General features: G+C 52.1%; 10 non-coding genes and 4 pseudogenes across 10 annotated transcripts; 7 read left to right on the top strand and 7 right to left on the bottom strand.

Annotated features, from left to right (window-relative positions):
* Positions 1 to 2,489: 2,489 nt before the first annotated feature.
* Positions 2,490 to 2,680, top strand: LOC114117119 (U2 spliceosomal RNA). The gene has a single exon (XR_003590904.2). It is a non-coding gene; the product is annotated as a U2 spliceosomal RNA (small nuclear RNA).
* Positions 2,681 to 10,618: 7,938 nt separating this feature from the next.
* On the top strand, positions 10,619 to 10,809 carry LOC114117118 (U2 spliceosomal RNA). The gene has a single exon (XR_003590903.2). It is a non-coding gene; the product is annotated as a U2 spliceosomal RNA (small nuclear RNA).
* Positions 10,810 to 16,233: 5,424 nt separating this feature from the next.
* Positions 16,234 to 16,424, top strand: LOC114117124 (U2 spliceosomal RNA). Its single transcript, XR_003590909.2, has one exon. It is a non-coding gene; the product is annotated as a U2 spliceosomal RNA (small nuclear RNA).
* An 8,707-nt stretch (positions 16,425 to 25,131) lies between these two features.
* LOC121820624 (mitochondrial fission factor-like) lies at positions 25,132 to 26,947 on the top strand (annotated as a pseudogene).
* LOC114117117 (U2 spliceosomal RNA) lies at positions 25,350 to 25,540 on the top strand. The gene has a single exon (XR_003590902.1). It is a non-coding gene; the product is annotated as a U2 spliceosomal RNA (small nuclear RNA).
* A 210-nt stretch (positions 26,948 to 27,157) lies between the features above and the next one.
* On the top strand, positions 27,158 to 31,031 carry LOC114116968 (probable mitochondrial glutathione transporter SLC25A39; annotated as a pseudogene).
* Positions 28,892 to 29,082, bottom strand: LOC114117115 (U2 spliceosomal RNA). Its single transcript, XR_003590900.1, has one exon. It is a non-coding gene; the product is annotated as a U2 spliceosomal RNA (small nuclear RNA).
* Positions 31,032 to 34,658: 3,627 nt separating the features above from the next.
* Positions 34,659 to 38,497, bottom strand: LOC132657348 (probable mitochondrial glutathione transporter SLC25A39; annotated as a pseudogene).
* Positions 36,813 to 37,003, top strand: LOC114117116 (U2 spliceosomal RNA). Its single transcript, XR_003590901.1, has one exon. It is a non-coding gene; the product is annotated as a U2 spliceosomal RNA (small nuclear RNA).
* A 592-nt stretch (positions 38,498 to 39,089) lies between the features above and the next one.
* LOC121820713 (mitochondrial fission factor-like) lies at positions 39,090 to 55,504 on the bottom strand (annotated as a pseudogene).
* Positions 40,352 to 40,542, bottom strand: LOC121820718 (U2 spliceosomal RNA). Its single transcript, XR_006061412.1, has one exon. It is a non-coding gene; the product is annotated as a U2 spliceosomal RNA (small nuclear RNA).
* On the bottom strand, positions 49,483 to 49,673 carry LOC114117123 (U2 spliceosomal RNA). Its single transcript, XR_003590908.1, has one exon. It is a non-coding gene; the product is annotated as a U2 spliceosomal RNA (small nuclear RNA).
* On the bottom strand, positions 55,099 to 55,289 carry LOC121820719 (U2 spliceosomal RNA). Its single transcript, XR_006061413.1, has one exon. It is a non-coding gene; the product is annotated as a U2 spliceosomal RNA (small nuclear RNA).
* Positions 55,505 to 63,244: 7,740 nt separating the features above from the next.
* Positions 63,245 to 63,435, bottom strand: LOC114117108 (U2 spliceosomal RNA). Its single transcript, XR_003590893.2, has one exon. It is a non-coding gene; the product is annotated as a U2 spliceosomal RNA (small nuclear RNA).
* Positions 63,436 to 69,785: the final 6,350 nt, after the last annotated feature.

The following is a 69,785-nucleotide window of genomic DNA, read 5'->3' as shown; positions in this document are numbered from 1 at the left end:
GATTCAGCTTTTTAAAAATGTATTTACTTTCTGGCTGTTTTGGATCTTAGTTGTGACACACAGGCTCCAGAGCCCTCAGACTTACATGCCTCCATGCATGGGGGAATCTTAGTTCTGCACCAGGAATCGAACTGTGTCCCCTGCACAGGGAGGCAAATACCTAACTACTGGACCACCAAGAAATCCCTGATTTATCTTCTTGATTTCATAGATTTCTGTCAAGTCACCCATGTTATTTGGCCCACACGAATGAGTGCATGCTCAAATTTGGGAGTTTTTCAGAATCATCTGTAGGACTTGATAAACACAGAGCTGGGGCCTCCTTTCAAAATGTCTGATTCAGAAATTTGAAGACTTTGTCAGACCTAGCCTAAGCACAGTATACAATTGGACCCTCATCCAGTCACTCAACACATATTCATCAAAAATCATGTACATTCAGAGCACTAGGTGCTCAGAACAGACCCGAAAACAAAAGGTTTACGATCAAGGTGAAAGTACAGCACTAATGAGTGTATATTTGTGAACATACCTACATTCTATGTGTCTGTGTCCATATCGACACGTGTATCTATGCCACGTGAGCATCATGGGTGTCGAAGCCACTTGGCAGCCAACAGAAATACAAGACCAGGGAGAGCGGGATGTGAAATAGGAAAGCTCAAGGTGAGTAGGTGTAGATAGTCTGCAAGACTTCAAATGGAATCATTTCTATTTTACAGGCAGGAAGTAACATCCCTAGGATATACTCATTAAGACATTCTGATGTGCTGCGTTTTCTCGTGTAGCTTCACAAGTACCCTCATCAGAGAGGCATTCTTATCATCCCCAATTGAAATATCAGGACCCCTATTGTAAAAAACCTGAAGTTCCGGTGGTTAGCAGGATGCTTGAATGCAAATCCTTACTTCTTTTCTCATGAGGCAAGATGCTTAGCCTCTCAGCACTTCCATCTGTAACAGTGCTTTCAAGAAATAGGTGAGGCACACACATAACAGTTTGTTTTTTTTTTAATCTGGCCACACTGTGTGGCTTTTGGATTCCCAGTTCTCCAACCTAGGATGTAACCTGGACTCCTGCACTGAAAGCGCTGAGGCCTAACCACTGAACCACCAGGGAATTCCCTTCTGCAGGTAAATGCAAACATTCTTAGGCATATAAAAAAATAAAGAGAAGTGGGTGAAATTAAGTTTAATATGTTCTTTAACCAAGTTATCTCAAAATTCTCCGGTGATCAGTGGTTAGAGCTCTATCCTTTCAATGACAAGGCAGGGAGGTTTCCATCCCATCCTTCCTCAGGGTTCTTGCAAACGTTGGGGCACACTCCGTAAGCCCCCCCCACACACACACACAAACAGATATCTAAATAACATTGCAATATGTAATTAATATCATCATTACAGAGATATGTTACAATTTTTAATACTAAGTCTTTGAAAACCCCATGTGTTTTTTCCACTTTCAGTACCTCTGAATTGGGAGGAACCACCAGCCCACAGTGCCCTGGCTGCAAGTCATTAGTGGCTGGGACAACTCAGATCAACAGAATATTTCCTGTTGTTTAGTCGCTAAGGAGTGTCCGACTGTTTGGGACCTTGTGACCCACCAGGCTCCTGAGCCCATGGGAATTCCTAGGCAAGAACACAGTCCTGGGTTTCCATTTCCTCCTCTAGGGGATCTTCCGAGCCAGGAATCGAACCCATGATTCCTGTATTACAGGCGGTTTCTTGACAATATGAGCCGCCAGCGAGGCCCACAGCTGAGGAGGAGGGGTAGGGAAACGAGGACCTTGGCGGAGGGAGCTTTCGGTAGGAAGCCCGGGATCGCTTTGGTTCCTAGAGGCACCGAAGGACAAGGGCGGTGGAGTTGCAGTGAAGCCCTCCCCGCGGCCCGGCCCGCCCTCCGCATCCACACGCCCCCTCCCTTCCCCACTGTGGGCCATCCACCTTCCGCCTGGCCGGGAAGCCCCCTCCACACACCCGACCCTACGGAGCCCCTCTCTCCGCAGGCGGAGGCCTGTGTAACACACTGCAGTCCGGGCGTTTCTGGCGAGTGAGTCTTGCGACCTTGGCTTCAGAAAAACTCTCGGCCAACAGCTCGTCGCACGGGTCCCTCTTGCCGGCCACCCCGCACCCCCTCCGGTCGGGTCTCTCCTCTCCACTAGCACCAAGGAGGAGCTCCCCTGCCGCCGCCCCGAGGCAGTCCCCAGGGCGCTGCCGTCCCGCTGGAGCCGCGCCTTCTTGGCGACAGAGGGCGGGGCATGCAGATTCGAGACGGCGCTTCCCCGCGATCCACAAAGCCAGGGCAGATGCGGAATTTCTCGTTTACAGTGTGGAGAATCCAACTTCTGCTCGAGCGTCTGGTGTAGCGCCGCCAGAGCACTGTCAACGAGGCCAAGGAAGGGAGACCTGGAGTGAGCGGGGACCCGGTCACCCTGAGTGCAACATGCAGGACAGCAGGACGGCGACAGCGACGGGCGGTGCCACGGTATCGCTTCTCGGCCTTTTGGCTAAGATCAAGTGTAGTATCTGTTCTTATCAGTTTAATATCTGATACGTCCTCTATCCGAGGACAATATATTAAATGGATTTTTGGAGCAGGGAGTTGGAATAGGAGCTTGCTCCGTCCACTCCACGCATCGACCTGGTATTGCAGTACCTCCAGGAACGGTGCACCCCCTCGGGGACACTAACGGAAGTACCCAAAAGCAGAAACTGGCTTTTCTCTGAAATCGCTCAGGCCGGGAGCTTGGTTTCCTGTTTTCCTACAGTTTGGCAGGTGTAGTTTAAAGCGTGTGCTTAAGCCTCTATTTTCCTGAAAAGTACCGCTTTCTGCCTTACCAGTCTTGGGAAACTGGTTTTCCCGCTCTCATTTTTCACTTCATACAAGCTACAAAAGGAGCGGGTGTCCAAGCTCCCACTTGATATCCTCTGTCCCTTCTGATGCCATTTTCAGCATAGAACCAGAATACTAGCTTGAATCTTCTGTGTCTATGCCCCCACCTTTAATCTCTAACATTACTTCTGTGTTTTTTCCTGTTTTCAAGCAGTTCCTGCTCAGAAACACCGGATTCTTCCTGGAGTCGAGGTTAAAACGATGGGCTTTCCACTCAGTGTGTCGGTTGTACTGGGATTTCATTTATCCAGGTGACTGACTGACTGACACGCAGAGGTCAGTGCCACTGACGGAGTTGTATTATTCCTTAGAGTTCTGAAGAGAAGAGGGCCTAAAGTAAGACCACTGTGTCTTTTGGATACACAAGGCAGGCTTTGAGGTTAGCACAAAGTTCAGATCATGAATAAGCCAGAACGAACGACTCTTGCTGAGGGTGAAGGAGAAGAGTGAAAAGCTGGCTTAAAGCTCAGTACTGGACTTCCTTCCTAGCCCAGTGATTAAGAATCTGCTTGGAAATGGCAAGGGATAGGTTCAATTCCTGGTCCAGGAATATTCCACATGCCCTGAGGCAACTAAGCCTCTTTGACACAACTACCGAGCCTGTACTCTAGAGCCCATGAACCACAATTAGAGAGTAGCCCCGCTGGTAACTAGAGAAGACTCTAGCATCAACAAAGACCCAGTGCAGTCAAAAATAAATAATTAATTTTGAAAAAAACCTTCAATAGTAAAAACACTAAGGTCATGACATCTAGCCCCATCACTGCATTGCTAATCGAAAGGGGGAAATGTGGAAGCAGTGACAGATTTCCTCTTCTTGGGCTCTAAAATCACTGAGGATGGTGACTGCAGCCAGGAAATCAGAGGATGATTGCTTCTTGGCAGGAAAGCTACGACAACCTAGACAGCGTGTTAAAAGCAAAGACATCACTTTATCAACAATGGTCCCTATAGTCAAGGCTATGTATGGTCTTTCCAGTAGTCACGGAGGGATGTGAGAGCTGGGCTATAAAAATGTCAGAGGCCAAAGAATTTTGGAACTGTGGTGCTGGAGAAGACTCCTGAGAGTCCCTTGGATCGCAGGGAGATCAAACCAGTCCATCTTAAAGGAAATCAACCCTGAATTCTCCTTGGAAGCACTGACACTGAAGCTGAAGCTCCAATACATTGGCCACCTGATGGGAAGAACCCACTCCCTGGAAAAGACTGTGATGCTGGGAAAGATTGAAGGCAGGAGAAGGAAGACAGAGGATGAGATGGTTGGATGGCATCACCACATCAATGGACATGCGTTTGACCAACTCCAGGAGATACTGAAGGACCGGGAGGTCTGGGCGTGATGCAATCCACGGAGATGCATAGAGTCAGACAGGACTTAGCAACCAAACAACACGAAACAACACCACATCTTCTATGCCAGGACATTTTAGTAAGTGGATGTTTGGGCGGGAGTTGGAATAGAACCTTACTCCGTCCACTCCACCCATTGACTTGGTATTGTAGTACCTGCAGGAATGGTGCACCCTCTCAGGGGAAAGAAAGTATGAACAACAGGCTTGTTACATCGTTTTCAGTGTTTTCCTTGTTTTGCTCTGGGTACCTGTCTCACGTGAAGGTTTCTGTTTTGTTTTACCAACGTGTGATTTTCTGTTGCCCTGTTGGGGTGGTTTACTTAGGAGGGTACTGTTTCTTGTGAGGCTCATATCCATGGGTCAATATTATGCAAATTTTCCTTTAACTTTCAAACTACTGTAATAAGGAGGTGTCCAGATCTCTTACTACTTTTGTTTCTTTTCGTACGGGATTATTTTGTCTATCCTGTGGACAAGGCACTGCTCCCAACACCTAACAGATCTCTGAAACAGTGTGGATTTGCTGGAGTCCCCAGAGGAAGACCCTAAGCTCTAGGAATTTTTTAAACTCTCCGCTCCACCCAAGTGTGTTTTCCTAAAAAAGAAACTGAAGAACAGAAAGGTTAAGTAACTTGTGAAAGTCACCCAGCTAGAAATTAGCTGAAGTGGGCTGTGAACAATATCTGTCACAGATATTGTTTCCTCGACAATCTTTGAAACTTCCTAGCTCCTCTCTTCCATCTCCTGGGCCTCTCACCCAAGAGGGAACCTGTCACTTGATTAAAGATAAAAGACCTGAAACTGGCAGTCTCTCCCCCGTCCTTCATCCTTTCCCTTTGCCAGGAAAGGCATTGATAAACAAATGGCAAGGAGGAAGTGGGACAAAGTGGGGGTGAAGGAAGGGACCCAGTTTGTCAGAGCAACACCGGGGCCTGGCCCAGTCCAGTATCCTTTAAATGGGAATTCCAGTCCCCATCTCCACATCCAGCCTGGAGCCCATGGGGAAAGGGACCTGGAATCATCTTCCTCCATTAATGACTATTTTGTTTCCTGGCAGCCTCATTTCTGCAGGCCTTGGCCACAAGATCACAGCCCAGGACAGAGTGCGCTGGAGGATTCCCTAGAGAGAACATTCAGACCTTCTTACTTTGAGCATTCATGGATGGAGTACCTGCCAAGTTGAAGCCCTCAGTGAAATGGATATGGACCTGCCCTCATAGGGTGAACATTATAGTAAGAAATAGGGAGACAGACAGTGACTCTAGAGGGTCATTTCAGATAGTGACATAAGCCATCAAGGAAAATAAAACAGGGAAATGTGCTGGCGAGTGACTCAAGTGAGAGCTATTTTACATGGAGGAGGGGGTTGCTCATGAAGGTCTCTCCAATGGTGACATCAGAGGCAAGTTTAAGTGGCCAGGAGGCAAGGAAGCATTCCAGACAGAAGGACAGACTAGCCGGGACCTACTGCTTCCTCCCATTGGCTCCCTGACCTGGGTCAGATTCCAGCGGCTCTGTGGAGGGTCTTCCTCAGAGCTGTCTCCCCACCAGACTAAGCGTTGAGCCAGAAGCTGGTTCTTCTCAGATGCAGCTCCACAGTGCCCAGCACTCTGCCTGCCACCCAGTAGGCAATCAGGAAATCTTCCATGATTCATGACTACATGATGGATTGACTAAATGTACTCAAGAGTTTCCTTGAGTGTGGGAACCAAGCACCCAGCCTTAGCTGGGAGTTTCCTGGTCTGGGGTTCCTGACACCTTGGGGGTTGGGAGGGATACCTAAAACCCCCGTATTTCCAGGCAAGCTCTGGGTAATACTGAACCCTCAGGCCTTACTGGGGAAGAGGGATTTCTTAGAGGAGAAAAACAGAGGTCATGAGAGGGATAACCCTGGAGAGAGAGGCCCTCCCTTAAGGCCTGGTGGACTACACTCTGGGCTCAGAGTCATCATGAGTCCTGTCCTGACAAGTGAACTGGCTTGGAAAAGCCACCTGCCCCCTTGGAGCTTTGGTTTCCTCAACATGTAATGAGGGGCTTAGATGATTCCAGGTCCCTTTCCCCAGGACAACCAAGGCTCTGGAGTAGGGGAGGGTACAGGGTGGGTGGAGCTCACCGAGGAAGCTCTGAGGGCATTCTTGTCTCCACTGCATCCCAACTGAGGACCTGTCTGAGTGCACAACTGAAGGCAGGAGAGGATACTGCAGGAGGAGGGATGGGAGGGAAGATGAGGTCCAAGAGCAGCTTCCGCCAGGGAACGACAAAGACAAGAATTTCAAATTCCTGCTTCGCTTCCTCAAGAATAAATTGGAGAGGGAATTCCCCAGTGGTCCAGGGTTACAATTCTGTTCTTCCACTGTACAGGACACAGGTTACATCCCTGGTTGGGAAATAAGATTTCAAGGCCAAGAAAAGAAGGAATAAAATGGGGAGAACACAACCTACTACTTTGAATGTGAAAGAAAAACTGAGGGGGAGGGGCCCTTAGACACCCTTTTCGCCCTGCCAGGGGCCGGTTCACAGGCAACGCATCCAAAACCAAGTCCCAGAGCCCAGGCCATGGCAGATAAGAAACAGATGCTGCCCCCTGGTGGATGAGTCTCTCACTGCCTAATTCTGAAGCAAAGTGGTGTGGTGTTGGACAGGTTCCTTTCCCTCCAGAGGTTGGTTGGTTGTTTCTTTTTCTGGCCCTGCCACCCAGCTTGTGGGATGTTAGATCGCCTACTGGGTATTGAGCCCTTCCTTTTGGCAGTGAAAGCATGGAGTCCTAACCACTGAACTGCCAGGGAATTCCCTTGGAGTCTTCTTTTCAGACTGGACATTCACTACGGTTTGAGGTTGGGAATGGAAAAACCACCCCTTTCAAGTGTTTTTTGCAGAGGTAAGATGAGATGTAAATGAACACTTTCTGAGCAGGAAATCTGATTTCAGTGACATTTCTTATGCTTTTCCTGAGGGTCTAATAGCTGGTGCCGGCAAGGCAGAGGCGGGAGGAGGCTGGAGGCTGGAGAAGGCTGCAGCAGGTTGTGGTCTCTTAGGAGACAGATCCACCCGGGGACAGATTCCAGCTTCCATCTGCACAGGACAGTGGCACCTGGGGAGACCTTGGCATCAAGAGGGCATTGGAAGGAACAGCAGTCATAGCCCCAAGAGGGTGACAGTGCCGTGGGAACAACAGCCAACAACTGCGAGGGGGGAGGAAGAAGCCCACCAGAGAGAGACAGGGAGGTGAGTTGAGGGGAGAGAGCCAGACTCACGCTGTGCAGGGAACTCGCTGTCGGCCAGTTATCCGAGCTGAGGGAATCTTTAGAGCTTTCACAACAGGGGCCAATCCCCAGAGACCGTACATGTTTGATTCAGCTTTTTAAACGTGTATTTACTTTCTGGCTGTTTTGGGTCTTAGTTGTGACATATGGGCTCCAGAGCACTAGAGCAAATCTGTTGCCTTAGTTGCCTCGATGCGTGAGGGAATTTCAGTTTTAGACCAGTAATCAAACTGTGTCCCCTGCACGCGGAGGCTAATACTTAACCACTGGACCACCGAGAAGCCCCTGATTCAGCTTCTTGATTTCATAGATTTCTGTCAAGTCACCCATGTTGTTTGGCCCACACGAATGGGTGCATGCTCGAATTTGGGAATTTGTCAGAATCATCTGGAGGACTTGATAAACACAGAGCTGGGGCCTCCTTTCAGAATGTCTGATTCAGAAATTTGAAGACTTTGTCAGACCCAGCCTAAGCACAGAATACATTGTCTCATTGGACCCTCATCCAGTCACTCAACACATATTCCTCAAAAATCAAGTATATTCAGAGCACTAGGTGCTCGGAATAGACCAGGAAACAAAAGGTTTCCGATCAAGGTGAAAGACAATACAGCACTAACGGCTGTATATTTGTGAACATACCTACATTCTATGTGTCTGTGTCCATATCTACACGTGTATCTATGCCACGTGAGCGTCATGGGTGTCAAAACCACTTGGCAGCCAACAGAAATACAAGACCAGGGAGAGCGGGATGTGAAACAGGAGGCTCAGGGTGAGAAGGTGTAGATAGTCTGCAAGACTTCAAATGGAATCTTTTCTGTTTTACAGGCAGGGAGTGACTTTCCCCAGGATGTACTCATTCAGACATGCCGATGTGCTGCATTTCCTCATGTAGCTTCACGAGTACCCTCATCAGAGAGGCATTCTTATCATTCACAATTAAAATATCAGGACCCCGAGTTTAAAAAAACCTGAGGCCCCAGTGGTTAGCAGGATGCTTGAATGCAAATCCTTACTTCTTTTCATATTAGGCAAGATGCTTAGCCTCTCAGCACTTCCATCTGTAACAGTGCTTTCAAGAAATATGTGAGGCACACACTTAACTGTTGTTTTTTTTTAAATTTGGCCACACTGTGTGGCTTTTGGGATCCCAGTTCTCCAACGAAGGATGGAATGCAGTCTCCCACACTGCAAGCGCTCAGGCATAGCCTCTGAACCAAGAGGGTATTCCCCCCTGCAGGTAAATGCAAATATTCTTAGGCATATAAAAAAATTAAGAGAAGTTAGTGAAATTAAGTTTAATATGCTCTTTAACTCAAGATATCTCAGACATTCTCTCGTGGTCAGTGGTTAGAGCTCCATGCTTTCAATGACAAGGCAGGGAGGTTTCCATCCCATCCTTCCTCAGGGTTCTTGCAAACCCTCTGGCACACACCCTCCCCACCCCACCCCCATACAAACCAGATACCACAAAATATTTCAATATGTAACTAATATCAACATTACAGAGATATGTTACAATTTTTAATACTAAGTCTTTGAAATCCCATGTGTGTTTTCCACTTGAAAGTGGAAACCTTTGAATTCTTGGTACCTCTGGATTCAGTGGTACCTCTGAATTCGGAGGAACCACCTGCCCAGCGTTCCCTGGCTGCATGTGGCTAGTGGCTGTGACAGCTCAGATCAACAGAATGTTTCTTCTTGTTTTTAGTCTCTAAGTGGACAGCATATTGAAAAGCAGAGACATTACTTTGCCAACAAAGGTCTGTCAAGTCAAGGCTATGGTTTTTCCAGTGGTCATGCATGGATGTGAGACTTGGGACTGTGAAGAAAGCTGAGCACTGAAGAATTGATGCTTTTGAACTGTGGTGTTGCAGAAGACTCTTGAGAGTCCCTTGGACTGCAAGGAGATCCAAGCAGTCCATTCTGAAGGAGATCAGCCCTGGGTGTTCTTTTGGAAGGAATGATGCTAAAGCTGAAACTCCAGTGCTTTGGCCACCTCATGCGAAGAGTTGACTCATTGGAAAGACTCTGATGCTGGGAGGGATTGGGGGCAGGAGGAGAAGGGGACGACCGAGGATGAGATGGCTGGATGGCATCACCGACTCGATGGACATGAGTTTGAGTGAACTGCGGGAGATGGTGATGGACAGGGAGGCCTGGCGTGCTGCGATTCATGGGGTCGCAAAGAGTCGGCCACGACTGAGTTACTGAACTGAACTGAACTGAGTGTCCGACTCTTTGGGACCCTGTGACCCGCCAGGATCCTCTGTCCACTGGATTTCCTAGGCAAAAATACTGGAGTGGGTTGCAGTTTCCTCCTCCAGGGGATCTTCCGACCCAGGAGTCGAACCCAGGCCTTGCAGGCGGATTCTTGACAATCTGAGGCCCCAGCGAAGCCCACAGCTGAGGAGGACAGGCGAGGAAACGAGGTCCTTGGCGGAGGGAGCTTTCGGTAGGAAGCCCGGGATCGCTTCGGTTCCTAGAGGCACCGAAGGACAAGGGCGCTGGAGTTGCAGTGAACCCCTCCCGCGGCCCGGCCCCGCCCTCCGCATCCACACGATCCGCCTTCCGCCAGGCCGGGAAGCCCCCTCCACACACCCGACCCTACGGAGCCCCTCTCTGCACAGGCGGAGGCCTCTGTAACACACTGCAGCCTGGGCGTTTCCAGCGAGTGAGTCTTGCGATCTTTTCAGGAAGACTCTCGGCCAACAGCTCGTCGCAGGCGTCCCTCTCGCCGGCCACCCCGCACTCTCTCCGGTCGCGTGTCTCCACTAGCACCAAGGAGGAGCTCCCCTGCCGCCGCCCCGAGGCCGTCCCCAGGGAGCTGCCGTCCCGCCGGAGCCACGCCTTCTTGGCGACAGAGGGCGGGGCATGCAGATTCGAGGCGGCGCTTCCGCCCGAGAACCACAAAGCCACAGCGGATGCGGAATTTCTCGTTTACAGTGTGGAGAATCCAACTTCTGCTCGAGCGTCTGGTGTAGCGCCGCCAGAGCACTGTCAACGAGGCCAAGGAAGGGAGACCTGGAGTGAGCGGGGACCCGGTCACCCTGAGTGCAACATGCAGGACAGCAGGACGGCGACAGCGACGGGCGGTGCCACGGTATCGCTTCTCGGCCTTTTGGCTAAGATCAAGTGTAGTATCTGTTCTTATCAGTTTAATATCTGATACGTCCTCTATCCGAGGACAATATATTAAATGGATTTTTGGAGCAGGGAGTTGGAATAGGAGCTTGCTCCGTCCACTCCACGCATCGACCTGGTATTGCAGTACTTCCAGGAACGGTGCACCCCCTCGGGGACACTTACAGAGGTACCCAAAGACAGAAACTGCCCCTTTCCTGTAAAGCGTTTGGCTCTCTCAGGGAGGCTTTCAAGTCTGTCTACATGCTGATTACTGTAGGAGGGTAAAATGCCAACACTGGAGCTTAAAACTTGCTTGCTCTACCCAGTTCTCTAAGAGGGTCTTTTAGTTCATTAACCTAATTTAAGTGCAGGCGCTTTTACCCTTCATTCTCACTCAGGAATGAGATCTTCTGTCTCTACCCACCTGCCTTCTCCTGATATCTCTAAGGTTACTCCTGTATTCATGTCTTCTGACTTCAGGCAGTTCCCACTTAAAGCCATTTGGAGTCTAGGTTAAAATGATGGGCTTTATCCATTCCTCTGCTGATGGACATCTAGGTTGTCTTCCATGTCCTGGCTATTATAAACAGTGCTGCGACAAACATTGGGGTACATGTGTCTCTTTCTATTCTGGTTTCCTCAGTGTGTATGCCCAGCGGTGGGATTGTTGGGTCATAAGGCAGTTCTATTTGCAGTTTTTTAAGGACTCTCCGCACTGTTCTCCATAGTGGCTGTACTAGTTTGCATTCCCACCAACAATGTAGGAGGGTTCCCTTTTCTCCACACCCTCTCCAGCATTTATTGCTTGCAGACTTTTGGATCGCAGCCATTCTGACTGGTGTGAAGTGGTACCTCATTGTGGTCATGATTTGCATTTCTCTAATAAAGAGTGATGTTGAGCATCTTTTCATGTGTTTGTTAGCCATCCGCAGGTCTTCTTTGCAGAAATGTCTATTTAGTTCTTTGGCCCGTCTTTTGATTGGGTCGTTTATTTTCCTGGAATTGAGCTGCATAAGTTGCTTGTATATTTTTGAGATTAGTTGTTTGTCAGTTGCTTCATTTGCTGTGGCACATATACACAATGGAGTATTACTCAGCCATTAAAAAGAATACATTTGAATCAGTTCTAATGAGATGGATGATACTGGAGCCGATTATACAGAGTGAAGAAAAACACCAGTACAGTATACTAACACATATGTATGGAATTTAGAAAGATGGTAATGATGACCCTGTATGCGAGACAGCAAAAGAGACACAGATGTGTAGAGCGGACTTTTGGACTCTGAGGGAGAGGGCGAGGGTGGGATGATTTGGGAGAATGGCATTGAAACACGTATACTATCATGTAAGAAACGAATCGCCGGTCTATGTTCGATGCGGGATACAGGATGCTTGGGGCTGGTGCAAGGGGATGATCCATAGAGATGATACGGGGTGGGAGGTGGGAGGCGGTTCATGTTTGGGAACTCATGTACACCCGTGGTGGATTCATGTCAATGTATGGCAAAACCAATACAGTATTGTAAAAGTAAAATAAAGTAAAAATTAAAAGAAAAAGAAAATGATGGGCTTTAAACTCAGTCTGTGTGTGGGTCGTATTGGGATTTCATTTATACAGGTGACAGACTGACAGAGATCAGTGCCACTGAAGTTGCATTATTACTTGGAGTTATTATTACTTAAAAGAGAAAAGAGGGCCTCAAGTAAGAGCCACTGTGTCTTTTGGATACACAAGGCAGGCTGTTCAGGTCAGCACAAAGTTCAGATCATGTATAAACCGGAACGACTTCCCATATTATCTTCTTTCGTCCTCTCCCATTGACTCTGGCATTCGACCAAGATCTAGGTGCTGGGCGCTGATCTAAGTGCACCGGACAGTGTGGTGGGAAAAGCAGCCGCTGTGGGAATCTGCCCAGGTACCACGGGACAATTGCACTCATCTCTCGTGCTGGTAAAGTGAAAGTGAAGTTGCTCAGTCGTGTCCGACGTTTTGCGACCCCATGGAATGGGCTGTAGCCTACCAGGCTTCTCTGTCCGTGGGATTTTCCAGGCATTTCCTTCTCCAGGGGATCTTCCCGACCCAGGGATCGAACCCAGGTCTCCTGCATTGTAGACAGACGCTTTACCGCCTGAGCCACCAGGGACTCCTGCTAGTAAGGTTATGCTCAAAAATCCTCCAAGCTTGGCTTCAAAAGTCCCTGAACCCAGAACTTCCCGATGTTTAAGCTGAGTTTAGGGAATGCAGAGGAACCAGAGATCAAATCGCCAACATTATCTGGATCCTAGAGAAAGCAAGGGAAATCCAGAAAAGCCTCTACCTCTGTTTCACTGAGTCGGCTAAAGCCTTTGACTGTGTGGATCCATAACAAACTCTCAAAGACATGGGAATACCAGACCATCTTACCTGTCTCCCGAGGAACCTGTATGTGGGTCAAGAAGCAACAACTACTGAACCTTCCACGAACCTTCCACGAAACAACTGACTGGTTCAGAGTTGAGAAAGGAGTCCGCCCAGGCTGTTTCTGGTCACCCTGTCTGTTTAACTTCTACGCAGGGCACATCACGAGAAATGCCGGGCTAGATGAGTCACAAGCTGGAACCAAGGTCGCCGGGAGAAATCTCAACAACCTCAGATCTGCGGATGATACCACTCTAATGGCAGAAAGGGACGAGAAACTAAAGAGCCTCCTGCTGAGGGTGAAGGAGGAGAGTGAAAGAGCCGGCTTAAAACTCAACATTAGATTTCCCCGGTGGCCCAGCGGTTAAGAATCTGCTTGCCGATGCAGCGGACATGTGTTCAATCCCTGGTCCAGGAAGATGCCACAGGCCACGGGGCAACTAAGCCCCCGTGACACAACTACTGAGCCCGCACTCTAGAGCCCATAAGCCACAAGTAGAGAGTAGCCCGCGCTCGCAACGAGAGAAAGCCTGCACGTGTCAACAAGGACCCAGTGCAGCCAAAAACAAATCCATAAATAATTTGGAAGAAAAACGCCTCAATATTAAAAAAGAAAGAAAGAAGAGAACACTAAGATCATGACATCTGGTCCCATCACTTCCTGACAAGTAGAAAGGGAAAACGTGGAAGCAGTGACAGATTTCCTCTTCTTGGGCTCTCAAATCACTGAGGATGGTGACTGCAGCCAGGACATCAGGAGACGATTGCTTCTTGGCAGGAAAGCTATGACAAACCTAGACAGTGTGTTAAAAAGCAAAGACGTCACTTTGTCAACAGAAGTCCGTAGAGTCAAGGCTATTGTCTTTCCAGTAGTCACGTACGGGTGTGAGAGCTGGACCATAAAGAAGGCAGAGGCCGAAGAACTGACGCTCTGGAACTGTGGTGCAGAAGAAGACTCCTGAGGGTCCCTTGGACCGCAAGGAGATCAAACCAGTCCATCTTAAAGGAAGTCAACCCTGAATTCTCCTTGGAAGGACCGGTGCCGAAGCTGAAGCTCCGATACTATGGCCACCCGATGCGAAGAGCTGACTCCTTGGAAAAGATTCTGATGCTGGGAGAGATTGAAGGCAGAAGGGGTAGAGGGTGACAGAGGATGAGAGGGTTGGGTGGCATCACCGAGTCACCGGACGTGACCTTGGAACATCTCTGGGAGATGGTGAGGGACAGAGAACCCTGGTGTGCTGCAGTCCATGGGGTCAAGGAAGCATTGCACAGGACTTGGCACTGAACACTAGGAACAGTTTCGGCTAAGCGGGGTGCGAGAGAAGGGTTGGGGTTGGGGGCGGAGAGGGATAAGGCCTGGAGCAAGTGGGGTTGTGGGTAAGCGGAGTTAAAAAAGCATGTCCATATTTGTGTGTGTGTGTGTGTGTGTGTGTGTGTGTGTGTGTGTGTATGACATGTCTGTCTGGTGCTAGATACTCACAAACTCAAAACCATCTTGGGGCACAGAGGGGCACCTCTGGTGGCAGGAGGGAAGGGGATGGCTGAAAACGGGCCCACGTTAGGTTTTCTTAGAACCGAGATTTCCACCAGGAGATGACGGCTCAGAGAAGTGTCTGGCAAAGTCACTGTTTCTCCCTAGTGTTTGCCGGTTGAGGGCTGACTCCTGCAGAGGGGGTCTCAGAGCTAATTTGGCCGGCAGGTTATTAGGGTTCCCCGAGAAGTTGTGAAACAGATCACCCCTCCACCCTTTCCCTCCCACAGGAGAGAGGGAAAACCCAGGGCGGCAGGGAGTCACGGAGCCAGGAGCCGAGGCAGGGTCAGGTGAGGCCGTGACCCCAGGTGCCACCCACCCTTATAGAAACGCTGGTGCTGTGGGCCTGGCGCCAGCAAACCGGCGCATGTGGCACCAGCAACCCTGCGCCTCCAAAGTCGCCTTCCCCTTCTGGTGGCTTCCCCCTCGGAGGCGCCATCAGTGAGCGGGGCCTGTGCTCCAGGACCGGGCGAGGTCTTGGGACACCGCGGTCAACCCCGCAGGTCAGCTGCCTGCTAGCTGTGTGACCCCAGGGCAAGTGTCTTAGCCTCTCTGGTCTCGTTGATCACGACAGTGAAACGAGGATGGTAACAGCGTCGATCCTCTCTAGCGTGTCCAGTAACCAAGTGGGTGTGATCATAGCAAAGAATGCAGGGCAGTGACTGCCAGGTGGCTGTCTCGCAGGGCAGTCCCCAGGGTGGGGGCGGGGGGGGTCTTTCCGGGGGCTGTCTTTCCCCTCAGAACTAGAGAGTCGGTCAGGGGGAGGGCCGACTGTGCTGGTCTCACAGACCCTGCAGCTCTCTAGGGGCTTTGCGGAGAACGGAGAAAAGACGAGCGCGCTCTCCTGGTGATGTGAAAGTCGCTTAGCCGTGTCCGACTCTTTGCAACCCAGTGGACTGTAGTCTGCCAGGCTCCTCTGTCTGTGGAATTCTTCAGGCAAGGATACTGGAGTGGGCAGACGTTCCCTTCTGCAGATCTTCCCTACCCAGGGATGGACTCCAGGTCTCCCACAGGTCCCCTGCAGGCAGATTTCACCACCAGGGAAGCCCAACAATACTGGAGTGGGTAGCCTACCCCTTCTCCCAGGGATCTTCCCGACCCAGGAATCGAATTGGGGTCGCGTGAATTGGAGGCAGACTCGTTATCAGCTGAGCTACCGTCCCGGGCTCTCAGTTGAGGAGCCTGGCTGGGACCATGGGAAGGAGTCGGGTGTCCGGCGGCCTGGAGCCGCCAGAGCTCACACAGCTGCCCCGGATGCACAGCCACGACCCCGGGCTGACTCCGGGCTTCGAGAGCATCTGGACCGTTCTTGTCCTGCCGCTCCCGCGCCCCAAGCACGGTTCCCCCGCCTGTGGACCAGAGCTGGCACCTAGGATGCATGGGCAGAGCCTGAGGATGCTGGCCGCGCTCTCAGGGGTTGGAGGAGGGCGGGTCATGGACGCAGAGAGTCATTGCCCCGGGAAAGATGGGGGCCAGGGAGCCAGAAGAGATGTGAGAATTGACCAGAATGTGGAGAACAAGTTGTTTCACTGGTCTGGAGCGGACATGGGCTAGAGAGCCAGGAATCTTGACTGACGACTGACGGGTGACGGGCAGGTTGCTCATGGTGAGCTGAATGGAGAGGAGGGGAGGATGGTGGCTGCCGCCCGAGAAAGCAACGCTGCTTCTCCACCTTTTGGCTGAGATCGAGTGTAGTATCTGTTCTTTACCAGCTTAACATCTGATACCTCCTCTATCTGGGAACAATACGTTGTTAAGTGAGTTTTTGGAGCAAGCGGTTGGCATCGGAGCCTGTTCTGTGTTGCAGCACTTCCCAGGAATGGTGCGCTCTCTCCGAGGACAAAACCGGCACCCCCAAATGGTAGATTTGTTTCTTTTCTGGCTTTTCTCCTCGGAATATTTCTCTTCTCTTTTGTGTTTTTCACTTGGGCTTCTGTGGGGTTTGTGTGGCTTTTCCCCTGTCTTTGTTTTGTTTTCTTTTAGGCTGATTTTGATTCTTTCAGTTTGATTCAATTGCTTAGCTGTGCTTGGCTTTTCCCTGTCTCTATTTCCTGTGGTGACCCAAGGATGAAAGAGCAGATAAAACCTACGAGAGTCTTCTTGGAATGCAGGAACAGGAAAACCAGACCATTATCCTCCTTTCCTTCCCCCACGTTGTAACCATTAATGGATTTCAGGTCCTCTCGAGCAGTATAACCTGTCTCCCCTCCTACCGCACAGGGAGAAGACATTTGCCCTACTGTTTCCTCCAACCCAGTGTATGTGCTTCATCCAATCAGCAAATGACCTGCAAGACCCCCTGTCCCACTCCGTGTACCCTGGGTAAAAAAGTGGTTCTCTCCTGAGCCGGCCCGCTGTTCTAACAGCGTCTCCCGTTCTAACAAACGTCATTTCCCTCTCATTGTGTCTCATGTCTGGAAATTCTTTTCCAACCTGCGCCCGGACCGCGACACTTCCCTGTTCATCACTAACTCCCAGAGCTTGCTCACACTCATATGGCTGATGCCATCCAACCATCTATCTCATCTTCTATCCTCCCTTTCTCCTTCTGCCTTCGATCTTTCCCAGCGTGGGGTCTTTTCGAAAGAGTCAGTCGTTTGATTCTTTAACCTTTAGGTTTCGTTTACGAAGCTTCCCCCCACCACTCCCACCCCCCCCCTTTTTTTTGTTTTTTTTTTTTTTCATCTGCAGACTGGTTTCTGGAACGGTCTTTCTATTGTGCCATAGGAGTGAGTTGTTCCTGTCTGAACTTTTGGTCTTCTCCTGTGTACTCTGTACAGAAGGCGCTGTCCTAAACTCACAGGCCGCAGAGATTTTGGAAGCCCTGACACTCAGGTCTGAAGCGATCAGGGTGGGTGAGTCTCATCAGGCTCCATCCTCCTCTCTCGTGCCTCGGGCCCATCTCTTCTGTCTCCCAAAGTCCTCCATATCTCCTGAAACTCGGTTATCTGCCAGATCTCCCATATATTTGCTGCCGTTTGTTTCCGGTACTGACTCCGATTGGTCCCAGAGAGGTTGGCAGACTAATGTCTCCCAATAACCGTCTTATTGGGGTCTAGAGGCCAGGTTCTTTCATGGAACCAGAGAGAGGGAAGCGATGAGGAAGCAAAGCACAAAAAAGGCCGAGGAGAGAGGGAGAGGCGGTGAAGCATAAACTAAAAGGGGCCATCAGTCTTGCAAAATCATGTCCTGGGATGGCCAGTGTCGGGGAGAGGATGTGCGGATCTCTTCTTTTGTGGAGTTGTGCACACAGGTGGGTAGGGTCAGATCAGCCCTCCTGTGAGCCGACCAAAGACACTTTTAACCGTCGGGCAGAGGGGCACAGCTCTCTGGGGGCAGGTCATTGTGTACGATGATAATAACAAAAGCAACAAAACCCCAAGATTAAACACCAAGAAACAGATCCAGCTCGGAGTCAGAACCGGTTCTTCCTTGGACCGTTTCCTAGATATGCCTGGTTCACTCACGCGCCCTCCACCCCTCACACTGACCCCAACCGATGGTTAGTTGGACGGTGACCGTTCTCGGGTAGAAATACCACCCGACGTGGCCGCGCAAGAGAATAGCTTGGCCACCCCTTCCGACCGTAGGCGTAGGCGATTGAACTCAGGTTCCTTCCGGTAGCCCTAAGACTGGCTGGGCCCGACCAAACAAATTACAGGCCAATGTCGTCCTCCCTGCAAAGGTCTTTCCTCACATACCTTCCAGAGATCTTTTCCCTTCCAGACCTACTGTGGGCGGGGGTGTGGGGTGGGTGTCCCCGGCTCTCGTTGAAATCGTACTTGGGTCCCGGGCACCAGGCACCGCCGTACAGCCATGGTGGGGCAGGAGGTACCTGCCGCTCCCCACCCCCACCCCAGGGTAAAGCAGTTGGAGGTGCATTCTCTATTGACCAAAAGTTCCAAGAGGAGAAGGGCAGGGCAGTGAGGGCGAGCGGGCTGGGCGCGCGCCCAGACCACACATTTCTCTTTCCGGAAGTCAGGAGACCTCCCTGACCACACAGGCACAGAAAGGCTCCTTGGAGGTCAAAGGGGAGTGATGCTAACTAATGCTAGGCTACCCACAGGCCTCTTGGGTAGAGTCCAGTTTGGCTAAGAGACGCATGCACACCTGTGGAAGGACCCTGAGAGAGACCAGATATGGCCCGTGAGCCAGGCAGATCCAAATGATCGGCCAAAGGAGACCTGGAGAAATGCCTCGTAAAAGCAATTCAAGGGACTTCCCTGGTGGTCCGGTGGTTAAGACTTTGCCTTCCCACCCAGAGGGTGAAGGTTCGATCCCTGGTGGGGGAGCTGTGATTCCCACACGCCCTGCGGCCGAAAGATTTAAAAAATAAACTCAAAAAGTAATTCAAGCCACTCCAAGGGCGCGACTCAGGGACTCTCCCTCTGCGTCTGCCCGTGTGCCTATCCACACACAGCGTACTCTTTTCCTCTTAATAAATGCCCCACTTGTGTCACTACTCTCCGTCTCCCTGGGAATTCCTTTGTGCAGAGCCGAAGGGCCAGGGTCCTCGTCACTGACCGCGGGTCTAGTGGCTAGGACCCGGTGCTTTTACCGCCGCGACCCAGCCCCAACCTCCGGCCGGGAACCCAAGCGCCGCTCCAAGCCACTGCAGGCCTAGGTCTCCCGAGATCAATTGGATCGGACTGTCTCAGGAGGGGCCCGAGGCTCGCTGTACTTCCAAGCTCCACAGGTGTTTCTGAAACAGAAGGGAAGGGGGCAGGGCACAACTTCTGAAAGTGTGGCATAGCCCGAGGACACAACAGACATTCATTAGAATCACATGGGTCTAAGATGGGCTTCCCTGGTGGCTCAGATGGTAGAAAGAATCTGCCTGCAATGCAGGAGACCCGGTTCGATCCCTGGGTCAGGATGATCCCCCGGAGAAGGGAATGGCTGCCCACTCCAGTATTCTTGCCTCGAGAATCCCACGGACAGAGGAGCCTGGCGGGCTACAGTCCGCGGGGGCTAAGCTGGCAGAGAAGTCAGCTTCAAGCAGACCTTGATTCTCAATCAGCAAGCTAAAGGACATACCCAGAGGCGCCATGACAGTTCCAAGGCGCTGTCAAAAGACCAAAAAGCGGGCAGTGGCCCGATTCCTGGAAACCTCCACCCCTCCCCCCGAATAGTTGGAATGATCCTCCCACTCACTGCCGGTGCCCAGTCTCTCCGTGGTGACCCCGTGGACTGCAGCTCGCCAGGCTTCCCTGTCCTTCACCATCTCCCAGGGCTGGCTCGAGCTCACGTCCTTTGAGTCGGTGACGCCACCCAACCGTCTCATCCTCCGTGGTCTCCTTCTCCTTCTGCCTTCAATCTTTCCCAGCATGAGATGAGGGGCTTTTCCAGTGGGTCAGCTCTTCGCCTCAGGTGGCCAAAGCATTGGAGCTTCAGCTTCAGCATCAGCCCTTCCAATGACTATTCCGGGTTGATTAGCCTATCAGCTGATCAACCCACTAGCCTATGAAATCACCCGGCCCATGAAAGCGCACCATGCCGCCTCTCGAGGCCGCCACACTCGCCCTGTGTGATGGCCCGCACTCTGCCTATGGAGTGTGTTTCTCTCTGAATCAATCCACTTCTTATCTATCACTTTGTCTCTCACTGAATTCTTTCTCCGATAGGGACATGGAGAAACTGAGCTTCATCAGCTCTTGAAACCAGGTACCGTGGGTTTTGGCTCGGTCGGAGGCCCAGCCACGTGGATTGGAGTCCCAACCTGGGTTTGGCCGGGTTCGAGTCCCCGCCTGAGGTAGAGGGCATCGTTTCGGCTGCCCGGAGTGCATCCGGAAGCACTGCTCAGAGGCCCGCGTGTTCTGACACACGGACTTTTCCGTGACAGGGAAAGGGTTCGATGCCCTGCCGCCGATGCAGGTCGAATCGGCGTAGGACGGCGCCAGACCGGTTTTGGGTATAACCCGCCACGGGCACTCGGTGGACAGTGGACGGGTGAGGAAACACCGAATTCGAGGGTTCTGTCACGGACAGGAGTCCACCCAGTCTGGTGGGGAGGCCTGTGGACCCGTCCTGGAAAATGCTGAGCGCAAGCCCCATAGAATTCCGGGTCGCATCTCCCCATCCCCCTACCCCAAATCTGTCCTGCGCCCGGAAACTGAGGACCCCCACCAGATTCCCCCCGCCCACCACCGCCACCACCACCACCACGACACAACACACAGGCATCTAGGGGGTCCGAGAAGATCGACAAGTCACATGATGAGGCTTCCCAGGGAGAGCAGGGTGGCTCTCCGTGGTAGACTAAGAGCCAGGAAAGGAGGCCAGGTCGGTGTTCTGATGGTGGTGAGAAATGGAACGTTTCCCTCCGCATCAGTAAACAAGGACGTCACCGTCATCAGCAATTGCGGCCATCGCGGGAGGGAGGGCGAGCCGGTGAAGCCCTGCTCGGGACTGAAAGACTATCCGGTCCCACCACTTCATGGGAAATAGATGGGGAAACCGTGGAAACAGTGTCAGACTTCATTTTTGGGGGCTCCCAAATCACTGCAGATGGTGACTGCAGCCATGAAATTGAAAGACGCTTACTCCTTGGAAGGAAAGTTATGACCAACCTAGACAGTATACTCAAAAGCAGAGATATTACTTTGCCGACTAAGGTCCGTCTAGTCAAGGCTATGGTTTTCCTGTGGTCACGTATGGATGTGAGAGTTGGACTGTGAAGAAGGCTGAGCGCCGAAGAATTGATGCTTTTGAACCGTGGTGTCGGAGGAGACTCTTGAGAGTCCCTTGGACTGCAAGGAGATCCAACCAGTCCATCCTAAAGGAGATCAACCCTGGGATTTCTTTGGAAGGAATGATGGTAAAGCTGAAGCTCCAGTGCTTTGGCCACCTCATGGGAAGAGTTGACTCACTGGAAAAGACTCTGATGCTGGGAGGGATTGGGGGCAGGAGGAGAAGGGACGACCGAGGATGAGATGGCTGGATGGCATCACGGACTCGATGGACGTGAGTCTGAGTGAATTCCGGGAGATGGTGACGGACAGGGAGGCCTGGCGTGCTGCGATTCATGGGGTCGCAAAGAGTCGGACACGACTGAGCGACTGAACTGAACTGAACTGAACTGAACTGAGTGGCCATCCCACTGCAGCCACTCCCTGCAGGTGAGCCCCGAGGAAGCCCAGGATGTGAAAAGCACAGGATGGTGGCCCCGGAGCGCTGAGGTGCGCATCAAAGGCATGATTTCCATGAGCCCAGGCTTGAGCATCTCGCTAAATTCCTTAACTCGGGATGCCTGGTTTTCTTTTCCTCTACAGAATAGGAAACACCTTTCGACGTTCAGACCGCCTGCCCTTTGTGGCAAAACTTGTGTGTCACCTGGCTCCTCCCCCGCACTGCCCACCTCCTCCTGGCGGTTCTCTCAGGGTCGCTTCAGACGCTGACTCCGGGGCTGGAAGTCCTAAATATTCCCGCTGAGTAAAACGCAAGTCTCAACTTCTAGGTCGTGGATTTTTTTTTTTTTTTTTTAAGAGGACAGTGCTGAGCAGAGGGGTGGCCGGCGGGAGGCTTTTCTCATCAGCTTGCCGGGGTCCAGGGTGAGAGGGGACGAGGGAAGGGCGAGGCTTAGCAGCTCTCGGCCATAACCTCAAGGCAGAGTCAGACTCTCCACACACCGCCAGCTGTTCTCTCCTCCGTGAAACTCGGGTGGAGAGCCGCCTTGACGGGCACCGTACAGAGGGGTCAGAGAAGCGCGTTGATCCGAGCTAGGAGGGCTCCGGCCTGGGTAAAGGTGGGGCACAGCAGGGCCGTGCTGGTTCCCCCCGGAGAAGCTGAACCCAGCCGGCCCAGTCTGGGATACGGAAGGAGTCTGTGAGGGGAGAGACGTGGGGTTGGGGGATGATGACTGCAAGAAAGAGCCCACTAGAAGCAAGCGTTCCCCGGAGCAGCTGCGAGGCCCAGATCACACCCTCGCGGCGGCTCGGCGGGTCAGCGGGGCGCAGGCCGCGGCCCTCCTTCCGCCAGCGCGCCCCCTCGCTTTGCGCCTCTGCGTTCTCGCCCACGCTCTCGCCGAGGGCCTCCGAGAGGCTCTTGCCTCCGGGTTCGCCCCTCATGTCAACATGGCCGGCCCGCACACCGCCAGAGCCCCCAGTGAAACTCTAACCTGTCCCATAGGCCGTCTCCCGGGTCTGGAAGCCCTTCCTGACTCGGCTGGCTTCCTGTCTGTCCTTCGCACCTTGTCGCTTATTGGGTGTGTCCGGGTAGGGACCCCGAGCCACACGGGAGAAGCCTGGAGCCCTGAGGAGGTCACACCAGGTGGGAGCCGCACCCAGTCGTCCACCTCTCAACAGTTCCCTCAAGAGCTTCCCAGGTGGCGCAGTGGCAAAGACTCCGCCTGCCAGTGCGGGAGACGCAGGAGACGCGGGTTCGACCCCTGGGTCGGGAAGATCCCCTGGAGTAGGAAATGGCGACGCGCTGCAGTTACTCGCCTGGAAAATTCCATGGGCAGAGGAGCCTGGCAGGCTACCGTCCATGGGGTCGCAGAGAGTCTCACGGGACCGAGCGGCTGAGCACACACAGGGTCCCCTCCTCATCACACCGGCGGGGGTGGGGGTGGCGGTGGGGGTGGGGTCCTGGCCATTCTGCTCCTGGGCGGGACACATCCGGGGCCGGGAACAGGAGCGGTGTCTGGCCCTGGGACCCAGCACAAGCCCTGGTGGGTCGAGTCTCGGGTGGTTAATGACCGTTTGTCAGAACCGGCGGTGAAGGCGGCCAGCCCGGACCCCAGCTCCGACACTCACATCGGTGTCCTCTCAGGCAAACCCGTGTCCCGGGGGGTAAAGGCAGGCGCCTTCTCACACGGCCTCCTGGTCGGGCAGAGGGTCGGCCCACTCCACAGTGCCCGTCGCATCCGTTCTCCGGAGAAGGGTCATTCCTGTAAGGGATTCCTACTTGGCCTTGAAGGGTCACCTCTCAGTGTCGGGGCTCTGTCTGACGGTGCATGGAGGGGATGGGTCAACTCGTGGCCTCGGAGTACCAAAGGTGGTTAGGGCTGTGAGCTCTGCTACATTTTAAAGGCAAGTCCAGGCCTGTGACTCCAAAATGCACATGGGATGCCGTTGAGGCTTACAGGTGGCATCTCAAACAGGTGGTATGAAGGAAAAACTCGCTCATTCACACTGTGCTCCAGAGGACGGTTGGGGCAGTGGTCAAGAATCTGCCTGCTGATGCGGGAGATGCAAGGGGCGCCGGTTCCATTCGTGCGTGGGGCAGATGCCCTGGAGGAGGAACAGGAAATGGCAACCCGCTCCAGGACTCTTGCCTGGAAAATTCCATGGACGGAGGAGCTTGGCGGGCCTACAGTCCATGGGGTCGCCAAGAGTCGGGCGCGACTGAACACCACCACCCAACCCCCGGAAAGGATCCCCCGGCTGGACGACGTAGATGTTGAGGGAGAAGAAGAAGAAGACCTAGAGGAAGGTTTAGGAAATTACTTCATAAGTCCTTTCGACTCAAAATGTGAAAGATATCTTTTTAAAATTGATAAATATGACGATATAAAAACGGAACCTTTAAACAATGCAATCATCATCACCTTAAGCAGAGCCCAACCGAAAAGCCAGCAGGAATAGGGAAGAGGGTCGAAGACCACCGACAGGGAGGTTATTAATAGCTCACAGAGAGAAAATCTAAAGGCTTCTCTGAAACAGGAAGGGACGCTCAACTTTATTTACCCAGGAGAGAAAACCGCATATCCGAGCTAGGCCGAGGTACGGTTCTCACCTAAGAGATCCACCCTCGCGCTTTCCCACCCTCCACCGAAAAAGCATTCCAAAGTCTGATGCCACGCGGGGTTGTTGGCGAGGCTGGGGACGAGGCGCTGCCGGAGAACGCCTGCCCTGCTCTTCCAGTCACCGTCCCTGATCTCCCGAGCTTCAGGGCTCCGTTGCGGCGAGGGTGGCCGGGACCGCCACGGCCCGGCACCGCCGCGAGGGCACAAGGGGCACCCGAGCGGCCTCCGCAGAACGCTGTGCCCCGGGGCCGGGCGCCCTTCGCAGACCCTTCAGTCCGTGCACCCCGATTGGAGCAAATTCCGCGGGAGCGCATCACGCAGTGAGAAACGGAGCTGCCAAGTGATCGCGACGGGCAGTGTTCCATTCCAACGGCTGTGCCCCAGGACATCCCTTGTCAGGACGAATCCCCCACCCCCACGCCCACCCCGCCGCCCCAGGGGACCCGAACTGTGGGGCAGAAGACGGGCGGGAGAACACGGACGCGAGCAGAGCGGCCGGGAGCAAGGAGGGGCGAGGGGTGTGGTGCTGGCCGTTAGAGCCGCGGTAACCGTGACGGGTGTCGGGCAGTAGCTCAGCGTGTAGGAGGCAATGGTTGCGAGTGCAGCGCGAGCCGGGGAACGAGCGACAAAAGCGAGTTCTTGATTTCTGGGGCTGGATCCGTGAGAGCTGCTTCCGTGTCAGCGCTTCCCTCGCCGTCTCCGGCAGCCGCCCCTGGGTCGCGAGGCGGGCTCCGGGCGCGAGGAGGCGGTCCGGAGGGCGGAGTCCGCCCGCTGTAGCCGCGCCCCCTCGGGCGGCGGAAGGCGGAGCATGCAGATTAGAAATGGCTGTCCGGCGCGGGAATGGCGGAACAATTAAGGACATAGAACTTGTCCTTTCAAAGGTAGAGGACGAAAAGGTCTGCACAGGAGTCCGATGACAGCACTGTCGACGACGCAAAAGGAATCAGACAAGGAGGGTGGTTCAGGGCGCTCACCGTGCGTTTAATGGAGATGGAGCGAGGGCGGCTGCGGCCAGGTTGGGCCAACGGGTATCGCTTCTCGGCCTTTTGGCTAAGATCAAGTGTAGTATCTGTTCTTATCAGTTTAATATCTGATACGTCCTCTATCCGAGGACAATATATTAAATGGATTTTTGGAGCAGGGAGTTGGAATAGGAGCTTGCTCCGTCCACTCCACGCATCGACCTGGTATTGCAGTACTTCCAGGAACGGTGCACCCCCCTCGGGGGAAATAAGCGTGGTGCGACAAAAACAGACGGTGTGTGATAAACCTGGAGTTTCGGAATAGCGAGACGGGAAAGCTCAGCTTGCCGGCTCTTACTTGTCTTTCGTGAGTTTTCATCGCCGTGCACTTGGGCCCAGTGTGGGGTCCGTTCATTTTGCCGCGTCTGTTCCGTGTTGGTTTTAGAGCTGAAAGTTTTGTGCTCGCTACGTTATACAGCTGTGTTGTTTTTTTTATTGTGGAAACGAGAGAAGGGAGACTCTTTGCTGGGAGGCTTCCGAAGGGAGGAACGCGGCCTTACATAAGCGTTCGCAGCGACGTGTTTCTATTGCCAGCGGTCCCGTAAGGAGTCTGCTCGCTTCTACAGACGTGCGTTTCCATTTTTGGTCCAAGACTGTGTGTAGTAAGACCCCGAAGTGTGGCCGCAGAAGCTTGCTTTCTCTCTCTCTCTCGCGCGCGCGCGCGCGCGCGCGCGCTCAGCTGAGGCCCTTAGCCCGCAGACCCTCCAGCGGGGCTCAGGGGCACAAAAGTGGCTCTACGTGCAGCACGTGCACCTGGAAGCAACTCAAAGGATTTACAGGTAATGTCCAAAAGCAAGCAGTAGTTGGTATACATTTAGTGAGGGAGAAAGCGTTTTCTTCTCCCACTGCTGAGATGGCGGAAGCTAGTCGAATTCCTCAGTATGAAAAGGAAGGTATTAATTAGTGAATGAGGGTCCTGGGGAAAATGAAAGGGAGCACTTCCAAAATGCTGACCTGGAACAAGGATTCCAAGGAGGAGGTTTAAATGCTCGTGTGATTACGGGAAGTGCGCGTGTTCCTGAGAGAATTATTGTAGCAGGAAGTAAGACAGTCCATTTTCAAGGCCAACCGATCTTGACCTTATACAGTCAACTCCCTTCAAAACCTCTGGCACTAAAAAATACCACCTCGTGTGCTTTCGCTAAGTGAAAGACAGCTAGATTTTCTGGGTTTAGAAAGACTCCAACCCCTCAAAATGAGGAAATGGGTGCAGCTGACAGGCTAAAAAGAGCGCGCTGGCTGTTCACCAAAATGGTAACAGCCGGTCAGAACGGACTCCATGTATGACATTTCCAATAGAGATACAACATGGAAGGAACTTCAGGTGACAGAACAGAGAACGTGCTAAAGGAGAAAGGGCCATGTATGTATTCAATCACTGTAGCATTCTGGCTGCTTGATAGCTCTGGTTTCTCCGCTGGAAGTAACCTCAACGCTCAAAAATACTATCTCAACAGCTGAAAATACAAAGAATGTGCGAACTTCTTTGTTTCTGTCTTTGCAATGTATGCCGTTTCACAGTCCACGCCCTGAAAATGTATTTCTCAAAAGAGGGGGAAAGGGCTTGTATGTGCAGAACTAAAGGTATATTCTGTCAAAAACAAGAGGCGGGGCGGGAGGCGGGGGGGCGGGATGCGGAGGTGGCGGGCCGGTGGGCTGATCCTGAGGCAGGAGAAAAACAAGAAGCGCATCCGCTCGCTCTAAAGTTTCTCTCCACCTGTACGGTCAAAACCGATCTCAAAAATACGAGCTAGAGTCGGTCTTGATGCCTAGTGAGCCCTCCCTCCCCGGTAGCCGCGCCGCGCCGCGCCGCGCCAGCGCCGGCCTAGAGCCAGAACCCGAGCTATACAAGAAGGCCGGCCAGGCAACCTGGGGGCATCGGTCCCCTCCAACAAATGGTGACATGCGGAGCCGGGGCTGTGGTCACCTTCCTCTTCATGACAACAACCCCTCCCCGCCCACCTCCCGCCGCCTCCCGTGGTGAAGGTACTGTGCTTGCAGTCTCAGCGCCCCTTGGTGCGCAGTGAGTTGATGCCTCCCCCTCCAGACTCTGAAGCATCTCGGAAGTAAGTGCCTCCTGGACAGTACTGGGGTCCTGGAGCCCCTCTGCGGACGGGGAAGGCGCTTGAGTCCGTGTCCGACTCTTTGCGACCGTAGCCCGCCAGGTTCCTCGGCCCATGGGATTCTCCAGGCAAAAAGAATACTGGAGTGGGTTGCCATGCCCTTCTCCCGGGGATGGATCTATCTTCCCGGCCCAGGGATTGAGCCCGCCTCTCCTGGGTCTCCTGCACTGCAGGTGGACTCTTGGTTACCGCCGAGCCACCAGGGAAACCCCAAAGCCCCTCTGTGTACAAATGGTGCCCTCTGTGCCACCTGCTTTCTGGACCCCACTCGCTCCACTGTCACCGAAGATGGCCTTGTGAAGATTGTGCGACACGAGGGCACTGGGATCCTGTGGCATGGCCTCCCAGCCATCTTTGTTGATGCCTGTCGGCCACTGCCACCTACTTCACCGCCTACGACCTACTCAAGGCCTTCCTGTGTGGTGGAGCCCTGACCTCTTCCTCCGCGCACCCTTGGTGGCTGGTCCGCGGGCCTGCCTGGGCACCGTGACTGCCATCAGGTCCCTCGGAGCTGGGCACGGACAAAGCCGAAGGCTCGGGACCCCGCGCTGGGAGCTTGGAGCACGTGCATCCGAGCGGCTGCGTGGCTCCGGCCGGCTGGTGCTCGCTCGGGCGGGGCTGGGCAGGTCCGGTCCTAGTGCCCCTTCGGGATGTGCCCTTCTCGGCTCTGTCTGTACTGGTTCAACTAGAGCTGGCCGACGTGGCTCAGGTCGAAGGACCAGACAGACCTTCGCTTTTTTGTCTTCGGCTTTTGTGTCTGGCGCCATCTCCTGGGCGGTGGCGGCCGTCCTCTCTTCCTTTCAACGTGACGAAGACTCCACGAGCGGTGGAAGATGTGAATGACGCCCCCCGGCCCCGCACGCCACCACTCCGCTTGGCTTGCTGCTTACTGAGGACCCGGACCCCAGTCGGCCCGAGGATCAAGCAAGCCTCAACGCCACTTCACCCGGCGACATTTATCAGCACTTGCTTGAGCCTCGCAAAAAACCTTCCTCCAGAAAGACTCAACGGGGAACAGCCTGGGAGATGTTCAAAGAAACCAGGAAATAGAGAAAAAGAAAAAAAAAAAAAAGCGAAAGGCAAGAAGGCCTTCCCCGGGCTGTCCCGTGGCTTAGGTGTGCGCCGCGCCACGCTTAAGGGCCAGCGGTCCGATTCCTGGCTTGGGAGTACCCAACGGACAGCCGGCCGCCCCTATCGGTCCGCTGCAACGGCGTGGCGACCAGTAGTGGCCACCGCACCGAGACACCGGCGACCCTGCGCCGATAAGCCGCGCCATGCCATAGACCCAACCCCCAGCCGAGAACGCTCCTGGGAGAAAGAAAATCAGCTTTCAGCAGCAGCATGCTCTGGTGGGTACTAGAGGTGTAAACCGAACAAGCCCATCTTCCGGAGAATCTACTTTTAGAAAGACACAGATTATTCCCCGTAGGGGGTGCACCGTTCCTGGAAGTACTGCAATACCAGGTCGATGCGTGGAGTGGACGGAGCAAGCTCCTATTCCAACTCCCTGCTCCAAAAATCCATTTAATATATTGTCCTCGGATAGAGGACGTATCAGATATTAAACTGATAAGAACAGATACTACACTTGATCTTAGCCAAAAGGCCGAGAAGCGATGCCTCCACGTTCGCCTCGGCCGCTACCGCCCTCCCCTCACCTCCATTTAGCTCACGGTGAGCAAAGTCAGCCTCGAACGAAGGCCCGCCCTTTCCCCTAGACTGCACGATGTCCTAGTGTCACAACTTCTAAGACGTCCATCGTTCGTCGGATCGTTTCATTTGTTGGGCGCCTTTAGGCTTTCTGTTCTCCCACGGCACCCCCCCCCCCAAGCAGACAGCCAATCAATTTGCATGCCCCGCCCACACACGCGCCTTCTTCCTGCTGCGCGCGTGCGCCGTCTCGCGGTGGACCCGAAACAAGCGCGCGGCCCAAAGCTCCCGGAAACGCCCAGACCGAGAAAGACGCAAACCGTTCCAACTGGGTTTTTCTTTCCGGCATTTCTTTTTCTTCTTAAATTTTTTTTCCCCGAACACATAGCTACGTACCCACCCACCACTCATCATCTTACTGTTATTCATTGTGTACACATACACGGATGAGTCAGCTATGTTGAAGTTCTCTGTTTACTTTCTAGATTTTAATTCGTCTTGATTTACTGTGGCTTTCTTTCCATGGGCTCTTTTCTTTTTGGCCTGGCTCTTCTACGGGTCATGTGGGAACTCAGTTCCTCGAGTAGCGATAAGAACCCGCGGCCTAGCTTACATTAGGAGCGCAGGGTCTTCACCACTGTACTGCCAGAGAAGTCCCTACAGTCACTCTTTTCTATTTCCCTCAGACTCTCTCGGTATTTTTATGTGGCGTTGCTGCACAGGGAACCGAGATATTCGCGGCACAATTTGGCTGCTCTTCCGCCAGCTGCTCGCCAGAAGGCTTCCACGTAGGCCTCCTCGGCTTGATGGGACGCTCCGGGAGAGAGAGTGGGAGGATTTCTCCCAGTCCAGATTGCTGCGGACTCCTTGCCATAAGGCCGTTGCCCCATCGCAGCTGACCTGCCTTCTTGGCCGCTCAACTGCAAGCCTGCAGTGGAGAACAGGGGACACACTGACCGAGCAGCTGCTGAGGCCTCTTCTGCCTTGAGGATACCCTCTCTTCTCCTGCCCACCCCAGCCCATCAGACTTCCTGGTGGGCGGGGCGGGTTGGGGGAGTGTGGAAACCGCTGAGTACTGGAGGATCAGAAAGAGGGTATATAGGCAAGTGGAGACCCACCTGCCAGCACCTGTGGTGAGTCTCCCGGAGTGCGCATGGAGCCCGTTTACCCTGAAAGTAAGGGAAATTCCTTCCAGTTTTGGGACTCTCCCTGCCATGTACAATTAGACAAAGCTGACTTCCCAAAATTCTGACCCTGCGAGAACCAAACTATGCCTAGGAAAAAGCTTGAGGTAGAGCGCAGTTTTTAAGTTATCAATGTCTGTGCTCTGGTGCCCTCCAGCAGCAACTACTGAGCCTTTGTGCTACAACTACTGAAGCCAGTGGGTTTAGAGCCTGTGCACAAGGAAGAGCAGTCTCCAACTGGCAGCAACTGGAGAAAGCCTGTGCGCAGAAAAGAGGACCCAGTGCAACCACAAGTAAATACATTGATAATAATAATTATCGGGAAAATATTTTAATCGGATTAAATACTTTGGAATGGATTAATTACTTAATTGGAGTAAAGATTTACTGAGCACGGCCCTACCCATCAGAACAAGACACAGGTCCCCCCACAGTCACTCTCTCCCCTCAGGAAGCTTCCATAAGCCTCTTATCCTTATCCGTCAGAGGGCAGACAGAACGAAAACTACAATCACAGAAAACTATGCAGACTGATCGCATGGACCACAGCCTTGTCTAACTCAGTGAAACTGAGGGAGGAAAGGAACAGGCCGAGCTGACTCCATTTTGAGAAAGGAGGAAACTCCATCTTGCACTTTCAGTGAGCTTTGGACTATGTGCCTGTTAGACATGGGGATAACATACCTACGGCCGAACTGGCCTCCTGGAGTGATGAATACCAGATTCCATACCAAGATTTTGGTTTTGAAAATAGCTCAACTAATCCCCATCACCTCCATGGCTTGTTGTGATGCTTCCTGGCCCCTTGACTGCATTTCAGAATGTCTGACTTTAGGTGAGTCATCATACCATCGTGATTATCTGAGTCATAAAGTCTTTTAGTTCTTCTGTATATTCTTGCCCCTCTTAACAAATAAAAATACATATAAGGTTTTCACAAAAGTCATTGAGGTCCCTTGGCTAAGAGGATCACTACCTGCATTTATATGGTGGAATAAGGCACTCCACCATCTGCATTGTCCTTCTGAGTGAGTTTGTTTCCATGGTGGAACAACCTATGAGCTGCAGTCCATGGGGTCGCTAAGCGGACACAACTGAGAGTTCACGACAAAACGTTTCCCCTGGAGAAGGGAATGGCAAACCACTTCAGTATTTTTGCCTTGAGAACCCAGATGACACACTCGAAAAGGGAAAAACATAGTCTGACAGACTTAAGCAGCAGCAGCAGCAGCAATATGTAGATATTTTGTTAAGATACTGAAAGAGAGTATTGTAAAAACAATATGGTGACTTAAGTGACTTAGTCAGTCTGTATGACACTATGTGATCCCTGGAATGTTAGTCCATGAATAAAATTGCATGGAATTCTCGATGCAAGAACACTGCATTTCTCCAGGGTTCTTCCTGACCCAGGATCAAACCTGCCTTCAGGTAGGTTCTCCTGCATAGTAGGCATTGATTACCTCTGACCCAAGGGAACCCCCAAAACTGTAGTCATAGTATAATTATCTCTTGAGGTGAGTGAATGACACCATCGTGGTTCTCTAGGCATGATCTTTTGCACAGTTCCAAGTCTTCTATGCCCCAATCTTATATCTTCTGCTTTGTTAGGTCCATACCACCTCTAGACTTTATTGAACCCATCCCATGAAATGTCCTTTTCATCTTAACTTCCTGGAAGAAGTCTCTAGTCTTTCCCATTGGATTGTTTCTATATTTTGTGATCACTGAGGAAGGTTTTGGATCTCTCTTGCTATTCTTTGGAAAATCTAATTCAAATGGGGTGTATCTTTTCCTTTTCTCCTTCACCTTTAGCTTCTCCTCTCGCTATTAACAAGGCCTCAGACAACCACTTTCCGCATTTCAACTTGGGGATGGCTTGATCCCTCCTCCTGGACATGTCAGGAATATTTCAAATCAAACCCCCTCTGTTAGCATTCTAGTTTGCTTGAATCTATCTGTCTTGCAGCTGCATATGATTATTTACAGCCTTCCAACTGTGAGATATGATTATTTACAGCCTTCAACTTAAGTCTGAATTTTGGGAAAGCCTAAAACATAGAGCCTTCATGGTTGAGCTATTAGGTAGTGCTGATGTTGTTTCATTATTGGGCCAATGCTTGTTGCTAAGTTCCCATATCTCTTATCCACTGTGCACCTGGGAATGCATTAGTTAACACAGTGAGAATGTAAGAAAAACAAGTGTAGCCTTGATATTTGCTATGACCAGTTGATCTTTGAGCTAATTGTTTCTTTCTTGTACTCACTGCAAATTTTGCCTGTTACTCTGTGAGAAATGTAACTCTCTTCAGGATTTTCTGAGGCTGACATAGATTAGAAATATAAAGAAAAGAACTTTGAGGGAAAAAAGAAGTTTTCTGGTTTGAGCAGCCTTTATTTAAAAGAGGGTAATAAAATGTTCACAGGCCTCCAAGGCCAGAAGATAATGTACATAACATCATTTGTGGAAAGGGTATGCAGAAAAACCCTGGTTTCGATAAGGGCTTGGAAATCTGGGCTGATGTAGCATCTTTCATTTCCCTCTATGTACAAAAAAAGTATATAAGTACCTTTCAAAAATAAAGCTATTGGGCCTCGCTCACCGAAGCAGCTTGGTCTCCCCGTGTCAATCATTTTCTCTCTCCCCCTCCTCTCTTTTTTTTCAGGCTGATCCCTTGAAGCATAGACAGCCCCAAACATGCCCAGATTTCTAAGACCTGAACAGGAAGACGTTCTGCATCTTGAGATGTTAGGTACCTTATCTTCTGGAACTTGGAAACCTGAATTTTATTGGTTCTCTATGTAAACAAAGGAACATCAGCCTCTTTCTCTCTTCTGTTTTCTTATCTTCAACATTCTTTCCTTATCTCTCTCTAAATCAATGCTGTTTCCCTGGATCCTGCCGGGGCTGGACCCTGGCACTGGAGTAACAGGCAAATTTGGCTTTGGAGTACAGAATGAAGCAGGGCAATGGAACCAAGAGAACACACTGGTCATAGCAAATATCCTCTTCCAACAACACAAGACAAGAGTCTATACACATGGACATCACCAGATGGTCAATACCGAAATCAGATTGATTATATTCTTTGCAGCCAAAGATGGAGACACTCTATACAGTCAGCAAAAACAAGACCGGCAGCTGCCTGTGGCTCAGACCATGAGCTCCTTATTCCCAAATTCAGACTTAAATTGAAGAAAGTAGGGAAAACCACTAGACCATTCAGGTATGACCTAAATCAAATTCCTTATGATTATACAGTGGAAGTGACAGATAGATTCAAGGGATAGAATGCCAGAGATTTTGACGGAATATCGTGACATGTACAGGAGGCAGGGATCAAGACTACATCCCCAAGAAAAAGAAATGCAGAGAAAAGGTTGTCAGGAGGCCTTAATGTCTGAGGAGGAAGCAAAATAGTGAAAAGAAGATTGGTTTTTGGATTTCGAGAAAGCAAAGAGAGATAAGAAAACCTTCCTCAGTGATCAGTGCAAAAATATAGAGGAAAACAATCCAATGGGAAAGACTAGAGACTTCTTCAAGGAAGTTAAGAGGCACAAAGGGAACATTTCATGCAAGGATGGGCACAATAAAGAATAGAAATGGTATGGACCTAACAAAAGCAGAAGATATAAGAAGGGGTGGCAAGAATACACAAAAGAACTATGCAAAAAAGATCATGACCTAGAGAACCACGATGGTGTGCAATCACTCACCTCAAGCCAGATAATTATACTATGATTATACAGTTTGGGGGTTCCCTGGTGGGTCAGACGGTAATCAATCAGCCTACAATGCAGGAGAACCTACCTGTAAGGCAGGTTTGATCCCTGGGTCAGGAAGAACCCTGGAGAAAGGAATGCAGTGTTCTTGCATCGAGAATTCCATGCACAGAGGAGCGTGGTGGACTACAGTCCATGGGATCACAAAGTGTCATACAGACTGACTAAGTCACTTAAGTCACCATATTGTTTAGCCTACAATACTCTCTTTCAGTATCTTAACAAAATATATACATATAAATGCTGCTGCTGCTGCTGCTAAGTCGCTTAAGTCGTGTCCGACTCTGTGCGACCCCGTCGACGGGGGCCCACTGTCTCTGGAATTCTCCAGGCAAAAATACTGGAGTGGGTTGCCATTTCCTTCTCCAATGCATGAAAGTGAAAAGCAAAAGTGAAGTCGCTCAGTTGTGTCCGACTCTTAGCGACCCCCATGGACTGCAGCCCACCAGGCTCCTCCACCCATGGGATTTTCCAGGCAAGAGTACTGGAGAGGGGTGCCATTGCCTTCTCCAACATATAAATGCAGGTAGTGATAAATTTTCATCCATTTGCACTCATATGAATTTGGCTTTGGGGTTCAGTTATTTGTATTTATTTGTTAAGAGGTGGCAAGAATATACAGAAGAACAATACAAAAAAGATCTTTATGACTCAGATAATCACGATGGTATGATGACTCACCTAAAGTCAGACATTCTGAAATGCAAAGTCAAGTGGGCCTTAGGAAGCATCACTACGAACAAAGCCAGTGGAGGTGATGGAATTCCAGTTGAGCTATTTCAAATCCAAAGATGATGCTGTGAAAGTGCTACAATCAATATGCCAGCAGTAGGTATGTTATCCCCATGTCTAACAGGCACATAGTCCAAAGCTCACTGAAAGTGCAAGATGGAGTTTCCTCCTTTCTCAAAATGGAGTCAGCTCGGCCTGTTCCTTTCCTCCCTCAGTTTCACTGAGTTAGACAAGGCTGTGGTCCATGCGATCAGTCTGCATAGTTTTCTGTGATTGTAGTTTTCGTTCTGTCTGCCCTCTGACGGATAAGGATAAGAGGCTTATGGAAGCTTCCTGAGGGGAGAGAGTGACTGTGGGGGGACCTGTGTCTTGTTCTGATGGGTAGGGCCGTGCTCAGTAAATCTTTACTCCAATTAAGTAATTAATCCATTCCAAAGTATTTAATCCGATTAAAATATTTTCCCGATAATTATTATTATCAATGTATTTACTTGTGGTTGCACTGGGTCCTCTTTTCTGCGCACAGGCTTTCTCCAGTTGCTGCCAGTTGGAGACTGCTCTTCCTTGTGCACAGGCTCTAAACCCACTGGCTTCAGTAGTTGTAGCACAAAGGCTCAGTAGTTGCTGCTGGAGGGCACCAGAGCACAGACATTGATAACTTAAAAACTGCGCTCTACCTCAAGCTTTTTCCTAGGCATAGTTTGGTTCTCGCAGGGTCAGAATTTTGGGAAGTCAGCTTTGTCTAATTGTACATGGCAGGGAGAGTCCCAAAACTGGAAGGAATTTCCCTTACTTTCAGGGTAAACGGGCTCCATGCGCACTCCGGGAGACTCACCACAGGTGCTGGCAGGTGGGTCTCCACTTGCCTATATACCCTCTTTCTGATCCTCCAGTACTCAGCGGTTTCCACACTCCCCCAACCCGCCCCGCCCACCAGGAAGTCTGATGGGCTGGGGTGGGCAGGAGAAGAGAGGGTATCCTCAAGGCAGAAGAGGCCTCAGCAGCTGCTCGGTCAGTGTGTCCCCTGTTCTCCACTGCAGGCTTGCAGTTGAGCGGCCAAGAAGGCAGGTCAGCTGCGATGGGGCAACGGCCTTATGGCAAGGAGTCCGCAGCAATCTGGACTGGGAGAAATCCTCCCACTCTCTCTCCCGGAGCGTCCCATCAAGCCGAGGAGGCCTACGTGGAAGCCTTCTGGCGAGCAGCTGGCGGAAGAGCAGCCAAATTGTGCCGCGAATATCTCGGTTCCCTGTGCAGCAACGCCACATAAAAATACCGAGAGAGTCTGAGGGAAATAGAAAAGAGTGACTGTAGGGACTTCTCTGGCAGTACAGTGGTGAAGACCCTGCGCTCCTAATGTAAGCTAGGCCGCGGGTTCTTATCGCTACTCGAGGAACTGAGTTCCCACATGACCCGTAGAAGAGCCAGGCCAAAAAGAAAAGAGCCCATGGAAAGAAAGCCACAGTAAATCAAGACGAATTAAAATCTAGAAAGTAAACAGAGAACTTCAACATAGCTGACTCATCCGTGTATGTGTACACAATGAATAACAGTAAGATGATGAGTGGTGGGTGGGTACGTAGCTATGTGTTCGGGGAAAAAAAATTTAAGAAGAAAAAGAAATGCCGGAAAGAAAAACCCAGTTGGAACGGTTTGCGTCTTTCTCGGTCTGGGCGTTTCCGGGAGCTTTGGGCCGCGCGCTTGTTTCGGGTCCACCGCGAGACGGCGCACGCGCGCAGCAGGAAGAAGGCGCGTGTGTGGGCGGGGCATGCAAATTGATTGGCTGTCTGCTTGGGGGGGGGGTGCCGTGGGAGAACAGAAAGCCTAAAGGCGCCCAACAAATGAAACGATCCGACGAACGATGGACGTCTTAGAAGTTGTGACACTAGGACATCGTGCAGTCTAGGGGAAAGGGCGGGCCTTCGTTCGAGGCTGACTTTGCTCACCGTGAGCTAAATGGAGGTGAGGGGAGGGCGGTAGCGGCCGAGGCGAACGTGGAGGCATCGCTTCTCGGCCTTTTGGCTAAGATCAAGTGTAGTATCTGTTCTTATCAGTTTAATATCTGATACGTCCTCTATCCGAGGACAATATATTAAATGGATTTTTGGAGCAGGGAGTTGGAATAGGAGCTTGCTCCGTCCACTCCACGCATCGACCTGGTATTGCAGTACTTCCAGGAACGGTGCACCCCCTACGGGGAATAATCTGTGTCTTTCTAAAAGTAGATTCTCCGGAAGATGGGCTTGTTCGGTTTACACCTCTAGTACCCACCAGAGCATGCTGCTGCTGAAAGCTGATTTTCTTTCTCCCAGGAGCGTTCTCGGCTGGGGGTTGGGTCTATGGCATGGCGCGGCTTATCGGCGCAGGGTCGCCGGTGTCTCGGTGCGGTGGCCACTACTGGTCGCCACGCCGTTGCAGCGGACCGATAGGGGCGGCCGGCTGTCCGTTGGGTACTCCCAAGCCAGGAATCGGACCGCTGGCCCTTAAGCGTGGCGCGGCGCACACCTAAGCCACGGGACAGCCCGGGGAAGGCCTTCTTGCCTTTCGCTTTTTTTTTTTTTTCTTTTTCTCTATTTCCTGGTTTCTTTGAACATCTCCCAGGCTGTTCCCCGTTGAGTCTTTCTGGAGGAAGGTTTTTGCGAGGCTCAAGCAAGTGCTGATAAATGTCGCCGGGTGAAGTGGCGTTGAGGCTTGCTTGATCCTCGGGCCGACTGGGGTCCGGGTCCTCAGTAAGCAGCAAGCCAAGCGGAGTGGTGGCGTGCGGGGCCGGGGGGCGTCATTCACATCTTCCACCGCTCGTGGAGTCTTCGTCACGTTGAAAGGAAGAGAGGACGGCCGCCACCGCCCAGGAGATGGCGCCAGACACAAAAGCCGAAGACAAAAAGCGAAGGTCTGTCTGGTCCTTCGACCTGAGCCACGTCGGCCAGCTCTAGTTGAACCAGTACAGACAGAGCCGAGAAGGGCACATCCCGAAGGGGCACTAGGACCGGACCTGCCCAGCCCCGCCCGAGCGAGCACCAGCCGGCCGGAGCCACGCAGCCGCTCGGATGCACGTGCTCCAAGCTCCCAGCGCGGGGTCCCGAGCCTTCGGCTTTGTCCGTGCCCAGCTCCGAGGGACCTGATGGCAGTCACGGTGCCCAGGCAGGCCCGCGGACCAGCCACCAAGGGTGCGCGGAGGAAGAGGTCAGGGCTCCACCACACAGGAAGGCCTTGAGTAGGTCGTAGGCGGTGAAGTAGGTGGCAGTGGCCGACAGGCATCAACAAAGATGGCTGGGAGGCCATGCCACAGGATCCCAGTGCCCTCGTGTCGCACAATCTTCACAAGGCCATCTTCGGTGACAGTGGAGCGAGTGGGGTCCAGAAAGCAGGTGGCACAGAGGGCACCATTTGTACACAGAGGGGCTTTGGGGTTTCCCTGGTGGCTCGGCGGTAACCAAGAGTCCACCTGCAGTGCAGGAGACCCAGGAGAGGCGGGCTCAATCCCTGGGCCGGGAAGATAGATCCATCCCCGGGAGAAGGGCATGGCAACCCACTCCAGTATTCTTTTTGCCTGGAGAATCCCATGGGCCGAGGAACCTGGCGGGCTACGGTCGCAAAGAGTCGGACACGGACTCAAGCGCCTTCCCCGTCCGCAGAGGGGCTCCAGGACCCCAGTACTGTCCAGGAGGCACTTACTTCCGAGATGCTTCAGAGTCTGGAGGGGAGGCATCAACTCACTGCGCACCAAGGGGCGCTGAGACTGCAAGCACAGTACCTTCACCACGGGAGGCGGCGGGAGGTGGGCGGGGAGGGGTTGTTGTCATGAAGAGGAAGGTGACCACAGCCCCGGCTCCGCATGTCACCATTTGTTGGAGGGGACCGATGCCCCCAGGTTGCCTGGCCGGCCTTCTTGTATAGCTCGGGTTCTGGCTCTAGGCCGGCGCTGGCGCGGCGCGGCGCGGCGCGGCTACCGGGGAGGGAGGGCTCACTAGGCATCAAGACCGACTCTAGCTCGTATTTTTGAGATCGGTTTTGACCGTACAGGTGGAGAGAAACTTTAGAGCGAGCGGATGCGCTTCTTGTTTTTCTCCTGCCTCAGGATCAGCCCACCGGCCCGCCACCTCCGCATCCCGCCCCCCCGCCTCCCGCCCCGCCTCTTGTTTTTGACAGAATATACCTTTAGTTCTGCACATACAAGCCCTTTCCCCCTCTTTTGAGAAATACATTTTCAGGGCGTGGACTGTGAAACGGCATACATTGCAAAGACAGAAACAAAGAAGTTCGCACATTCTTTGTATTTTCAGCTGTTGAGATAGTATTTTTGAGCGTTGAGGTTACTTCCAGCGGAGAAACCAGAGCTATCAAGCAGCCAGAATGCTACAGTGATTGAATACATACATGGCCCTTTCTCCTTTAGCACGTTCTCTGTTCTGTCACCTGAAGTTCCTTCCATGTTGTATCTCTATTGGAAATGTCATACATGGAGTCCGTTCTGACCGGCTGTTACCATTTTGGTGAACAGCCAGCGCGCTCTTTTTAGCCTGTCAGCTGCACCCATTTCCTCATTTTGAGGGGTTGGAGTCTTTCTAAACCCAGAAAATCTAGCTGTCTTTCACTTAGCGAAAGCACACGAGGTGGTATTTTTTAGTGCCAGAGGTTTTGAAGGGAGTTGACTGTATAAGGTCAAGATCGGTTGGCCTTGAAAATGGACTGTCTTACTTCCTGCTACAATAATTCTCTCAGGAACACGCGCACTTCCCGTAATCACACGAGCATTTAAACCTCCTCCTTGGAATCCTTGTTCCAGGTCAGCATTTTGGAAGTGCTCCCTTTCATTTTCCCCAGGACCCTCATTCACTAATTAATACCTTCCTTTTCATACTGAGGAATTCGACTAGCTTCCGCCATCTCAGCAGTGGGAGAAGAAAACGCTTTCTCCCTCACTAAATGTATACCAACTACTGCTTGCTTTTGGACATTACCTGTAAATCCTTTGAGTTGCTTCCAGGTGCACGTGCTGCACGTAGAGCCACTTTTGTGCCCCTGAGCCCCGCTGGAGGGTCTGCGGGCTAAGGGCCTCAGCTGAGCGCGCGCGCGCGCGCGCGCGCGCGAGAGAGAGAGAGAAAGCAAGCTTCTGCGGCCACACTTCGGGGTCTTACTACACACAGTCTTGGACCAAAAATGGAAACGCACGTCTGTAGAAGCGAGCAGACTCCTTACGGGACCGCTGGCAATAGAAACACGTCGCTGCGAACGCTTATGTAAGGCCGCGTTCCTCCCTTCGGAAGCCTCCCAGCAAAGAGTCTCCCTTCTCTCGTTTCCACAATAAAAAAAACAACACAGCTGTATAACGTAGCGAGCACAAAACTTTCAGCTCTAAAACCAACACGGAACAGACGCGGCAAAATGAACGGACCCCACACTGGGCCCAAGTGCACGGCGATGAAAACTCACGAAAGACAAGTAAGAGCCGGCAAGCTGAGCTTTCCCGTCTCGCTATTCCGAAACTCCAGGTTTATCACACACCGTCTGTTTTTGTCGCACCACGCTTATTTCCCCCCGAGGGGGTGCACCGTTCCTGGAAGTACTGCAATACCAGGTCGATGCGTGGAGTGGACGGAGCAAGCTCCTATTCCAACTCCCTGCTCCAAAAATCCATTTAATATATTGTCCTCGGATAGAGGACGTATCAGATATTAAACTGATAAGAACAGATACTACACTTGATCTTAGCCAAAAGGCCGAGAAGCGATACCCGTTGGCCCAACCTGGCCGCAGCCGCCCTCGCTCCATCTCCATTAAACGCACGGTGAGCGCCCTGAACCACCCTCCTTGTCTGATTCCTTTTGCGTCGTCGACAGTGCTGTCATCGGACTCCTGTGCAGACCTTTTCGTCCTCTACCTTTGAAAGGACAAGTTCTATGTCCTTAATTGTTCCGCCATTCCCGCGCCGGACAGCCATTTCTAATCTGCATGCTCCGCCTTCCGCCGCCCGAGGGGGCGCGGCTACAGCGGGCGGACTCCGCCCTCCGGACCGCCTCCTCGCGCCCGGAGCCCGCCTCGCGACCCAGGGGCGGCTGCCGGAGACGGCGAGGGAAGCGCTGACACGGAAGCAGCTCTCACGGATCCAGCCCCAGAAATCAAGAACTCGCTTTTGTCGCTCGTTCCCCGGCTCGCGCTGCACTCGCAACCATTGCCTCCTACACGCTGAGCTACTGCCCGACACCCGTCACGGTTACCGCGGCTCTAACGGCCAGCACCACACCCCCTCGCCCCTCCTTGCTCCCGGCCGCTCTGCTCGCGTCCGTGTTCTCCCGCCCGTCTTCTGCCCCACAGTTCGGGTCCCCTGGGGCGGCGGGGTGGGCGTGGGGGTGGGGGGATTCGTCCTGACAAGGGATGTCCTGGGGCACAGCCGTTGGAATGGAACACTGCCCGTCGCGATCACTTGGCAGCTCCGTTTCTCACTGCGTGATGCGCTCCCGCGGAATTTGCTCCAATCGGGGTGCACGGACTGAAGGGTCTGCGAAGGGCGCCCGGCCCCGGGGCACAGCGTTCTGCGGAGGCCGCTCGGGTGCCCCTTGTGCCCTCGCGGCGGTGCCGGGCCGTGGCGGTCCCGGCCACCCTCGCCGCAACGGAGCCCTGAAGCTCGGGAGATCAGGGACGGTGACTGGAAGAGCAGGGCAGGCGTTCTCCGGCAGCGCCTCGTCCCCCAGCCTCGCCAACAACCCCGCGTGGCATCAGACTTTGGAATGCTTTTTCGGTGGAGGGTGGGGAAAGCGCGAGGGGTGGATCTCTTAGGTGAGAACCGTACCTCGGCCTAGCTCGGATATGCGGTTTTCTCTCCTGGGTAAATAAAGTTGAGCGTCCCTTCCTGTTTCAGAGAAGCCTTTAGATTTTCTCTCTGTGAGCTATTAATAACCTCCCTGTCGGTGGTCTTCGACCCTCTTCCCTATTCCTGCTGGCTTTTCGGTTGGGCTCTGCTTAAGGTGATGATGATTGCATTGTTTAAAGGTTCCGTTTTTATATCGTCATATTTATCAATTTTAAAAAGATATCTTTCACATTTTGAGTCGAAAGGACTTATGAAGTAATTTCCTAAACCTTCCTCTAGGTCTTCTTCTTCTTCTCCCTCAACATCTACGTCGTCCAGCCGGGGGATCCTTTCCGGGGGTTGGGTGGTGGTGTTCAGTCGCGCCCGACTCTTGGCGACCCCATGGACTGTAGGCCCGCCAAGCTCCTCCGTCCATGGAATTTTCCAGGCAAGAGTCCTGGAGCGGGTTGCCATTTCCTGTTCCTCCTCCAGGGCATCTGCCCCACGCACGAATGGAACCGGCGCCCCTTGCATCTCCCGCATCAGCAGGCAGATTCTTGACCACTGCCCCAACCGTCCTCTGGAGCACAGTGTGAATGAGCGAGTTTTTCCTTCATACCACCTGTTTGAGATGCCACCTGTAAGCCTCAACGGCATCCCATGTGCATTTTGGAGTCACAGGCCTGGACTTGCCTTTAAAATGTAGCAGAGCTCACAGCCCTAACCACCTTTGGTACTCCGAGGCCACGAGTTGACCCATCCCCTCCATGCACCGTCAGACAGAGCCCCGACACTGAGAGGTGACCCTTCAAGGCCAAGTAGGAATCCCTTACAGGAATGACCCTTCTCCGGAGAACGGATGCGACGGGCACTGTGGAGTGGGCCGACCCTCTGCCCGACCAGGAGGCCGTGTGAGAAGGCGCCTGCCTTTACCCCCGGGACACGGGTTTGCCTGAGAGGACACCGATGTGAGTGTCGGAGCTGGGGTCCGGGCTGGCCGCCTTCACCGCCGGTTCTGACAAACGGTCATTAACCACCCGAGACTCGACCCACCAGGGCTTGTGCTGGGTCCCAGGGCCAGACACCGCTCCTGTTCCCCGGCCCCGGATGTGTCCCGCCCAGGAGCAGAATGGCCAGGACCCCACCCCCCACCGCCACCCCCACCCCCGCCGGTGTGATGAGGAGGGGACCCTGTGTGTGCTCAGCCGCTCGGTCCCGTGAGACTCTCTGCGACCCCATGGACGGTAGCCTGCCAGGCTCCTCTGCCCATGGAATTTTCCAGGCGAGTAACTGCAGCGCGTCGCCATTTCCTACTCCAGGGGATCTTCCCGACCCAGGGGTCGAACCCGCGTCTCCTGCGTCTCCCGCACTGGCAGGCGGAGTCTTTGCCACTGCGCCACCTGGGAAGCTCTTGAGGGAACTGTTGAGAGGTGGACGACTGGGTGCGGCTCCCACCTGGTGTGACCTCCTCAGGGCTCCAGGCTTCTCCCGTGTGGCTCGGGGTCCCTACCCGGACACACCCAATAAGCGACAAGGTGCGAAGGACAGACAGGAAGCCAGCCGAGTCAGGAAGGGCTTCCAGACCCGGGAGACGGCCTATGGGACAGGTTAGAGTTTCACTGGGGGCTCTGGCGGTGTGCGGGCCGGCCATGTTGACATGAGGGGCGAACCCGGAGGCAAGAGCCTCTCGGAGGCCCTCGGCGAGAGCGTGGGCGAGAACGCAGAGGCGCAAAGCGAGGGGGCGCGCTGGCGGAAGGAGGGCCGCGGCCTGCGCCCCGCTGACCCGCCGAGCCGCCGCGAGGGTGTGATCTGGGCCTCGCAGCTGCTCCGGGGAACGCTTGCTTCTAGTGGGCTCTTTCTTGCAGTCATCATCCCCCAACCCCACGTCTCTCCCCTCACAGACTCCTTCCGTATCCCAGACTGGGCCGGCTGGGTTCAGCTTCTCCGGGGGGAACCAGCACGGCCCTGCTGTGCCCCACCTTTACCCAGGCCGGAGCCCTCCTAGCTCGGATCAACGCGCTTCTCTGACCCCTCTGTACGGTGCCCGTCAAGGCGGCTCTCCACCCGAGTTTCACGGAGGAGAGAACAGCTGGCGGTGTGTGGTGGAGAGTCTGACTCTGCCTGGAGGTTATGGCCGAGAGCTGCTAAGCCTCGCCCTTCCCTCGTCCCCTCTCACCCTGGACCCCGGCAAGCTGATGAGAAAAGCCTCCCGCCGGCCACCCCTCTGCTCAGCACTGTCCTCTTTAAAAAAAAAAAAAAAAAAAAAAAATCCACGACCTAGAAGTTGAGACTTGCGTTTTACTCAGCGGGAATATTTAGGACTTCCAGCCCCGGAGTCAGCGTCTGAAGCGACCCTGAGAGAACCGCCAGGAGGAGGTGGGCAGTGCGGGGGAGGAGCCAGGTGACACACAAGTTTTGCCACAAAGGGCAGGCGGTCTGAACGTCGAAAGGTGTTTCCTATTCTGTAGAGGAAAAGAAAACCAGGCATCCCGAGTTAAGGAATTTAGCGAGATGCTCAAGCCTGGGCTCATGGAAATCATGCCTTTGATGCGCACCTCAGCGCTCCGGGGCCACCATCCTGTGCTTTTCACATCCTGGGCTTCCTCGGGGCTCACCTGCAGGGAGTGGCTGCAGTGGGATGGCCACTCAGTTCAGTTCAGTTCAGTTCAGTTCAGTCGCTCAGTCGTGTCCGACTCTTTGCGACCCCATGAATCGCAGCACGCCAGGCCTCCCTGTCCGTCACCATCTCCCGGAATTCACTCAGACTCACGTCCATCGAGTCCGTGATGCCATCCAGCCATCTCATCCTCGGTCGTCCCCTTCTCCTCCTGCCCCCAATCCCTCCCAGCATCAGAGTCTTTTCCAGTGAGTCAACTCTTCCCATGAGGTGGCCAAAGTACTGGAGCTTCAGCTTTACCATCATTCCTTCCAAAGAAATCCCAGGGTTGATCTCCTTTAGGATGGACTGGTTGGATCTCCTTGCAGTCCAAGGGACTCTCAAGAGTCTCCTCCGACACCACGGTTCAAAAGCATCAATTCTTCGGCGCTCAGCCTTCTTCACAGTCCAACTCTCACATCCATACGTGACCACAGGAAAAACCATAGCCTTGACTAGACGGACCTTAGTCGGCAAAGTAATATCTCTGCTTTTGAGTATACTGTCTAGGTTGGTCATAACTTTCCTTCCAAGGAGTAAGCGTCTTTCAATTTCATGGCTGCAGTCACCATCTGCAGTGATTTGGGAGCCCCCAAAAATGAAGTCTGACACTGTTTCCACTGTTTCCCCATCTATTTCCCATGAAGTGGTGGGACCGGATAGTCTTTCAGTCCCGAGCAGGGCTTCACCGGCTCGCCCTCCCTCCCGTGATGGCCGAAATTGCTGATGACTGTGACGTCCTTGTTTACTGATGCGGAGGGAAATGTTCCATTTCTCACCACCATCAGAACACCGACCTGGCCTCCTTTCGTGGCTCTTAGTCTACCACGGAGAGCCACCCTGCTCTCCCTGGGAAGCCTCATCATGTGACTTGTCGATCTTCTCGGACCCCCTAGATGCCTGTGTGTTGTGTCGTGGTGGTGGTGGTGGCGGTGGTGGGCGCGGGGAATCTGGTGGGGGTCCTCAGTTTCCGGGCGCAGGACAGATTTGGGGTAGGGGGATGGGGAGATGCGACCCGGAATTCTATGGGGCTTGCGCTCAGCATTTTCCAGGACGGGTCCACAGGCCTCCCCACCAGACTGGGTGGACTCCTGTCCGTGACAGAACCCTCGAATTCGGTGTTTCCTCACCCGTCCACTGTCCACCGAGTGCCCGTGGCGGGTTATACCCAAAACCGGTCTGGCGCCGTCCTACGCCGATTCGACCTGCATCGGCGGCAGGGCATCGAACCCTTTCCCTGTCACGGAAAAGTCCGTGTGTCAGAACACGCGGGCCTCTGAGCAGTGCTTCCGGATGCACTCCGGGCAGCCGAAAGGATGCCCTCTACCTCAGGCGGGGACTCGAACCCGGCCAAACCCAGGTTGGGACTCCAATCCACGTGGCTGGGCCTCCAACCGAGCCAAAACCCACGGTACCTGGTTTCAAGAGCTGATGAAGCTCAGTTTCTCCATGTCCCTATCGGAGAAAGAATTCAGTGAGAGACAAAGTGATAGATAAGAAGTGGATTGATTCAGAGAGAAACACACTCCATAGGCAGAGTGCGGGCCATCACACAGGGCGAGGGTGGCGGCCTCGAGAGGCGGCATGGTGCGCTTTCATGGGCCGGGTGATTTCATAGGCTAGTGGGTTGATCAGCTGATAGGCTAATCAACCCGGAATAGTCATTGGAAGGGCTGATGCTGAAGCTGAAGCTCCAATGCTTTGGCCACCTGAGGCGAAGAGCTGACCCACTGGAAAAGCCCCTCATCTCATGCTGGGAAAGATTGAAGGCAGAAGGAGAAGGAGACCACGGAGGATGAGACGGTTGGGTGGCCTCACCGACTCAAAGGACGTGAGCTCGAGCCAGCCCTGGGAGATGGTGAAGGACAGGGAAGCCTGGCGAGCTGCAGTCCACGGGGTCACGACGGAGAGACTGGGCACCGGCAGTGAGTGGGAGGATCATTCCAACTATTCGGGGGGAGGGGTGGAGGTTTCCAGGAATCGGGCCACTGCCCGCTTTTTGGTCTTTTGACAGCGCCTTGGAACTGTCATGGCGCCTCTGGGTATGTCCTTTAGCTTGCTGATTGAGAATCAAGGTCTGCTTGAAGCTGACTTCTCTGCCAGCTTAGCCCCCGCGGACTGTAGCCCGCCAGGCTCCTCTGTCCGTGGGATTCTCGAGGCAAGAATACTGGAGTGGGCAGCCATTCCCTTCTCCGGGGGATCATCCTGACCCAGGGATCGAACCGGGTCTCCTGCATTGCAGGCAGATTCTTTCTACCATCTGAGCCACCAGGGAAGCCCATCTTAGACCCATGTGATTCTAATGAATGTCTGTTGTGTCCTCGGGCTATGCCACACTTTCAGAAGTTGTGCCCTGCCCCCTTCCCTTCTGTTTCAGAAACACCTGTGGAGCTTGGAAGTACAGCGAGCCTCGGGCCCCTCCTGAGACAGTCCGATCCAATTGATCTCGGGAGACCTAGGCCTGCAGTGGCTTGGAGCGGCGCTTGGGTTCCCGGCCGGAGGTTGGGGCTGGGTCTCGGCGGTAAAAGCACCGGGTCCTAGCCACTAGACCCGCGGTCAGTGACGAGGACCCTGGCCCTTCGGCTCTGCACAAAGGAATTCCCAGGGAGACGGAGAGTAGTGACACAAGTGGGGCATTTATTAAGAGGAAAAGAGTACGCTGTGTGTGGATAGGCACACGGGCAGACGCAGAGGAGAGTCCCTGAGTCGCGCCCTTGGAGTGGCTTGAATTACTTTTTGAGTTTATTTTTTAAATCTTTCGGCCGCAGGGCGTGTGGGAATCACAGCTCCCCCACCAGGGATCGAACCTTCACCCTCTGGGTGGGAAGGCAAAGTCTTAACCACCGGACCACCAGGGAAGTCCCTTGAATTGCTTTTACGAGGCATTTCTCCAGGTCTCCTTTGGCCGATCATTTGGATCTGCCTGGCTCACGGGCCATATCTGGTCTCTCTCAGGGTCCTTCCACAGGTGTGCATGCGTCTCTTAGCCAAACTGGACTCTACCCAAGAGGCCTGTGGGTAGCCTAGCATTAGTTAGCATCACTCCCCTTTGACCTCCAAGGAGCCTTTCTGTGCCTGTGTGGTCAGGGAGGTCTCCTGACTTCCGGAAAGAGAAATGTGTGGTCTGGGCGCGCGCCCAGCCTGCTCGCCCTCATTGCCCTGCCCTTCTCCTCTTGGAACTTTTGGTCAATAGAGAATGCACCTCCAACTGCTTTACCCTGGGGTGGGGGTGGGGAGCGGCAGGTACCTCCTGCCCCACCATGGCTGTACGGCGGTGCCTGGTGCCCGGGACCCAAGTACGATTTCAACGAGAGCCGGGGACACCCACCCCACACCCCCGCCCACAGTAGGTCTGGAAGGGAAAAGATCTCTGGAAGGTATGTGAGGAAAGACCTTTGCAGGGAGGACGACATTGGCCTGTAATTTGTTTGGTCGGGCCCAGCCAGTCTTAGGGCTACCGGAAGGAACCTGAGTTCAATCGCCTACGCCTACGGTCGGAAGGGGTGGCCAAGCTATTCTCTTGCGCGGCCACGTCGGGTGGTATTTCTACCCGAGAACGGTCACCGTCCAACTAACCATCGGTTGGGGTCAGTGTGAGGGGTGGAGGGCGCGTGAGTGAACCAGGCATATCTAGGAAACGGTCCAAGGAAGAACCGGTTCTGACTCCGAGTTGGATCTGTTTCTTGGTCTTTAATCTTGGGGTTTTGTTGCTTTTGTTATTATCATCGTACACAATGACCTGCCCCCAGAGAGCTGTGCCCCTCTGCCCGACGGTTAAAAGTGTCTTTGGTCGGCTCACAGGAGGGCTGATCTGACCCTACCCACCTGTGTGCACAACTCCACAAAAGAAGAGATCCGCACATCCTCTCCCCGACACTGGCCATCCCAGGACATGATTTTGCAAGACTGATGGCCCCTTTTAGTTTATGCTTCACCGCCTCTCCCTCTCTCCTCGGCCTTTTTTGTGCTTTGCTTCCTCATCGCTTCCCTCTCTCTGGTTCCATGAAAGAACCTGGCCTCTAGACCCCAATAAGACGGTTATTGGGAGACATTAGTCTGCCAACCTCTCTGGGACCAATCGGAGTCAGTACCGGAAACAAACGGCAGCAAATATATGGGAGATCTGGCAGATAACCGAGTTTCAGGAGATATGGAGGACTTTGGGAGACAGAAGAGATGGGCCCGAGGCACGAGAGAGGAGGATGGAGCCTGATGAGACTCACCCACCCTGATCGCTTCAGACCTGAGTGTCAGGGCTTCCAAAATCTCTGCGGCCTGCGAGTTTAGGACAGCGCCTTCTGTACAGAGTACACAGGAGAAGACCAAAAGTTCAGACAGGAACAACTCACTCCTATGGCACAATAGAAAGACCGTTCCAGAAACCAGTCTGCAGATGAAAAAAAAAAAAACAAAAAAAAGGGGGGGGTGGGAGTGGTGGGGGGAAGCTTCGTAAACGAAACCTAAAGGTTAAAGAATCAAACGACTGACTCTTTCGAAAAGACCCCACGCTGGGAAAGATCGAAGGCAGAAGGAGAAAGGGAGGATAGAAGATGAGATAGATGGTTGGATGGCATCAGCCATATGAGTGTGAGCAAGCTCTGGGAGTTAGTGATGAACAGGGAAGTGTCGCGGTCCGGGCGCAGGTTGGAAAAGAATTTCCAGACATGAGACACAATGAGAGGGAAATGACGTTTGTTAGAACGGGAGACGCTGTTAGAACAGCGGGCCGGCTCAGGAGAGAACCACTTTTTTACCCAGGGTACACGGAGTGGGACAGGGGGTCTTGCAGGTCATTTGCTGATTGGATGAAGCACATACACTGGGTTGGAGGAAACAGTAGGGCAAATGTCTTCTCCCTGTGTGGTAGGAGGGGAGACAGGTTATACTGCTCGAGAGGACCTGAAATCCATTAATGGTTACAACGTGGGGGAAGGAAAGGAGGATAATGGTCTGGTTTTCCTGTTCCTGCATTCCAAGAAGACTCTCGTAGGTTTTATCTGCTCTTTCATCCTTGGGTCACCACAGGAAATAGAGACAGGGAAAAGCCAAGCACAGCTAAGCAATTGAATCAAACTGAAAGAATCAAAATCAGCCTAAAAGAAAACAAAACAAAGACAGGGGAAAAGCCACACAAACCCCACAGAAGCCCAAGTGAAAAACACAAAAGAGAAGAGAAATATTCCGAGGAGAAAAGCCAGAAAAGAAACAAATCTACCATTTGGGGGTGCCGGTTTTGTCCTCGGAGAGAGCGCACCATTCCTGGGAAGTGCTGCAACACAGAACAGGCTCCGATGCCAACCGCTTGCTCCAAAAACTCACTTAACAACGTATTGTTCCCAGATAGAGGAGGTATCAGATGTTAAGCTGGTAAAGAACAGATACTACACTCGATCTCAGCCAAAAGGTGGAGAAGCAGCGTTGCTTTCTCGGGCGGCAGCCACCATCCTCCCCTCCTCTCCATTCAGCTCACCATGAGCAACCTGCCCGTCACCCGTCAGTCGTCAGTCAAGATTCCTGGCTCTCTAGCCCATGTCCGCTCCAGACCAGTGAAACAACTTGTTCTCCACATTCTGGTCAATTCTCACATCTCTTCTGGCTCCCTGGCCCCCATCTTTCCCGGGGCAATGACTCTCTGCGTCCATGACCCGCCCTCCTCCAACCCTGAGGGCGCGGCCAGCATCCTCAGGCTCTGCCCATGCATCCTAGGTGCCAGCTCTGGTCCACAGGCGGGGGAACCGTGCTTGGGGCGCGGGAGCGGCAGGACAAGAACGGTCCAGATGCTCTCGAAGCCCGGAGTCAGCCCGGGGTCGTGGCTGTGCATCCGGGGCAGCTGTGTGAGCTCTGGCGGCTCCAGGCCGCCGGACACCCGACTCCTTCCCATGGTCCCAGCCAGGCTCCTCAACTGAGAGCCCGGGACGGTAGCTCAGCTGATAACGAGTCTGCCTCCAATTCACGCGACCCCAATTCGATTCCTGGGTCGGGAAGATCCCTGGGAGAAGGGGTAGGCTACCCACTCCAGTATTGTTGGGCTTCCCTGGTGGTGAAATCTGCCTGCAGGGGACCTGTGGGAGACCTGGAGTCCATCCCTGGGTAGGGAAGATCTGCAGAAGGGAACGTCTGCCCACTCCAGTATCCTTGCCTGAAGAATTCCAAAGACAGAGGAGCCTGGCAGACTACAGTCCACTGGGTTGCAAAGAGTCGGACACGGCTAAGCGACTTTCACATCACCAGGAGAGCGCGCTCGTCTTTTCTCCGTTCTCCGCAAAGCCCCTAGAGAGCTGCAGGGTCTGTGAGACCAGCACAGTCGGCCCTCCCCCTGACCGACTCTCTAGTTCTGAGGGGAAAGACAGCCCCCCGGAAAGACCCCCCCCCGCCCCCACCCTGGGGACTGCCCTGCGAGACAGCCACCTGGCAGTCACTGCCCTGCATTCTTTGCTATGATCACACCCACTTGGTTACTGGACACGCTAGAGAGGATCGACGCTGTTACCATCCTCGTTTCACTGTCGTGATCAACGAGACCAGAGAGGCTAAGACACTTGCCCTGGGGTCACACAGCTAGCAGGCAGCTGACCTGCGGGGTTGACCGCGGTGTCCCAAGACCTCGCCCGGTCCTGGAGCACAGGCCCCGCTCACTGATGGCGCCTCCGAGGGGGAAGCCACCAGAAGGGGAAGGCGACTTTGGAGGGGCGCAGGGTTGCTGGTGCCACACGCGCCGGTTTGCTGGCGCCAGGCCCACAGCACCAGCGTTTCTATAAGGGTGGGTGGCACCTGGGGTCACGGCCTCACCTGACCCTGCCTCGGCTCCTGGCTCCGTGACTCCCTGCCGCCCTGGGTTTTCCCTCTCTCCTGTGGGAGGGAAAGGGTGGAGGGGTGATCTGTTTCACAACTTCTCGGGGAACCCTAATAACCTGCCGGCCAAATTAGCTCTGAGACCCCCTCTGCAGGAGTCAGCCCTCAACCGGCAAACACTAGGGAGAAACAGTGACTTTGCCAGACACTTCTCTGAGCCGTCATCTCCTGGTGGAAATCTCGGTTCTAAGAAAACCTAACGTGGGCCCGTTTTCAGCCATCCCCTTCCCTCCTGCCACCAGAGGTGCCCCTCTGTGCCCCAAGATGGTTTTGAGTTTGTGAGTATCTAGCACCAGACAGACATGTCATACACACACACACACACACACACACACACACACACACACACAAATATGGACATGCTTTTTTAACTCCGCTTACCCACAACCCCACTTGCTCCAGGCCTTATCCCTCTCCGCCCCCAACCCCAACCCTTCTCTCGCACCCCGCTTAGCCGAAACTGTTCCTAGTGTTCAGTGCCAAGTCCTGTGCAATGCTTCCTTGACCCCATGGACTGCAGCACACCAGGGTTCTCTGTCCCTCACCATCTCCCAGAGATGTTCCAAGGTCACGTCCGGTGACTCGGTGATGCCACCCAACCCTCTCATCCTCTGTCACCCTCTACCCCTTCTGCCTTCAATCTCTCCCAGCATCAGAATCTTTTCCAAGGAGTCAGCTCTTCGCATCGGGTGGCCATAGTATCGGAGCTTCAGCTTCGGCACCGGTCCTTCCAAGGAGAATTCAGGGTTGACTTCCTTTAAGATGGACTGGTTTGATCTCCTTGCGGTCCAAGGGACCCTCAGGAGTCTTCTTCTGCACCACAGTTCCAGAGCGTCAGTTCTTCGGCCTCTGCCTTCTTTATGGTCCAGCTCTCACACCCGTACGTGACTACTGGAAAGACAATAGCCTTGACTCTACGGACTTCTGTTGACAAAGTGACGTCTTTGCTTTTTAACACACTGTCTAGGTTTGTCATAGCTTTCCTGCCAAGAAGCAATCGTCTCCTGATGTCCTGGCTGCAGTCACCATCCTCAGTGATTTGAGAGCCCAAGAAGAGGAAATCTGTCACTGCTTCCACGTTTTCCCTTTCTACTTGTCAGGAAGTGATGGGACCAGATGTCATGATCTTAGTGTTCTCTTCTTTCTTTCTTTTTTAATATTGAGGCGTTTTTCTTCCAAATTATTTATGGATTTGTTTTTGGCTGCACTGGGTCCTTGTTGACACGTGCAGGCTTTCTCTCGTTGCGAGCGCGGGCTACTCTCTACTTGTGGCTTATGGGCTCTAGAGTGCGGGCTCAGTAGTTGTGTCACGGGGGCTTAGTTGCCCCGTGGCCTGTGGCATCTTCCTGGACCAGGGATTGAACACATGTCCGCTGCATCGGCAAGCAGATTCTTAACCGCTGGGCCACCGGGGAAATCTAATGTTGAGTTTTAAGCCGGCTCTTTCACTCTCCTCCTTCACCCTCAGCAGGAGGCTCTTTAGTTTCTCGTCCCTTTCTGCCATTAGAGTGGTATCATCCGCAGATCTGAGGTTGTTGAGATTTCTCCCGGTGACCTTGGTTCCAGCTTGTGACTCATCTAGCCCGGCATTTCTCGTGATGTGCCCTGCGTAGAAGTTAAACAGACAGGGTGACCAGAAACAGCCTGGGCGGACTCCTTTCTCAACTCTGAACCAGTCAGTTGTTTCGTGGAAGGTTCGTGGAAGGTTCAGTAGTTGTTGCTTCTTGACCCACATACAGGTTCCTCGGGAGACAGGTAAGATGGTCTGGTATTCCCATGTCTTTGAGAGTTTGTTATGGATCCACACAGTCAAAGGCTTTAGCCGACTCAGTGAAACAGAGGTAGAGGCTTTTCTGGATTTCCCTTGCTTTCTCTAGGATCCAGAGAATGTTGGCGATTTGATCTCTGGTTCCTCTGCATTCCCTAAACTCAGCTTAAACATCGGGAAGTTCTGGGTTCAGGGACTTTTGAAGCCAAGCTTGGAGGATTTTTGAGCATAACCTTACTAGCAGGAGTCCCTGGTGGCTCAGGCGGTAAAGCGTCTGTCTACAATGCAGGAGACCTGGGTTCGATCCCTGGGTCGGGAAGATCCCCTGGAGAAGGAAATGCCTGGAAAATCCCACGGACAGAGAAGCCTGGTAGGCTACAGCCCATTCCATGGGGTCGCAAAACGTCGGACACGACTGAACAACTTCACTTTCACTTTACCAGCACGAGAGATGAGTGCAATTGTCCCGTGGTACCTGGGCAGATTCCCACAGCGGCTGCTTTTCCCACCACACTGTCCGGTGCACTTAGATCAGCGCCCAGCACCTAGATCTTGGTCGAATGCCAGAGTCAATGGGAGAGGACGAAAGAAGATAATATGGGGAAGTCGTTCCGGTTTATACATGATCTGAACTTTGTGCTGACCTGAACAGCCTGCCTTGTGTATCCAAAAGACACAGTGGCTCTTACTTGAGGCCCTCTTTTCTCTTTTAAGTAATAATAACTCCAAGTAATAATGCAACTTCAGTGGCACTGATCTCTGTCAGTCTGTCACCTGTATAAATGAAATCCCAATACGACCCACACACAGACTGAGTTTAAAGCCCATCATTTTCTTTTTCTTTTAATTTTTACTTTATTTTACTTTACAATACTGTATTGGTTTTGCCATACATTGACATGAATCCACCACGGGTGTACATGAGTTCCCAAACATGAACCGCCTCCCACCTCCCACCCCGTATCATCTCTATGGATCATCCCCTTGCACCAGCCCCAAGCATCCTGTATCCCGCATCGAACATAGACCGGCGATTCGTTTCTTACATGATAGTATACGTGTTTCAATGCCATTCTCCCAAATCATCCCACCCTCGCCCTCTCCCTCAGAGTCCAAAAGTCCGCTCTACACATCTGTGTCTCTTTTGCTGTCTCGCATACAGGGTCATCATTACCATCTTTCTAAATTCCATACATATGTGTTAGTATACTGTATTGGTGTTTTTCTTCACTCTGTATAATCGGCTCCAGTATCATCCATCTCATTAGAACTGATTCAAATGTATTCTTTTTAATGGCTGAGTAATACTCCATTGTGTATATGTGCCACAGCAAATGAAGCAACTGACAAACAACTAATCTCAAAAATATACAAGCAACTTATGCAGCTCAATTCCAGGAAAATAAACGACCCAATCAAAAGACGGGCCAAAGAACTAAATAGACATTTCTGCAAAGAAGACATGCGGATGGCTAACAAACACATGAAAAGATGCTCAACATCACTCTTTATTAGAGAAATGCAAATCATGACCACAATGAGGTACCACTTCACACCAGTCATAATGGCTGCGATCCAAAAGTCTGCAAGCAATAAATGCTGGAGAGGGTGTGGAGAAAAGGGAACCCTCCTACATTGTTGGTGGGAATGCAAACTAGTACAGCCACTATGGAGAACAGTGCGGAGAGTCCTTAAAAAACTGCAAATAGAACTGCCTTATGACCCAACAATCCCACCGCTGGGCATACACACTGAGGAAACCAGAATAGAAAGAGACACATGTACCCCAATGTTCGTCGCAGCACTGTTTATAATAGCCAGGACATGGAAGACAACCTAGATGTCCATCAGCAGAGGAATGGATAAAGCCCATCATTTTAACCTAGACTCCAAATGGCTTTAAGTGGGAACTGCCTGAAGTCAGAAGACATGAATACAGGAGTAACCTTAGAGATATCAGGAGAAGGCAGGTGGGTAGAGACAGAAGATCTCATTCCTGAGTGAGAATGAAGGGTAAAAGCGCCTGCACTTAAATTAGGTTAATGAACTAAAAGACCCTCTTAGAGAACTGGGTAGAGCAAGCAAGTTTTAAGCTCCAGTGTTGGCATTTTACCCTCCTACAGTAATCAGCATGTAGACAGACTTGAAAGCCTCCTGAGAGAGCCAAACGCTTTACAGGAAAGGGCAGTTTCTGTCTTTGGGTACCTCTGTAAGTGTCCCCGAGGGGGTGCACCGTTCCCGGAAGTACTGCAATACCAGGTCGATGCGTGGAGTGGACGGAGCAAGCTCCTATTCCAACTCCCTGCTCCAAAAATCCATTTAATATATTGTCCTCGGATAGAGGACGTATCAGATATTAAACTGATAAGAACAGATACTACACTTGATCTTAGCCAAAAGGCCGAGAAGCGATACCGTGGCACCGCCCGTCGCTGTCGCCGTCCTGCTGTCCTGCATGTTGCACTCAGGGTGACCGGGTCCCCGCTCACTCCAGGTCTCCCTTCCTTGGCCTCGTTGACAGTGTTCTGGCGGCGCTACACCAGACGCTCGAGCAGAAGTTGGATTCTCCACACTGTAAACGAGAAATTCCGCATCCGCTGTGGCTTTGTGGTTCTCGGGCGGAAGCGCCGCCTCGAATCTGCATGCCCCGCCCTCTGTCGCCAAGAAGGCGTGGCTCCGGCGGGACGGCAGCTCCCTGGGGACGGCCTCGGGGCGGCGGCAGGGGAGCTCCTCCTTGGTGCTAGTGGAGACACGCGACCGGAGAGAGTGCGGGGTGGCCGGCGAGAGGGACGCCTGCGACGAGCTGTTGGCCGAGAGTCTTCCTGAAAAGATCGCAAGACTCACTCGCTGGAAACGCCCGCGCTGCAGTGTGTTACAGAGGCCTCCGCCTGTGCAGAGAGGGGCTCCGTAGGGTCGGGTGTGTGGAGGGGGCTTCCCGGCCAGGCGGAAGGCGGATCGTGTGGATGCGGAGGGCGGGGCCGGGCCGCGGGAGGGGTTCACTGCAACTCCAGCGCCCTTGTCCTTCGGTGCCTCTAGGAACCGAAGCGATCCCGGGCTTCCTACCGAAAGCTCCCTCCGCCAAGGACCTCGTTTCCTCGCCTGTCCTCCTCAGCTGTGGGCTTCGCTGGGGCCTCAGATTGTCAAGAATCCGCCTGCAAGGCCTGGGTTCGACTCCTGGGTCGGAAGATCCCCTGGAGGAGGAAACTGCAACCCACTCCAGTATTTTTGCCTAGGAAATCCAGTGGACAGAGGATCCTGGCGGGTCACAGGGTCCCAAAGAGTCGGACACTCAGTTCAGTTCAGTTCAGTAGCTCAGTCGTGGCCGACTCTTTGCGACCCCATGAATCGCAGCACGCCAGGCCTCCCTGTCCATCACCATCTCCCGCAGTTCACTCAAACTCATGTCCATCGAGTCGGTGATGCCATCCAGCCATCTCATCCTCGGTCGTCCCCTTCTCCTCCTGCCCCCAATCCCTCCCAGCATCAGAGTCTTTTCCAATGAGTCAACTCTTCGCATGAGGTGGCCAAAGCACTGGAGTTTCAGCTTTAGCATCATTCCTTCCAAAGAACACCCAGGGCTGATCTCCTTCAGAATGGACTGCTTGGATCTCCTTGCAGTCCAAGGGACTCTCAAGAGTCTTCTGCAACACCACAGTTCAAAAGCATCAATTCTTCAGTGCTCAGCTTTCTTCACAGTCCCAAGTCTCACATCCATGCATGACCACTGGAAAAACCATAGCCTTGACTTGACAGACCTTTGTTGGCAAAGTAATGTCTCTGCTTTTCAATATGCTGTCCACTTAGAGACTAAAAACAAGAAGAAACATTCTGTTGATCTGAGCTGTCACAGCCACTAGCCACATGCAGCCAGGGAACGCTGGGCAGGTGGTTCCTCCGAATTCAGAGGTACCACTGAATCCAGAGGTACCAAGAATTCAAAGGTTTCCACTTTCAAGTGAAAAACACACATGGGATTTCAAAGACTTAGTATTAAAAATTGTAACATATCTCTGTAATGTTGATATTAGTTACATATTGAAATATTTTGTGGTATCTGGTTTGTATGGGGGTGGGGTGGGGAGGGTGTGTGCCAGAGGGTTTGCAAGAACCCTGAGGAAGGATGGGATGGAAACCTCCCTGCTTTGTCATTGAAAGCATGGAGCTCTAACCACTGACCACCAGAGAATGTCTGAGATATCTTGAGTTAAAGAGCATATTAAACTTAATTTCACTAACTTCTCTTAATTTTTTTTATATGCCTAAGAATATTTGCATTTACCTGCAGGGGGGAATACCCTCTTGGTTCAGAGGCTATGCCTGAGCGCTTGCAGTGTGGGAGACTGCATTCCATCCTTCGTTGGAGAACTGGGATCCCAAAAGCCACACAGTGTGGCCAAATCAAAAAAAAAAAAACAAAAACCCGTTGTGTGTGCCTCACATATTTCTTGAAAGCAGTGTTACAGATGAAAGTGCTGAGAGGCTAAGCATCTTGCCTAATATGAAAAGAAGTAAGGATTTGCATTCAAGCATCCTGCTGTCCACTGGGGCCTCAGGAGTTTCAAACCGGGAGTCCTGATATTTTAATTGTGAATGATAAGAATGCCTCTCTGATGAGGGTACTCGTGAAGCTACATGAGGAAATGCAGCACATCGGCATGTCTGAATGAGTACATCCTGGGGAAAGTCACTCCCTGCCTGTAAAACAGAAAAGATTCCATTTGAAGTCTTGCAGACTATCTACACCTTCTCACCCTGAGCCTCCTGTTTCACATCCCGCTCTCCCTGGTCTTGTATTTCTGTTGGCTGCCAAGTGGTTTTGACACCCATGACGCTCACGTGGCATAGATACACGTGTAGATATGGACACAGACACATAGAATGTAGGTATGTTCACAAATATACAGCCGTTAGTGCTGTATTGTCTTTCACCTTGATCGGAAACCTTTTGTTTGCTGGTCTATTCCGAGCACCTAGTGCTCTGAATATACTTGATTTTTGAGGAATATGTGTTGAGTGACTGGATGAGGGTCCAATGAGACAATGTATACTGTGCTTAGGCTGGGTCTGACAAAGTCTTCAAATTTCTGAATCAGACATTCTGAAAGGAGGCCCCAGCTCTGTGTTTATCAAGTCCTCCAGATGATTCTGACAAATTCCCAAATTCGAGCATGCACCCATTCGTGTGGGCCAAACAACATGGGTGACTTGACAGAAATCTATGAAATCAAGAAGCTGAATCAGGGGCTTCTCGGTGGTCCAGTGGTTAAGTATTAGCCTCCGCGTGCAGGGGACACAGTTTGATTACTGGTCTAAAACTGAAATTCCCTCACGCATCGAGGCAACTAAGGCAACAGATTTGCTCTAGTGCTCTGGAGCCCATATGTCACAACTAAGACCCAAAACAGCCAGAAAGTAAATACATGTTTAAAAAGCTGAATCAAACATGTACGGTCTCTGGGGATTGGCCCCTGTTGTGAAAGCTCTAAAGATTCCCTCAGCTCGGATAACTGGCCGACAGCGAGTTCCCTGCACAGCGTGAGTCTGGCTCTCTCCCCTCAACTCACCTCCCTGTCTCTCTCTGGTGGGCTTCTTCCTCCCCCCTCGCAGTTGTTGGCTGTTGTTCCCACGGCACTGTCACCCTCTTGGGGCTATGACTGCTGTTCCTTCCAATGCCCTCTTGATGCCAAGGTCTCCCCAGGTGCCACTGTCCTGTGCAGATGGAAGCTGGAATCTGTCCCCGAGTGGATCTGTCTCCTAAGAGACCACAACCTGCTGCAGCCTTCTCCAGCCTCCAGCCTCCTCCCGCCTCTGCCTTGCCGGCACCAGCTATTAGGCCCTCAGGAAAAGCATAAGAAATGTCACTGACATCAGATTTCCTGCTCAGAAAGTGTTCATTTACATCTCATCTTACCTCTGCAAAAAACACTTGAAAGGGGTGGTTTTTCCATTCCCAACCTCAAACCGTAGTCAATGTCCAGTCTGAAAAGAAGACTCCAAGGGAATTCCCTGGCAGTTCAGTGGTTAGGACTCCATGCTTTCACTGCCAAAAGGAAGGGCTCAATACCCAGTAGGGGATCTAACATCCCACAAGCTGGGTGGCAGGGCCAGAAAAAGAAACAACCAACCAACCTCTGGAGGGAAAGGAACCTGTCCAACACCACACCACTTTGCTTCAGAATTAGGCAGTGAGAGACTCATCCACCAGGGGGCAGCATCTGTTTCTTATCTGCCATGGCCTGGGCTCTGGGACTTGGTTTTGGATGCGTTGCCTGTGAACCGGCCCCTGGCAGGGCGAAAAGGGTGTCTAAGGGCCCCTCCCCCTCAGTTTTTCTTTCACATTCAAAGTAGTAGGTTGTGTTCTCCCCATTTTATTCCTTCTTTTCTTGGCCTTGAAATCTTATTTCCCAACCAGGGATGTAACCTGTGTCCTGTACAGTGGAAGAACAGAATTGTAACCCTGGACCACTGGGGAATTCCCTCTCCAATTTATTCTTGAGGAAGCGAAGCAGGAATTTGAAATTCTTGTCTTTGTCGTTCCCTGGCGGAAGCTGCTCTTGGACCTCATCTTCCCTCCCATCCCTCCTCCTGCAGTATCCTCTCCTGCCTTCAGTTGTGCACTCAGACAGGTCCTCAGTTGGGATGCAGTGGAGACAAGAATGCCCTCAGAGCTTCCTCGGTGAGCTCCACCCACCCTGTACCCTCCCCTACTCCAGAGCCTTGGTTGTCCTGGGGAAAGGGACCTGGAATCATCTAAGCCCCTCATTACATGTTGAGGAAACCAAAGCTCCAAGGGGGCAGGTGGCTTTTCCAAGCCAGTTCACTTGTCAGGACAGGACTCATGATGACTCTGAGCCCAGAGTGTAGTCCACCAGGCCTTAAGGGAGGGCCTCTCTCTCCAGGGTTATCCCTCTCATGACCTCTGTTTTTCTCCTCTAAGAAATCCCTCTTCCCCAGTAAGGCCTGAGGGTTCAGTATTACCCAGAGCTTGCCTGGAAATACGGGGGTTTTAGGTATCCCTCCCAACCCCCAAGGTGTCAGGAACCCCAGACCAGGAAACTCCCAGCTAAGGCTGGGTGCTTGGTTCCCACACTCAAGGAAACTCTTGAGTACATTTAGTCAATCCATCATGTAGTCATGAATCATGGAAGATTTCCTGATTGCCTACTGGGTGGCAGGCAGAGTGCTGGGCACTGTGGAGCTGCATCTGAGAAGAACCAGCTTCTGGCTCAACGCTTAGTCTGGTGGGGAGACAGCTCTGAGGAAGACCCTCCACAGAGCCGCTGGAATCTGACCCAGGTCAGGGAGCCAATGGGAGGAAGCAGTAGGTCCCGGCTAGTCTGTCCTTCTGTCTGGAATGCTTCCTTGCCTCCTGGCCACTTAAACTTGCCTCTGATGTCACCATTGGAGAGACCGTCATGAGCAACCCCCTCCTCCATGTAAAATAGCTCTCACTTGAGTCACTCGCCAGCACATTTCCCTGTTTTATTTTCCTTGATGGCTTACGTCACTATCTGAAATGACCCTCTAGAGTCACTGTCTGTCTCCCTATTTCTTACTATAATGTTCACCCTATGAGGGCAGGTCCATATCCATTTCACTGAGGGCTTCAACTTGGCAGGTACTCCATCCATGAATGCTCAAAGTAAGAAGGTCTGAATGTTCTCTCTAGGGAATCCTCCAGCGCCCTCTGTCCTGGGCTGTGATCTTGTGGCCAAGGCCTGCAGAAATGAGGCTGCCAGGAAACAAAATGGTCATTAATGGAGGAAGATGATTCCAGGTCCCTTTCCCCATGGGCTCCAGGCTGGATGTGGAGATGGGGACTGGAATTCCCATTTAAAGGATACTGGACTGGGCCAGGCCCCGGTGTTGCCCTGACAAACTGGGTCCCTTCCTTCACCCCCACTTTGTCCCACTTCCTCCTTGCCATTTGTTTATCAATGCCTTTCCTGGCAAAGGGAAAGGATGAAGGACGGGGGAGAGACTGCCAGTTTCAGGTCTTTTATCTTTAATCAAGTGACAGGTTCCCTCTTGGGTGAGAGGCCCAGGAGATGGAAGAGAGGAGCTAGGAAGTTTCAAAGATTGTCGAGGAAACAATATCTGTGACAGATATTGTTCACAGCCCACTTCAGCTAATTTCTAGCTGGGTGACTTTCACAAGTTACTTAACCTTTCTGTTCTTCAGTTTCTTTTTTTAGGGAAAACACACTTGGGTGGAGCGGAGAGTTTAAAAAATTCCTAGAGCTTAGGGTCTTCCTCTGGGGACTCCAGCAAATCCACACTGTTTCAGAGATCTGTTAGGTGTTGGGAGCAGTGCCTTGTCCACAGGATAGACAAAATAATCCCGTACGAAAAAGAAACAAAAGTAGTAAGAGATCTGGACACCTCCTTATTACAGTAGTTTGAAAGTTAAAGGAAAATTTGCATAATATTGACCCATGGATATGAGCCTCACAAGAAACAGTACCCTCCTAAGTAAACCACCCCAACAGGGCAACAGAAAATCACACGTTGGTAAAACAAAACAGAAACCTTCACGTGAGACAGGTACCCAGAGCAAAACAAGGAAAACACTGAAAACGATGTAACAAGCCTGTTGTTCATACTTTCTTTCCCCTGAGAGGGGTGCACCATTCCTGCAGGTACTACAATACCAAGTCAATGGGTGGAGTGGACGGAGTAAGGTTCTATTCCAACTCCCCGCCCCAAACATCCACTTACTAAAATGTCCTGGCATAGAAGATGTGGTGTTGTTTCGTGTTGTTTGGTTGCTAAGTCCTGTCTGACTCTATGCATCTCCGTGGATTGCATCACGCCCAGACCTCCCGGTCCTTCAGTATCTCCTGGAGTTGGTCAAACGCATGTCCATTGATGTGGTGATGCCATCCAACCATCTCATCCTCTGTCTTCCTTCTCCTGCCTTCAATCTTTCCCAGCATCACAGTCTTTTCCAGGGAGTGGGTTCTTCCCATCAGGTGGCCAATGTATTGGAGCTTCAGCTTCAGTGTCAGTGCTTCCAAGGAGAATTCAGGGTTGATTTCCTTTAAGATGGACTGGTTTGATCTCCCTGCGATCCAAGGGACTCTCAGGAGTCTTCTCCAGCACCACAGTTCCAAAATTCTTTGGCCTCTGACATTTTTATAGCCCAGCTCTCACATCCCTCCGTGACTACTGGAAAGACCATACATAGCCTTGACTATAGGGACCATTGTTGATAAAGTGATGTCTTTGCTTTTTAACACGCTGTCTAGGTTGTCGTAGCTTTCCTGCCAAGAAGCAATCATCCTCTGATTTCCTGGCTGCAGTCACCATCCTCAGTGATTTTAGAGCCCAAGAAGAGGAAATCTGTCACTGCTTCCACATTTCCCCCTTTCGATTAGCAATGCAGTGATGGGGCTAGATGTCATGACCTTAGTGTTTTTACTATTGAAGGTTTTTTTTCAAAATTAATTATTTATTTTTGACTGCACTGGGTCTTTGTTGATGCTAGAGTCTTCTCTAGTTACCAGCGGGGGCTACTCTCTAATTGTGGTTCATGGGCTCTAGAGTACAGGCTCGGTAGTTGTGTCAAAGAGGCTTAGTTGCCTCAGGGCATGTGGAATATTCCTGGACCAGGAATTGAACCTATCCCTTGCCATTTCCAAGCAGATTCTTAATCACTGGGCTAGGAAGGAAGTCCAGTACTGAGCTTTAAGCCAGCTTTTTCACTCTTCTCCTTCACCCTCAGCAAGAGTCGTTCGTTCTGGCTTATTCATGATCTGAACTTTGTGCTAACCTCAAAGCCTGCCTTGTGTATCCAAAAGACACAGTGGTCTTACTTTAGGCCCTCTTCTCTTCAGAACTCTAAGGAATAATACAACTCCGTCAGTGGCACTGACCTCTGCGTGTCAGTCAGTCAGTCACCTGGATAAATGAAATCCCAGTACAACCCACACACTGAGTGGAAAGCCCATCGTTTTAACCTCGACTCCAGGAAGAATCCGGTGTTTCTGAGCAGGAACTGCTTGAAAACAGGAAAAAAACACAGAAGTAATGTTAGAGATTAAAAGGTGGGGGCATAGACACAGAAGATTCAAGCTAGTATTCTGGTTCTATGCTGAAAATGGCATCAGAAGGGACAGAGGATATCAAGTGGGAGCTTGGACACCCGCTCCTTTTGTAGCTTGTATGAAGTGAAAAATGAGAGCGGGAAAACCAGTTTCCCAAGACTGGTAAGGCAGAAAGCGGTACTTTTCAGGAAAATAGAGGCTTAAGCACACGCTTTAAACTACACCTGCCAAACTGTAGGAAAACAGGAAACCAAGCTCCCGGCCTGAGCGATTTCAGAGAAAAGCCAGTTTCTGCTTTTGGGTACTTCCGTTAGTGTCCCCGAAGGGGTGCACCGTTCCTGGAGGTACTGCAATACCAGGTCGATGCGTGGAGTGGACGGAGCAAGCTCCTATTCCAACTCCCTGCTCCAAAAATCCATTTAATATATTGTCCTCGGATAGAGGACGTATCAGATATTAAACTGATAAGAACAGATACTACACTTGATCTTAGCCAAAAGGCCGAGAAGCGATACCGTGGCACCGCCCGTCGCTGTCGCCGTCCTGCTGTCCTGCATGTTGCACTCAGGGTGACCGGGTCCCCGCTCACTCCAGGTCTCCCTTCCTTGGCCTCGTTGACAGTGCTCTGGCGGCGCTACACCAGACGCTCGAGCAGAAGTTGGATTCTCCACACTGTAAACGAGAAATTCCGCATCTGCCCTGGCTTTGTGGATCGCGGGGAAGCGCCGTCTCGAATCTGCATGCCCCGCCCTCTGTCGCCAAGAAGGCGTGGCTCGGCGGGACGGCAGCGCCCTGGGGACGGCCTCGGGGCGGCGGCAGGGGAGCTCCTCCTTGGTGCTAGTGGAGAGGAGAGACCCGACCGGAGTGGGTGCGGGGTGGCCGGCAAGAGGGACCCGTGCGACGAGCTGTTGGCCGAGAGTTTTTCTGAAGCCAAGGTCGCAAGACTCACTCGCCAGAAACGCCCGGACTGCAGTGTGTTACACAGGCCTCCGCCTGCGGAGAGAGGGGCTCCGTAGGGTCGGGTGTGTGGAGGGGGCTTCCCGGCCAGGCGGAAAGCGGATGGCCCACAGTGGGGAAGGGAGGGGGCGTGTGGATGCGGAGGGCGGGCCGGGCCGCGGGGAGGGCTTCACTGCAACTCCACCGCCCTTGTCCTTCGGTGCCTCTAGGAACCAAAGCGATCCCGGGCTTCCTACCGAAAGCTCCCTCCGCCAAGGTCCTCGTTTCCCTACCCCTCCTCCTCAGCTGTGGGCCTCGCTGGCGGCTCATATTGTCAAGAAACCGCCTGTAATACAGGAATCATGGGTTCGATTCCTGGCTCGGAAGATCCCCTAGAGGAGGAAATGGAAACCCAGGACTGTGTTCTTGCCTAGGAATTCCCATGGGCTCAGGAGCCTGGTGGGTCACAAGGTCCCAAACAGTCGGACACTCCTTAGCGACTAAACAACAGGAAATATTCTGTTGATCTGAGTTGTCCCAGCCACTAATGACTTGCAGCCAGGGCACTGTGGGCTGGTGGTTCCTCCCAATTCAGAGGTACTGAAAGTGGAAAAAACACATGGGGTTTTCAAAGACTTAGTATTAAAAATTGTAACATATCTCTGTAATGATGATATTAATTACATATTGCAATGTTATTTAGATATCTGTTTGTGTGGGGGGGGGGCTTACGGAGTGTGCCCCAACGTTTGCAAGAACCCTGAGGAAGGATGGGATGGAAACCTCCCTGCCTTGTCATTGAAAGGATAGAGCTCTAACCACTGATCACCGGAGAATTTTGAGATAACTTGGTTAAAGAACATATTAAACTTAATTTCACCCACTTCTCTTTATTTTTTTATATGCCTAAGAATGTTTGCATTTACCTGCAGAAGGGAATTCCCTGGTGGTTCAGTGGTTAGGCCTCAGCGCTTTCAGTGCAGGAGTCCAGGTTACATCCTAGGTTGGAGAACTGGGAATCCAAAAGCCACACAGTGTGGCCAGATTAAAAAAAAAACAAACTGTTATGTGTGTGCCTCACCTATTTCTTGAAAGCACTGTTACAGATGGAAGTGCTGAGAGGCTAAGCATCTTGCCTCATGAGAAAAGAAGTAAGGATTTGCATTCAAGCATCCTGCTAACCACCGGAACTTCAGGTTTTTTACAATAAGGGTCCTGATATTTCAATTGGGGATGATAAGAATGCCTCTCTGATGAGGGTACTTGTGAAGCTACACGAGAAAACGCAGCACATCAGAATGTCTTAATGAGTATATCCTAGGGATGTTACTTCCTGCCTGTAAAATAGAAATGATTCCATTTGAAGTCTTGCAGACTATCTACACCTACTCACCTTGAGCTTTCCTATTTCACATCCCGCTCTCCCTGGTCTTGTATTTCTGTTGGCTGCCAAGTGGCTTCGACACCCATGATGCTCACGTGGCATAGATACACGTGTCGATATGGACACAGACACTTAGAATGTAGGTATGTTCACAAATATACACTCATTAGTGCTGTACTTTCACCTTGATCGTAAACCTTTTGTTTTCGGGTCTGTTCTGAGCACCTAGTGCTCTGAATGTACATGATTTTTGATGAATATGTGTTGAGTGACTGGATGAGGGTCCAATTATATACTGTGCTTAGGCTAGGTCTGACAAAGTCTTCAAATTTCTGAATCAGACATTTTGAAAGGAGGCCCCAGCTCTGTGTTTATCAAGTCCTCCAGATGATTCTGAAAAACTCCCAAATTTGAGCATGCACTCATTCGTGTGGGCCAAATAACATGGGTGACTTGACAGAAATCTATGAAATCAAGAAGATAAATCAGGGATTTCTTGGTGGTCCAGTAGTTAGGTATTTGCCTCCCTGTGCAGGGGACACAGTTCGATTCCTGGTGCAGAACTAAGATTCCCCCATGCATGGAGGCATGTAAGTCTGAGGGCTCTGGAGCCTGTGTGTCACAACTAAGATCCAAAACAGCCAGAAAGTAAATACATTTTTAAAAAGCTGAATCAAACATGTAAGTTCTCTGGGGATTGGCCCCTGTTGTGAAAGCTCTAAAGATTCCACCAGTTCGGATAACTGGCTGACAGCAAGTTCCCTGCACAGCTGGAGCCTGATTCTCTCCCCTCAACTCACCTCCCTGTCTCTCTCTGGTGGGCTTGTTCCTCCCCCCTCGCGGTTGTTGGCTGTTGTTCCCACGGCACTGTCACCCTCTTGGGGCTCTGAATGCTGTTTCTTGCTGATCACCCAATGCCCTCCTGAGGCCAAGGTCTGCCCAAGTGCCAGTCTCCTGTGCAGATGGATGCTGGAATCTGTCCCCATGCGGATCTGTCTCCTAAGAGACCGCAACCTGCTGCAACTGCCTCTTCTCCAGCCTCCAGCCTCCTCCCGCCTCTGCCTTCCCAGCTCCAGCTATTAGGCCTTCAGTAAAAGCATAAGAAATGTCACTGAAATCAGATTTCCTGCTCAGAAAATGTTCATTTACATCTGATCAGTATGAGTTCAGTCGCTCAGTCATGTCCTACTCTTTGCGATCCCATGAACCGCAGCATGCCAGGCCTCCCTGTCCATCACCAACTCGTGGAGACCACCCAAACCCATGTCCATTGAGTCGGTGATGCCGTCCAACCATCTCATCCTCTGTTGTCCCCTTCTCCTCCTGCCCTCAGTCTTTTGCAGCATCAGGGTCTTTTCAAATGAGTCAGCTCTTCGCATCAGGTGGCCAAAGTATTGGAGTTTCTGCTTCAGCATCAGTCCTTCCAATGAACACCGAGGACTGATCTCCTTTAGCATGGACTGGTTGGATCTCTTTGCAGTCCAAGGGACTCTCAAGAGTCTTCTCCAACACCACAGTTCAAAAGCATCAATTCTTCGGCGCTCAGCTTTCTTTATAGTCCAACTCTCACATGATCACTGGAGAAACCATAGCCTTGACTAGACACACGTTTGTTGACAAAGTAATGTCTTTGTTTTTCAATATGCTATCTAGGTCGGTCATAACTTTCCTTCCAAGGAAGGAGTAAGCGTCTTTTAATTTCATGGCTGCAATCACCATCTGCAGTGATTTTGGAGCCCAGGAAAATAAAGTCAATCACTGTTTCCACTGTTTCCCCATCTATTTGCCATAAAGTGATGGGACCAGATGCCATGATCTTAGTTTTCTGAATGTTGAGCTTTAAGCCAACTTTTTCACTCTCCTCTTTCACTTTCATCAAGAGGCTTTTGTGTTCCTCTTCACTTTCTGCCATAAGAGTGGTGTCATCTGCATATCTGAGGTTATTGATATTTCTCCTGGCAATCACGATTCCAGCTTGTGCTTCCTCCAGCCCAGCGTTTCTCATGATGTACTCTGCGTATAAGTTAAATAAGCAGGGTGACAATATACAGCCTTGACATACTTCTTTTCCTATTTGGAACCAGTCTGTTGTTCCATGTCCAGTTCTAACTGTTGCTTCCTGACCTGCATACAGGTTTCCCAAGAGGCAGATCAGGTGGTCTGGTATTCCCATCTCTTTCAGAATTTTCCACAGTTGATTGTGATCCACACAGTCAAAGGCTTTGGCATAGTCAATAAAGCAGAAATAGATGTTTTTCTGGAACTCTCTTGCTTTTCCATGATCCAGAGGATGTTGGCAATTTGATCTCTGGTTCCTCTGCCTTTTCTAAAACCAGCTTGAACATCTGGAGGTTCATGGCTCACGTATTGCTGAAGCCTGACTTGGAGATCATATATCTGATCATACCTCCACAAAAACCACTTGAAAAGGGTGGCTTTTCCATTCCCAACCTCAAACTGTAGTGAAGGTCCTGTCTGAAAAGAAGACTCCAGGGGTTTTCCCTGGCAGTGCAGAGGTTAGGACTCCACGCTTTCACTGCCAAAGGCAATGGTTCAATACCCGGTAGGGATCTAAGATCCCACGAACCTGGTGGCATGGCCAGAAAAAGAAACGAACAAAAAAAACCCAGAAGGAGGGAAAGGAACCTGTTCAACTTCACACCACTTTGCTTCAGACTTGGGCAGTGACAGACTCATCCACCAGGGGGCAGCATCTGCTCCTTTTCTGCCCTGGCCTGGGCCCTGGGAGTTGGTTTGGATGAGTTGCCTCTGAAAGGGCCCCTGGTGGGAGAAAAGGGTCTCTAAGGGCCCTTTCCCACAGTTTTTCTTTTCACATTCATTCTAAGTAGTAGCTTGTGTTTTCCCCATTTTATTCTTTCTTTTCTTGGCCTTGGCATCTTATTTCCTAAACCAGGAATGTAACCTGTGTACAGTGCAAAAACAGAATTGTTACCCTGGACCACTGGGGAATTCCCTCTCCAATTCATTCTTGAGGAAGCAAAGCGGGAATTTGAAATTCGTGTCTTTGTCATTCCCTGCGGCAGAAGCCGCTCTTGGACCTCATCTCTCCTCCCATCCCTCCTCCTGCAGTTTCCTCTCTTCCCTTCAATTGTGCACTCAGACAGGTCCTCGGTTGGGATGCAGTGGAGACAAGGATGTCCTCAGCTGCTTCCTAGGTGAGCTCCATCCATCTTGTACCCTCCCCTACTCCAGAGCCTGTGTTGTCCTGGGGAAAGGGACCTGGAATCAACTAAGCCCCTCATCACATGCTGAGGAAACCAAGGCTCCAAGAGGGGAGGTGGCTTTTCCAAGCCAGTTCACATGTCAGGACAGGAGTCATGATGACTCTCAGCCCAGGGTTCAGCCCACCAGGCCTTAAGGGAGGGCCTCTCTCTCCAGGGTCATTCCTCCCATGGCCTCTGTTTTTCTCCTCTAAGAAATCCCTCCTCCCCGGTAAAGCCCTGAGGGTTCAGTATTACCCAGACCTTGCTTGGAAGTACAAGGTTTTATAGGTATCCTTCCCAACCCCCGAAGTGTCAGGGAACAGAGACCAGGAACCTCCCACCTAAGGCTGGGTGCTTGGTTATCAACTCAAGGAAACCCTTGAGTACGTTTAGTCAATCCATCATGTAGTCATGAATCATGGAAGATTTCCTGATTGCCTACTGGGTGGCAGGCAGAGTGCTGGGCACTGCGGAGCTGCGGCTGCGAAGAACCAGCTTCTGGGCTCAGTGCTTAGTCTGGTGGGGAGACAGCTCTGAGGAAGACCCTCCACAGAGCCGCTGGAATCTGACCCAGGTCGGGGAGCCAATGGGAGGAAGCAGGTAGTTCCCAGCTAGTCTCTCCTACTGTCTGGAATGTTTCTTTGCCTCCTGGCCACTTAAACTTGCCTCTGATGTCACCACTGGAGAGGCCTTCGTGAGCCCACCCCCCCCCCCACCCCGCCCCATGTAAAGTAGATCTCTCCCCAGTCACGCTCCCAGAACATTTCCGTTTTATTTTTCTCGATGGCCTATGTCACTATCTGAAATGACCCTCTAGAGTCACTGTCTGTCTCTCCCTATTTCTTACTATAATGTTCACCCTATGAGGGCAGGTCCTTATCCATTTCACTGAGGCCTTCAACCTGGCAGGCACTCCATCCATGAATGCTCAAAGTAAGAAGGTCTGAATGTTCTCTCTAGGGAATCCTCCAGTGCACTCTGTCCTGGGCTGTGATCTTGTGGCCAAGGCCTGCAGAAATGAGGCTGCCAGGAAACAAAATGGTCATTTTGGAGGAAGGTTCCATGGGCTCCAGGCTGGATGTGGAGATGGGGACTGGAATTCCCATTTAAAGGATACTGGACTGGGCCAGGCCCCGGTGTTGCCCTGACAAACTGGGTCCCTTCCTTCACCCCCACTTTGTCCCATTTCCTCCTTGCCATTTGTTTATCAATGCCTTTCCTGACAAAGGGAAAGGATGAAGGACTGGGGAGAGACTGCCAGTTTCAGGTCTCTTATCTTTAATCAAGTGACAGGTTCCCTCTTGGGTGAGAGGCCCAGG

The sequence above is a fragment of the Ovis aries genome, chromosome 11, assembly GCF_016772045.2.
Source record: "Ovis aries strain OAR_USU_Benz2616 breed Rambouillet chromosome 11, ARS-UI_Ramb_v3.0, whole genome shotgun sequence".
Classification (NCBI taxonomy): Eukaryota; Metazoa; Chordata; class Mammalia; order Artiodactyla; family Bovidae; genus Ovis; species Ovis aries.
This window is presented reverse-complemented; position numbering and strand designations above follow the sequence as displayed.